Source organism: Dendropsophus ebraccatus, chromosome 3 (genome assembly GCF_027789765.1).
Source record: "Dendropsophus ebraccatus isolate aDenEbr1 chromosome 3, aDenEbr1.pat, whole genome shotgun sequence".
NCBI classification, from domain to species: Eukaryota; Metazoa; Chordata; class Amphibia; order Anura; family Hylidae; genus Dendropsophus; species Dendropsophus ebraccatus.
Genome location: NC_091456.1, coordinates 99,773,874 through 99,833,564, shown reverse-complemented (window position 1 = coordinate 99,833,564; position 59,691 = coordinate 99,773,874). Strand labels below are relative to the sequence as shown.

General features: G+C 45.6%; 2 protein-coding genes across 3 annotated transcripts in view; one reads left to right on the top strand and one right to left on the bottom strand.

Annotated features, from left to right (window-relative positions):
• Positions 1-14,606, bottom strand: part of LOC138785899 (mast cell protease 1A-like) — a 101,469-nt gene extending 86,863 nt beyond the window's left edge. Inside the window, exon 1 of the mRNA XM_069962364.1 lies at positions 14,548-14,606. The gene's annotated coding sequence lies outside the window, so the exon portion shown is untranslated. The remainder of the gene's footprint in view (positions 1-14,547) is intronic.
• Positions 14,607-26,319: 11,713 nt separating this feature from the next.
• On the top strand, positions 26,320-47,530 carry NCLN (nicalin). 2 transcript variants are annotated; one of them, XM_069962359.1, is made up of 15 exons: positions 26,320-26,648; positions 30,713-30,903; positions 32,548-32,692; positions 33,086-33,180; positions 34,151-34,231; positions 34,349-34,452; positions 40,477-40,565; positions 41,269-41,408; positions 41,721-41,899; positions 42,529-42,616; positions 42,718-42,756; positions 42,928-43,088; positions 44,968-45,021; positions 45,156-45,234; positions 47,006-47,530. In XM_069962359.1, exons 1-15 carry the CDS (start codon positions 26,474-26,476, stop codon positions 47,063-47,065), a joined length of 1,680 nt encoding a protein of 559 aa, XP_069818460.1. In that variant the 5' UTR covers positions 26,320-26,473; the 3' UTR covers positions 47,066-47,530. The 2 variants fall into 2 exon arrangements, with proteins under 2 accessions (XP_069818460.1, XP_069818459.1); XM_069962358.1 differs by having other exon boundaries at positions 26,321-26,648; positions 42,925-43,088.
• The last annotated feature ends 12,161 nt before the right edge of the window (positions 47,531-59,691 follow it).

The following is a 59,691-nucleotide window of genomic DNA, read 5'->3' as shown; positions in this document are numbered from 1 at the left end:
GACACACCCCCCCCGCACCTGAACTGATGAACTATGCTGCTCATTCAGCTCATTCAGCTCTGCTAGGTCGCACACTCAACTCTGCTAGGTCGCACTCAACTCTGCTAGGTCGCACACTCAACTCTGCTAGGTCGCACACTCAACTCTGCTAGGTCGCACACTCAACTCTGCTAGGTCGCACACTCAACTCTGCTAGGTCGCACACTCAACTCTGCTAGGTCGCACATTCAACTCTGCTATGCCGCTCATTCAACTCTGCTATGCCGCTCATTCAACTCTGCTATGCCGCTCATTCAACTCTGCTATGCCGCTCATTCAACTCTGCTATGCCGCTCATTCAACTCTGCTATGCCGCTCATTCAACTCTGCTATGCCGCTCATTCAACTCTGCTATGCCGCTCATTCAACTCTGATATATCTACTGCATATTAGCTCTGCTACATCATGTACCAGTTAGACATAAGCATTGCATGATGAGAAATGTAGTTTTCTGGCCGGCGCCAGTTTTAAAAAACTTGTAACTATGAAACGGACGCAGCTAGAAAGACGGGAGACGGCTCAAAATACTCAGGGGACTTGATGAGTAAGACAAGCTAGGTTTGGGATTTTTTTAGCTCTTGGGGGGGAATACCCCTTTAAGGGTCTTAAAGGGGTATTCCCCCCAAGAGCTAAAAAAATGTAATGCTCCCAAACCTAGCTCGCCTTACTCACCAAGCCCCCTGAGTATTTTGAGACGTCTCCCATCTTTCTAGCTGCTGCCGTTCCTGAGTTACAACTTTTTCTAAAACATGGTCTATATCCAAGATAGGAAACTACATTTCCCATCATGCAATGCTTATGCCTGATGATGGTGAAGTAGCAGAGCTGAGACAATGAAGGAGACAGTGTAGAGATGGCTGTGTTGGTGTAGCAAAGCTGAGTTGGAAGTGACGGTGTAGCAGAGCTGAGTTGGCGGGGACGGTGTAGCAAAGCTGAGTTGGCGGGGACGCGGGTGTAGCAAAGCTGAGTTGGCGGGGACGCCGGTGTAGCAGAGCTGAGTTGGCGGGGACGCCGGTGTAGCAGAGCTGAGTTGGCGGGGACGCCGGTGTAGCAGAGCTGAGTTGGCGGGGACGCCGGTGTAGCAGAGCTGAGTTGGCGGGGACACCGGTGTAGCAGAGCTGAGTTGGCGGGGACACCGGTGTAGCAGAGCTGAGTTGGCGGGGACGCCGGTGTAGCAGAGCTGAGTTGGCGGGGACGCCGGTGTAGCAGAGCTGAGTTGGCGGGGACGCCGCTGTAGCAGAGCTGAGTTGGCGGGGACGCCGCTGTAGCAGAGCTGAGTTGGCGGGGACGCCGGTGTAGCAGAGGTGAGTTGAGGATGCCGATGTAGCAGAGCTGAGTTGGCGGGGACGCCGCTGTAGCAGAGCTGAGTTGGCGGGGACGCCGGTGTAGCAGAGCTGAGTTGGCGGGGACGCCGGTGTAGCAGAGCTGAGTTGGGGATGCCGGTGTAGCAGAGCTGAGTTGGCGGGGACGCCGGTGTAGCAGAGGTGAGTTGGGGATGCCGATGTAGCAGAGCTGAGTTGTTGGTGATGCGGGCGATTGCGAGGGGCGGAGCTTGTCGCGGGGGGCGGAGCTTGTCGCGGGTGATCGCTGGGGGCGGAGCTAGTCGCGGGAGATTGCGGGGGGCGGAGCTTGCCGCGGGGGGGGGGCCGCGGGTGAGTGCGGAGGCTATGCTGCGGGTGAGTAAGGGATGCCACGGGTGATGGGGGGGGGCGGTCGGTTGTGGGCCAGGGGGCTGTGTGCTGCGGGTGAGTGAGGGATGCCGCGGGTGGGCCAGGGGGCTGTGTGCTGCGGGTGAGTGCTGGACGGTGCGGGAGGCTCTGGACACGGGGTGAGCTCTGGGCTGGGGGTGACCAGGTGGCTGCTGTTAGAGAGGGATGCAGTCCCAGCTGCGCTGATCACTGTCTCCCTCTGTAACAGCAGCCACCGCATCAGTGTTCTCAGTCACTTCACTGTGCTGGGACTGAGGACACGTGATGCCGACACGGAGGGTGGGGGCCAGGAGCAGGGAGCGTGTCGGGTTGGACTGAGGTCTGATGATTCTATGCAATCCGTGGGGGTGAATGCAGCTGGATAACAGCAAAACTGTGCAGAATCCATACTAACTTTATATTGGAAAGATGGAAAGCTACGGGTGGGCAGCGTATTAATGCAAAAATAATTTTGGGGCGAATACCCCTTTAAGGCTGGGTAATCCAAGAGTCCAGGTAACTCTGCATAGGCGTATTTCATGCCATGGAGAGGCCATAGTACAGTGTAGGACTGCCCAGTTATGAGGCCACCGTAACGTGGTGAGGTAGTTTACACCATTTTCAAATGGTAACCAAGAGCCTCATTATTTTTGTGGAAGTTTTTTTTGGCAGTTGGGGGGCTGCTTTTAACTATTTTCATGTCTGTAGTGGGTCTATATCTTGCTATTGCGGTGAGCTGTTGCATTTTTTTGTGTTTGCAACTCTGCAATAGGACCGGATGCCCACAGTTCAGCTGATCCCTGGTGACTTAATGGAGGGTGCAGAGAAGCTACACCCTCCACATCCTCTTCTCAGAAGATCAGAAGCAGAACTGGAGTAGGGGGTTGGTCCTTTGGTCCTGCTTCTTTCAAAGCTAAAGTCTGGCGGATGTTTCCTACCTCATGAGAAGGGGGATGGACGTTCTCCAGAGGTGCTGTCATAGGGTGAAAAGGGAAAACCGCTTTTATTTCTTCCTCTCTCTCAAACACACATGCAGCCTGCTGCAGCTATAGCACACTCAAGACAAACACACAATCTTCTCCCACAGAGAAAACGCATTGGGGACAGAATTTACTGCTACACTACTTATGGCTTCTTCTTCTTCTCTATATTAGGGTATGTTCACACTGAGCAAATGGGGCGGAATTCCGCAGCAGAGAATCCCACCTACTTCAGTGTCAGATGGCATCTCTATGGGAGGGCTCATAGAGAATTGACATTTAGAGCTCTCCCATAGAGATGCCATCTGCCACTGAAGCAGGAGAGTTCTGCTGTGGAATTCTGCCCCATTTTCTCAGCGTGAACATACCCTTACACAGGATATCCTCATATTACACTGCTTTTCATATACAATCATCCAGCAACAACACAACTCTCCTACTCTAAAGCCCTGAGATAAACACATTGGGGGAGATTTATCAAACATGGTGTAAAGTGAAACTGGCTCAGTTGTCCCTAGCAACCAATCAGATTCCACCTTTCATTTTCCAAAGTCTGTGAGGAATGAAAGGTGGAATCTGATTGGTTGCTAGGGGCTACTGAGCCTGTTTCACTTTACACCATGTTTTTTTTTTTAAACAATATTTTATTAGTGGCTTATGTAATATTTGAACATACATATTGAAAATTCATTACATATTCAAAAAGAAAGTCGCTCACAGGCAACAAAGGATTGTATGTTTACAATATCATACAGATACTATGAGCCTTTGTAATAACCTTAACCCTTTAAGGACAGAGCAAATTTCGATTTTTGCGTTTTCGGTTTTTCCTCCTTGTGCATAAAAGGCCATAGCACTTGCATTTTTCCACCTAGAAACCCACATGAGCCCTTATTTTTTGCGTCACTAATTGTACTTTGCAATGACAGGCTGAATTTTTCCATAAAGTACACTGCGAAACCAGAAAAAAATTCAAAGTGTGGTGAAATTGAAAAAAAAAACGCATTTTGTTTATTTGGGGGAAATGTGTTTTTACGCCATTCGCCCTGGGGTAAAACTGACTTGTTATATATGTTCCTCAAGTCGTTACGATTAAAACGATATGTAACATGTATAACTTATATTGTATCTGATGGCCTGTAAAAAATTTAAACCATTGTCAACAAATATACAACACTTAAAATTGCTCCATTCCCAGGCTTATAGCGCTTTTATCCTTTGGTCTATGGGGCTGTGCGAGGTGTCATTTTTTGCGCCATGATGTGATCTTTCTATCGGTACCTTGATTGCGCATATACGACTTTTTGATCGCTTTTTATTACAATTTTTCTGGATTTGATGCGACCAAAAATGCGCAATTTTGCACTTTGGGATTTTTTTGCGCTGACGCCATTTATCGTGCGAGATCAGGAATGTGATTAATTAATAGTTCGGGCGATTACGCACGCGGCGATAGCAAACATGTTTGTTTATGTATTTATTTATTTACTTTTATTTATAACCTGGGAAAAGGGGGGTGATTCAGACTTTTATTAGGGGAGGGGGCTTTTTACTATTAACAATACTTTTTTTTTTACTTTTACACTTATACTAGAAGCCCCCCTAGGGGACTTCTAGTATAAGTGCTTTGATCTCTCATTGAGATCTCTGCAGCATAGATATGCTGCAGAGATCCATGAGATAGGCACTCGTTTACTTCCGGCTGCTGCAGCCGGAAGTAAACGAGTGCCGAGCCGGGGACGGCGCCATCTTGGAGCGGTCCCCGGCCGGCTTCATTTGCGGAGATCGCTCCTCCGGGATAACATCCCGGAGGAGCGATCTCCCCACTAGACACCAGGGATGACGCTGCGTCCGGTAATCGGATGCAGCTGTCAACTTTGACAGCTGCATCCGATTACTGTATTAGCGGGCACGGCGATCGGACCGTGCCCGCTAATACCTACGGTCCCGGGCTACACGCGGCACCCGGGACCGGCGCGGTTCAGAGCGGGGCCGCCGCGCGGCCCCGCTCTGAACTCCCTTACCGGCATCAGGGCGTAAATTTACGCCCGATGTCGTTAAGGGGTTAAAAGACATATTATCATATACAATACAACGTAGTCTTACCAAAAGCATAGGTAGAAAAACAGTAATTTATAATATCACCTTAAAACATGGTATAGATGTCAGATATTCAAATATGCTACCAATAGAATGGAGAGAATTGTCTTTAACAGAGAAAGGGAAAAGCTTAAGATATTTGGAGTGCTCCCAGAGTTCCCTTTTGGGCGGCCATGCAATACCAATCAGTGTCCTTAAATTGATTAATGACAGAGTCTCTCTCTTCTATAGTAAAATCATGAATTAGAAATTGTGTCCATTTGGACATAAATGTTTTTGTTGATTTTTCTTTGGTGCGCAATACATCCAAAAGTTCCCAGTGAAAGATCTCCTTCAGAGCGGAGATTACCTCAGAAATGTCTGGTAGAGTATCCAGTATCCAGTGTCTTAATAAACATTTCAGGGAAACTAATAGAGTTAAATGAATTCCTTTAAAGTAAGTAATTTAGGAGAGGGAGTAGTAGAGTCTATATCAATAAAATGAAAAAGATAACTAAGAGGGAGAAGTGGTATGGCATGGCCCCAAGTGGACAAAATATAGAGCCGCACAGAGTCCCAAAATTCCTGCACTCGCGTGCAGGCCCAGGCACAATGAAACAAGTCTGCTTTAGGAAGTGAACATTTCGGGCAACTGTTTATGTGAGAAGTGTGGGAGTTGGAAAAAGGAATATTAAAGGCATATATAGCCTTGTGTATAAAGCGGAAATGTATTTCACGTAGAACCACATTAGGAGTGGCAGAATGCACTAGTTGAGATCCTCTGAATATTTGTTGGGTCAGATCCTCTGAAAAAATTACGGAGGACCATTTTTTAAAAAAAATGTGTCTAGATAAATTCTTTTGAGAGCGTGATCTAAGTTCTCCATATGTATGTGATAAAGAATTATGAACCAGTGGTGTTGGGAATAGATTATCAAATTCTATATCACTTTCTGCTTCTGCTATGTCCCGTACTCTGGAAGTAAGAAATTCAATTATAGAATCGTATTGAGGTAAATTAAATGAAGACAATTTAAATCGTGTTCTGACGATATCCCATGATAAGAAAGTGTTGGAATTAGTATCCAGCAGATGCCCAACAGAAGAAACATGTGCACTCTGCCACTCCGAGTAGTCAAATTTGTCTGAGTCAGGTGGGTAAAGTGGTGAATGCCACAGAGGAAATCTTTTCTATAGGCAAAAGGGTAAACCGTATAATTTTCGTATCGCCTTCCATGTGGCAATGGTGTCTTTAAAGATAACACTTCTCTTAATTTCTGGGGGTAGTTCTGGTAATTTAGCATGTAGCAGGGTGGGTAAAGGCCAAGGTGCTGCTAAAGCTTTCTCAATTAAAATATTGGAGAAATAGGACGTGTCCATAATCCAATCTTTAGCATGGCGAAAGAGAGCAGCTAAATTATATAATCTAATATCTGGGCATTGAACGCCACCTTTAGAAGTAGGGAGACAGAGAGTGGAATAGGCAATACGAGGTCTCTTTGATTGCCAAATAAATTTAGTGAAATATGATTGGAGTAGGGAAACGTCAGAATGTTTGAGTAAAAGGGGTATTGTTTGCATTGGATATAACAGTTTTCCAAAACACATCATTTTGATTAAGTGGGTACCGCCTAGAATTGACAATGGTAGAGATTCCCATCTCTGGAGATCTTGTTTTATTCTCTTAATTATAGGGTGATAGTTCAGGGAATATAGTGAGGAGGGAGTTCTGCCAATCTGGATTCCAAGATAAGTAATATAGGATTTAGCGATGGAGACCCCCGCAGGATCCGAAGTAAACCTCTTATGTGGAGTTAGGTAAAGAAGTTGACTTTTATGTATATTGATTCTATACCCAGAGAAGGAACCAAAAAAATTTAAGGCATCTAATACTGCAGGAACATGTAGATCTAGGTTATCTAAATATATTAAAGTATCATCAGCAAAGCATGTAACTTTGATGACTTGGGAACCAACCCGTATGCCTGAGAAAAAGTCAGAAGAAATAAGATATCTAGCAAGAGGCTCCATCGCCAAATTGAACAATAGAGGGGATAGGGGGCAACCCTGTCTGGTACCTTTTTGTAAGGGAAAGCTATCTGAAAGGAAACCCGTGGTATGAATTCTAGCTTTCGGAGATGTGTATATTGTGGAAATAAAATCTTTGAATTGACCTGTGATACCAAATTTTGTTAAGGTCATGTCCAGCCACTCCCAGCTGATATTATCAAAAGCCTTTTCGGCGTCAATTGCCAACAGACCTGGAGAGTGGCTGGAACGACCCCCAGATTGGACACCAGACTGGGCCGCTAGTACCGTTCTTATATTAGTGACACCAGAACGTCCTTTTATAAAGCCAACTTGATGGCTGCCTATTAGTGATGGTAGGATGTCTGCCAATCTATTGGTCATAATCTTTGCCAACAATTTTAGGTCTACATTTATTATTTACACCATGTTTGATTAACCTCCCCCATCCCCCATATGGTGTTTAAAAAATATTATTTTTTTCATTGAAAAAAACTCTTAGAATCGCCTAGATAAGTTAACCCCTTAAGGACATCGGGCGTAAATTTACGCCCTCACAGCCTGGTACTTAACGCACCAGGGCGTAAATGTACGCCCAATGTTTAATGTATAGCAGGCCATCTCTGCTCGTCGGCACGGGGGGTGATTAACCCCCCCGTGCCGACGATCGCTGCTATCGGCTGATCAATACAGATCAGCTGATAGCAGCTGAATACAGCTTTCCGGGTCATCGGTGACCAAGTGACCCGGAAAGCAATGGCGATTGGTGCTGTCCGGGACAGCACCAATCGCCATTAGTGTCCCCAACAAAGATGGCGCCGGTGCCACCCCCACGATCGATGTGATAGGCCGGCCAGTACCGGCCGGCCCATCACGGCGATCTAACAGTTAAAAAACGCCCGGCCGAGTTCTGCACCCCTCAGCTAGGTAGCTGAGGGGTGCAGAACAGGTGTGTGTGGTGCAGGTGTACCATACTCACCTGATCCTGGCCTCCGGAACGAAGATTCGCGGTCCCGCGCGTCCTCTTCTCCTCGTCGCCGCCACTTCCGGGTTCGTTCGGTCTTCGTTAGGTCTTCGTCGAGAATCTTCGGCTCTTCTGTCTTTTCCGTCGCCCCCATCTTCGGCCATCTCCGCCAGCTCCATTCTACTGCCCCCTAGCGGCTGATCAGTGTATATTATACACTGATCATTTGCTTTGGGGTAAAAAGTTTTTGGTTTTTTTCCCAATTTTTTTTTTTCCTTTTTAATCGCCCTAACGCCGCTGAGTGCTGATCAGCATCGCACGTAAGTGCGCCGCTGATCAGCAACTCCTCCTTTTTGGTGTAGGGGCGTTTTTCCCCCCTATATCCTACCGCCACTGTCTGCTGATAAGTGCCGCACATAAGTGCGGCATTTATCAGCAGCTTCTTTTTTGGCGTAGGTATATTTTTTGTTACTGTAAAAAAAAACGTAAAATAACACTACACCACATACACTACATTACATTACACCACACTACACAAAATAAAGTTTTACACTACACCAGAACACATTTACATACCCCATATACCAGTCCCCGTATAAAGATTGCCCCCAGGGTGGACATAAAGCGCCATGCGGGTGCAGGGTAAGCCTCAAAAGGGAAGGAGCACCATTTGGTTTTTGGAGGCTGGATTTGGAATGGAATGGATTTCGAGGGCCATGTTGCATTTAAAAGGCCCCTGTGTTGCCAAGACCGTTGAAACCCCCCACAAGTGACCCCATTATGGAAACTACACCCCTTAGGGAATGTAACAAGGGGTGTAGTGAGCATATGGACCCCACTGGTGACGGGCACAAATGTGGAACAATGTGGCGTGAAAATGAAATATTACATTTTTTACACTATAATGTTGGTTTAGCCTTAAATTTTTCATTTTCACAAGGGGTTAAAAAAGAAAAAAAACACACAAAATGTGTAGAGCAATTTCCCCCGAGTCCGTAAATACCCCACATGTGGACATAAAGCGCCATGTGGGCGCAGGGCAGGCCTCCGAAGGGAAGGAGCGCCATTTGGATTTTGGAGGCTGGATTCGGCCAGAATGGATGATGAACGCCATGTCGCATTTACAGAGCCCTCGTGCTGCCAAAACACTGGAAACCCCCCACAAGTGACCCCATTCTGGAAACTACACCCCTCAAGGAATCTAAGGGGTGCAGTGAGGATATGGACGGGCACATTTGTGCCGTGAAAGTGAAAAAATTTCCTTTTCACGTAACATTGTTCCACATTTGTGCCCGTCACCAGTGGGGTCATATGCTCCCTGCACCCCTTGTTAGATTCCTTGAGGGGTGTTGTTTCCAGAATGGGTTCACTTGTGGGGGGTTTCCAGTGTTTGGGCAGCACGAGGGCTCTGTAAATGCGACATGGCCCTTGAAATCCATTCCAGTAAAATCCAGCTCTCAAAGGCCAAATGGCGCTCCTTCCCTTTGGAGGCTCGCCCTGCACCCAAATTGCGCTTTAGGTCCACATGTGGGGTATTTCTGTACTCGGGAGAAACTGCGCTACACGCTTTGTGGTTTTTTTTCCTTTTTATCCCATTGTCAAAATGAAAAATTGAAGGCTAGAACAATTTTATAGTGTAAAAAATACATTTTTCTTTTTTCATGCCACATTGTTCTGAAAATCTGTGAAGCACCTGTGGGGTCCAGATGCTCACCGCACCCCTTGTTACATTCCTTGTTACATTGGGGTGAATTTCTCTGGTAATAAGTTTATAAATATGAAAAATATTGGATTACAATAAAATCTCTGCACAGAAAATTACAATTTTCAAATTTCTTACACACTTAGCTTTTATTTCTGTGACTCTCCTAAAGGGTTAAAAACACTTTCTGGATGTGCTTTTGCAGAGTTTGGGGGGTGCAGTTTCTGAAATGGGGTGCTTTGTGGGGCTTTCTAACATACAGGCCCCTCAAATACACTTTATGCTGGGTTCACACTATGTATATTTCAGGCAGTATTTGGTCCTCATGTCAGGTCCTCATAGCAACCAAAACCAGGAGTGGATTGAAAACACAGAAAGGATCTGTTCACACAATGTTGAAATTGAGTGGATGGCCGCCATATAACAGTAAATAACGGCCATTATTTCAATACCACAGCCGTTGTTTTAAAATAACAGCAAATATTTGCCATTAAATGATGGCCATCCACTCAATTACAACATTATGTGAACAGAGCCTTTCTGTGTTTTCAATCCACTCCTGGTTTTGGTTGCTATACAGCCTCACAAATACAGCCTCAAATATACAAAGTGTGAACCCAGCCTAAACCTGAACAGGTCCCTAAAAATATCTGATTTTGAAATTTTACTGAAAATTTGGAAATTTGCTGCTAATGTTTTAAGCTTTCTATTGTCTAAAAAAAATGAAAGATCGTTTAATAAATGCCGCCAACATAAAGTAGACATGTTGATAATGCTATTTAATATATAATTTATGTGGTATAACCACTTTCTGTATAAGCAAAAAAATTTCAAAGTTGGAAAAATGCATTTTTTTTTAAATTTTTCACATTATTTGGGTTTTTTTCATAAATATTAGTTATAAATATCGACTCCATTTTACCAGAAATGTAAAGTACAATATGTCACGAGAAAACAATCTCAGAATCAGCCGTATAGGTAAAAGCATCCCGAAGTTATTAATGACTAAAGTGACACAGGTCATTTTCATAAAATTTGTCTCTGTCATTAAGTCCATTTCAGGCTCTGTCCTTAACCCCTTAAAGGGGTATTCCAGGATATTTTGACATTTACTCTACAGATTAGTCTTGTAATAAAATTAATTTGTCTCATTAGTTTCTATTACGAATTTTGTCTCTTTCTCGCAATTTTTACATGAGTCACGTGGTCCTGTGAAGTCACCGAACCGGAAGAGTGCTGACTTGCCGACTCAGCCGGCCTCTAGTTAGTTATTCACTTAGCAGGCTTCAGAGCCTTACAAACGGCTCTCCCTGAGCACGGGACGTCACATGACGCCCTGTTTCAGAGCTGGCCTGTCAGTGTAATCACCTCAATCCTCCCGCCCCCCTCCCTGTGTAATGATTGCGGACCCCTCAGCCCCGGCCCCCCTCTCTCTGTAAATCATTGCGGACCCCCCGGCCGCGTCCCCCCTCCCTGTGTAATGATTGCGCCCCCCCCCCCTCTCTGTAATGATTGCGGACCCCTCCCGGCCGCGTCCCCCGACCCTGTGTAAACATTACAATATACAGATCACTCACCCCCTGATGTAAGCCTGTTGCATCGCTGGACCCGATTTCGGCACCTTTTTCAAGCAGCTATCCTCAGCTGACAGGCGCTCTGTGTGAGGCAGGAGAGATTCCTTTCCTGCTTCGTACAGAGCGCCTATAGATCGCCCGATACAACTCAGCTGACAGGCGATTTTTGCGTTTTCGTTTTTTCCTCCTTGTGCATCAAAGGCCATAGCACTTGCATTTTTCCACTTAGAAACCCACATGAGCCCTTATTTTTTGCGTCACTAATTGTACTTTGCAATGACAGGCTGAATTTTTGCATAAAGTACACTGCGAAACCAGAAAAAAATTTAAAGTGTGGTGAAATTGAAAAAAAAACGCATTTTGTTTATTTGGGGGAAATGTGTTTTTACACCATTCGCCCTGGGGTAAAATTGACTTGTTATGCACGTTCCTCAAGTCGTTACCATTAAAACGATATATAACATGTATAACTTATATTGTATCTGATGGCCTGTAAAAAATTCAAACCATTGACAACAAATATACGTCACTTAAAACCGCTCCATTCCCAGGCTTATAGCGCTTTTATCCTTTGGTCTATGGGGCTGTGTCAGGTGTCATTCTTTGCGCCATGATGTGTTCTTTCTATCGGTACCTTGATTGCGCATATACGACTTTTTGATCGCTTTTTATTACAATTTTTCTGGATTTGATGCGACCAAAAATGCGCAATTTTGCACTTTGGGATTTTTTTGCGCTTACCCCGTTCACCGTACGAGATCAGGAATGTGATTAATTAATAGTTCGGGCGATTACGCACGCGGCGATAGCAAACATGTTTGTTTATGTATTTATTTGTTTACTTTTATTTATAACCTGGGAAAAGGGAGGTGATCCAGACTTTTATTAGGGGAGGGGGCTTTTTATTGACAACAACACTATATATTTTTTTTTTACACATATACTAGAAGCCCCCCTAGGGGACTTCTAGTATATACACTTTGATCTCTCATTGAGATCTCTGCAGCATAGATATGCTGCAGAGATCCATGAGATAGGCACTCGTTTACTTCCGGCTGCTGCAGCCGGAAGTAAACGAGTGCCGAGCCGGGGAAGGCGCCATCTTGGAGCGGTCCCCGGCCGGCTTTAGAAACGGAGATCGCTCCTCCGGGATAACATCCCGGAGGAGCGATCTCCGCCACTAGACACCAGGGAGACGCTGGATCCGGTAATCGGATGCAGCTGTCATGTTTGACAGCTGCATCTGATTACTGTATTAGCGGGTACGGCGATCGGACCGTGCCCGCTAATACCTACGGTCCCGGGCTACAAGCGGCACCCGGGACCGCCGCGGTTCAGAGCGGGGTCGCCGTGCGGCCCCGCTCTGAACGCCCTTACCGGCAATAGGGCGTACCTATACGCCCTTTGTCGTTAACGGGTTAAAGCATCACACAGCTATAACCACATAGTGAGACAGGTTAGATATGAAAATTGTCTCTGGTCGTTTAAGAGGTTTTTCAACACTTTTTTCTTATTGGAAATGGGAATAATTTGTAATTTCCCTTAGTTGTTTTTCTAACCTTTTTTCTCCTCTGTGTCCCTGGCCTCCTCTGTTGCTGCTTTTTGGATTTGTGTTTGTTTACATAAAGAACTTCCAGGTCATAGGGGTCAGCAGTGACATCACAGCTCTGCAACCATATAGCTCCACCATCTCCTCTCTGTCTATAGCTATACCCACATTTAGGAAAATGTTTGTCTTCCTACAAGTGTTTTTTCAGTAGCATGGTGGCTCAGTGTCTGCCAATTACTTATATTATCAAAGAAACTAGTTTTTTTCCCATCTATTATAAGCAGGGGCAGATTAACTTTACCATAGGCCCCGGGCTGTTCACCAAGCCTGGGCCCCCCACCCCACTGTAACTATGGCAGCACTAGCCTGGCGTTCATAGTACAGGACAGATAATGTCATGATGTCCTGATTTGTCCAAAATTGCCATTAAAAAAAACTGTGATTTTTTTGCAAATCATGGCGGAAGTGTAGCCAGGAGACAGTACAACACTGAAAGTATAAGTCTTTTTGGGTGGTCATGGGCCCCCCAGGAGCTCAGGGCCCCGGGCTGCCGCCCGAAACGCCCCTATTATAATCCACTACTGATTATAGGACTACAAACCCCAGCACACACATACATGTTAGGAGTTTTAGTCCTGGATTACACATACACTACAGGTGGGTGGGGTTCTATGAGGCAGCATTCTTCTGCAGGTTTACCTCAGCAAGAAATAGATAGAATGGTGAGTTACATGAGGGGAGGTAGCATCTCTCCTCTCCATATTACAGACAGCAGCAGCACTGCCCTCACACTGTACATCTTTACAGATCAGTAATAACAATATTGATCCTTTATTTATATAGCTCCAACCTATTCTGCAGTGTTGTACAGGATTGTAGTCACTAATTCTGGTCACTGTCCCCAATGGAGCTCACAATGTTCTGGAGTGTGTGATAAAATACATGCAAACATGGGGGAGGGGGCTGACATAGAGGCAGCTGTTATCCCAGGACTCCAAAACTACAAAGCAACATGGCTAACCTCTGTGCCCCCCCACAACATGGCTAACCTCTGTGCCTCCCCACAACATGGCTAACTTCTGTGCCTCCCCACAACATGGCTAACTTCTGTGCCCCCCACAACATGGCTAACTTCTGTGCCCCCCACAACATGGCTAACTTCTGTGCCCCCCACCAACATGGCTAACCTCTGTGCCCCCCACCAACATGGCTAACCTCTGTGCCCCCCACCAACATGGCTAACCTCTGTGCCCCCCACCAACATGGCTAACCTCTGTGCCCCCCACCAACATGGCTAACCTCTGTGCCCCCCACCAACATGGCTAACCTCTGTGCCCCCCACCAACATGGCTAACCTCTGTGCCCCCCACCAACATGGCTAACCTCTGTGCCCCCCACCAACATGGCTAACCTCTGTGCCCCCCACCAACATGGCTAACCTCTGTGCCCCCCACCAACATGGCTAACCTCTGTGCCCCCCACCAACATGGCTAACCTCTGTGCCCCCCACAACATGGCTAACCTCTGTGCCCCCCACCACATGGCTAACCTCTGTGCCCCCCACAACATGGCTAACCTCTGTGCCCCCCACCAACATGGCTAACCTCTGTGCCCCCCACCAACATGGCTAACCTCTGTGCCCCCCACCAACATGGCTAACCTCTGTGCCCCCCACCAACATGGCTAACCTCTGTGCCCCCCACCAACATGGCTAACCTCTGTGCCCCCCACCAACATGGCTAACCTCTGTGCCCCCCACCAACATGGCTAACCTCTGTGCCCCCCACAACATGGCTAACCTCTGTGCCTCCCCACAACATGGCTAACCTCTGTGCCTCCCCACAACATGGCTAACCTCTGTGCCTCCCCACAACATGGCTAACCTCTGTGCCTCCCCACAACATGGCTAACCTCTGTGCCCACAAAAGCTCCTGGTCTCCTTACTTTATGTCATGCTGCCATTACTCCTGCAGTTTCTACTGGGCTCTGATGTTAGCTCCTCCTACAGGGGTGTGGCTAAATCAATGTGAAGGCATAACTCCACCCACCTGATGACTCACTGTTCCCTCACTGGCAGGAACAGGAAACAGTGACATCACAGAAAATAAAAAAAAACACAGGCAGAGTGGTCATGTGACTAAGCCTGAGAACACAGTAAGCGCTCTGAATAAAAAATAGAAGTGTATGTAGAATATGCAACATCCACAGAGGTCAATGCAATGCTAGTTTATTGAAAAGTTGCCCTTTCAAGGAGAAAATTAGTACTATGGATCCATGAAAATTAAAATACTCAGTAAATGGTATAGTAGCTAAAGGTTAAACAACAGAAAGTGATGGGGCACACAAGGGTGAAACAAGGTGACTGTGAGGGGAAACAGCTGCAGGGTCTGTGATTACTTTCACTGATGCGAATAAGAATCTTCTATCAGACGTAGATGTGGGCTCGGCTCCCTCACTACGATAGCGGCTAAAGTCCATGAGCCATAAGGATCTTGTGATGTCACAAGGTCATGTGACTTGTGTGGGAGGAGCTTAATTTTTCCCGGCCTTTCTGAGCAGTAGTGAGAAAGCAGCCGGTCAGGGTCAGTCAGGACTGTGTTGCTGCAGGTTCTGTCTGTGTCCCGGGCTTTCTGTGAGGCAGGAGACTACAGTAATGGCCGTGTGAGACAGTTTCTGGCCATTGGAATTGGTAAGCTACTCTCAGGGGGACTTTTTTTTATAAAGTTTTGCCGGGTCTGTAGTAATGTGTTGTGCAATGGTCTGCAGGGTCAGGGGGCTATAGAAATGATATGCGATGGTCTGCAGAGCAGGGGTTTATAGTAATGATATGCAGAGTCAGGGGTCTGTAGTAATGTGTTGTGTGATGGTCTGCAGAGTCAGGGGACTATAGTAATGATGTGTGATGGTCTGCAGAGTCAGGGGACTATAGTAATGATGTGTGATGGTCTGCAGAGTCAGGGGACTATAGTAATGATGTGTGATGGTCTGCAGAGTCAGGGGACTATAGTAATGATGTGTGATGGTCTGCAGAGTCAGGGGTCTATAGTAATGATATGTGATGGTCTGCAGAGTCAGGGGTCTGTAGTAATGATATGCGATGGTCTGTAGTAATGGTGTTGTGCGATGGTCTGCGGGGTCTGGGGTCTGTAGTAATGGTGTTTTGCGATGGTCTGTGGGGTCTGTAGTAATGGTGTTGAGAGCGCGCAGAGGATGAGGTGCCGGGAGAGGAGAGCGCGCAGAGGATGAGGTGCCGGGAGAGGAGAGCGCGCAGAGGATGAGGTGCCGGGAGAGGAGAGCGCGCAGAGGATGAGGTGTAGGGAGCCCCCTATTGGGGGCACAGAGGGGGGGAGGGGGGTTAAAACTGATTGGGGGCACAGAGAGGGGAGCTTAAAACAACTAATTGGCGACACAGAGGGGCCAATAAAAGATTTCTGGCACAGAGGTGGACATAAATCTGATTGGGGCATAGAGGGGGGGGGGAGGGGTTAAAACTGATTGGGGGCACAGAGGGGGCATAAAACAACTAATTGGGGGTACAGAGGGGCCAATAAAATATGTGTCAGAGGAGGGCATAAATATGATTGGGAGCACAGAGAGGGCTAAAACTGATTGGGGGGCATAAAACTAAGTGTGGGGAACAGATTTGGTGTAAAACTAACTGGGGTACAGAGGGGGCATAAAGCTATATGGGGGGGGGGCTATATGGCTCCAGGGGGACATGTAGGCACATGTATTTGGCTATGGGGGAGTGGGCATATCTGACTTCAGTTTTAGGCCCACCCCCTCTGTGCCCCCAATCAGTTTTAGGCCCACCCCCTCTGTGCCCCCAATCAGTTTAAGGCCCTCCTCTGTGCCAGATATATTTTATTGGCTCCTCTTTGCCTCCAATTTTTATAATTTTTTTTTTGTCTCTCTCCTCTTTGTTTTTCAGATCTCTATATCCAGAGATTCCATATTCCGTGGACTAGATCGATGTTTTGGTTTAATACAACGGTCAATGAGAAGTGTGGGGGTGTTTTTTATTTGAATAAAAAAATATTTTGCTGTTTGTCTTTTTTTCTTTACAGTATGCCAGGGCAATTAAAAGAATTAATTTGATTAATCTGCCAAGATTTTGCTAATCGATTAGATTTTTTATTTTTTTTTAAATCGATTTTTCTTAGGGTCCTATTTCACGGGCCGAGGAGGGCCCGATCAACGATGTAAACGAGCGGCGACCTGCTAGATCCCCGCTTGTTTACTGGGCCTATTCCACGGCCCGATGATCGTCGAGCGAGGGCTGGAGGGACATCGTTACCGATGTCCTTGCAGCATCATACATTACCTGTCCAGGCTTCTTTTCCGCGCTGTCTTCATCCCCGGGTCCCACGCGCTCTATCTTTAGAATGGCCAGTCAGCTCACAGGCCACACTCAGCCAATCACAGGTCGCGGCGGTCCCGGTCTGTGATTGGCTGAGCGCTACGTCAGCTGACCGCCCATTCTGAAGATAGAGCGTGCGGGACCCGGGGATGAAGACCGCGCAGAGAAGAAGCCTGGACAGGTAATGTATGATGCTGCTGCTTGTCAAATCGCCGGTCGCCTGCCGCGCACCGCTATTCAACCGTAGCAATGCGTGGTGGGGGAACGATGATTTTAGGTCTGGCCCTAAATGAACGATCAGCCAATGACACGATCATCGGCTGATCGTTCTCTCTATTTCACCGAACGATAATCGGCCGAATCGGGCATAATGGGTCCGATCCGGCCGATTATCGTTACTGTGGAATAGGGCCCTTAATCGCTCATTGGATGTGGGCAGCAGGCAGGTGTGTTGTTGGCGGGCTCAGCTGCTGAAGCAGAGTTTGGGGAGGGAGAGCGCCCAGCAGTGTTCTCTGCCCTGCTGTTGACCCGCCCCATAGCTGGATGAGTACACGCATTCCCCTCCTAGCCGCACACGCCCCCCAGTCTCTGGAGGAGGAGGCCGCAGGGACTGCAGGATAGGGTGACTAAAGCAGAGATGGTAGCATCACTGTGGTTACTGTAGCTGTACAGCGGGACCGGGGGTCTGCACTGCTCCCCACCCATCCAGCTGTACACCTCTAGTAGCCGCAGCGATGCTACCATCTCTCTGTCCCAGTCACTCTATCCTGCAGTCCCTGCGGCGGCGTGTGTGGCTAGGAGGTATGTGCCCTCCTGCCCCATTTCCAGTCACCAAGGTTTTATGAGGCCCCATGCAGTTGTTTTTGCTATGGGACCCCATGACACCTAACTACACCCCTGCCCCTTATCTGTACCTGTACTACAATTACACCCCTCATCTGTACCTGTATTACCACTACACCCCTCATCTGTACCTGTACTACCACTACACCCCTCATCTGTACCTGTACTACCACTACACCCCTCATCTGTACCTGTATTACCACTACACCCCTCATCTGTACCTGTACTACTATTACTACACCTCTCATTTGTACCTGTACTACTACCACACTCATCTGTACCTGTGCTACTACTACACCCCTCATCTGTACCTGTATTACCACTACACCCCTCATTTGTACCTGTACTACTACACCCCTCATCTGTACCTGTACTACTACTACACCCCTCATCTGCTCTTGTAGTACTACACCCCTCATCTGTCCCTGTATTACCTCTACACCCCTCATCTATACCTGTACTACTATTACTACACCGCTCATCTGTACCTGTACTACTACCACACTCCTCATCTGTACCTGTACTACACCCCTCATCTATACCTTTACTACTACTACACCCCTCATCTATACCTTTACTACTACTACACCCCTCATCTATACCTGTGCTACTACTATACCCCTCATCTATACCTGTACTACTACTACACCCCCATGTATACCTGTACTACTACACCCCTCATCTATGCCTGTACTACTACTACACCCCTCATCTATACCTGTACTACTACCACACTCATCTGTTCCTGTACTACTGCACCCCTCATCTATACCTGTACTACTACTACACCCCTCATCTATACCTGTACTATTACACCCCTCATCTATACCTGTACTACTACTACACCCCTCATCTATACCTGTACTACTACTACACCCCTCATCTATACCTGTACTACTACTACACCCCTCATCTATACCTATACTACTACTACTACACCCCTCATCTATACCTATACTACTACTACACCCCTCATCTATACCTATACTACTACTACACCCCTCATCTGTACCTGTAGTACTACTACACCCCCATCTATACCTGTACTACTACTACACCCCCATCTATACCTGTACTACTACTCCCCTCATCCATACCTGTACTACTACTACACCCCTCATCTATACCTGTACTACTACCACACTCATCTGTTCCTGTACTACTGCACCCCTCATCTATACCTGTACTACTACGACTACACCCCTCATCTATACCTGTACTATTACACCCCTCATCTATACCTGTACTACTACTACACCCCTCATCTATACCTGTACTACTACTACACCCCTCATCTATACCTATACTACTACTACACCCCTCATCTATACCTGTAGTACTACTACACCCCTCATCTGTACCTGTAGTACTACTACACCCCCATCTATACCTGTACTACTACTACACCCCCATCTATACCTGTACTACTACTCCCCTCATCCATACCTGTACTACTACTACACCCCTCATCTGTACCTGTAGTACTACTACACCCCCATCTATACCTGTAATACTACACCCCTCATCTATACCTGTACTACTATTACTACACCCCTCATCTATACCTGTACTACTATTACTACACCCCTCATCTATACCTGTACTACTACTACTACTACACCCCTCATCTATACCTGTACTACTACTACTCCCCTCATCTATACCTGTACTACTACACCCCTCATCTGTACCTGTAGTACTACTACACCCCCATCTATACCTGTAATACTACACCCCTCATCTATACCTGTACTATTACTACACCCCTCATCTATACCTGTACTACTACTACTACACCCCTCATCTATACCTGTACTACTACTACACCCCTAATCTATACCTGTACTACTACTCCCCTCATCCATACCTGTACTACTACTACACCCCTCATCTGTACCTGTAGTACTACTACACCCCCATCTATACCTGTACTACTACTACACCCCCATCTATACCTGTACTACTACTCCCCTCATCCATACCTGTACTACTACTACACCCCTCATCTGTACCTGTAGTACTACTACACCCCCATCTATACCTGTAATACTACACCCCTCATCTATACCTGTACTACTATTACTACACCCCTCATCTATACCTGTACTACTACTACTACACCCCTCATCTATACCTGTACTACTACTACACCCCTCATCTATACCTGTACTACTACTACTCCCCTCATCTATACCTGTACTACTACACCCCTCATCTGTACCTGTAGTACTACTACACCCCCATCTATACCTGTAATACTACACCCCTCATCTATACCTGTACTATTACTACACCCCTCATCTATACCTGTACTACTACTACTACACCCCTCATCTATACCTGTACTACTACTCCCCTCATCCATACATGTAGTACTACTACACCCCTCATCTGTACCTGTAGTACTACTACACCCCCATCTATACCTGTAGTACTACTACACCCCCATCTATACCTGTACTACTACTCCCCTCTTCCATACCTGTACTACTACTACACCCCTCATCTGTACCTGTAGTACTACTACACCCCCATCTATACCTGTAATACTACACCCCTCATCTATACCTGTACTATTACTACACCCCTCATCTATACCTGTACTACTACATCCCTCATCTATACCTGTACTACTACACCCCTCATCTGTACCTGTATTACTACACCCCTCATCTATACCTGTACTACTATTACACCCCTCATCTATACCTGTATTACCACTACACCCCTCATCTATACCTGTATTACTACACCCCTCATCTGTACCTGTACTATTACTACACCCCTCATCCATACCTGTACTACTACACCCCTCATCCATACCTGTACTACACCCCTCATCTATACCTGTATTACCACTACACCCCTCATCTTTACCTGTACTCCTACACCCCTCATCTGTACCTGTAGTACTACTAAACCCCTCATCTGTACCTGTAGTACTACTACACCCCTCATCAGTACCTGTAGTACTACTTCACCCCTCATCTGTACCTGTAGTACTACTACACCCCTCATCTGTACCTGTAGTACTACTACACCCCTCATCTGTACCTGTAGTACTACTACACCCCTCATCCACTATACTTCTACTACTACACCCTACCTAGATGCAGGCACAAAAAAAGATCTATCCTATATGGGGTACAGAGTTGCACATATTTAGCAATACTACTTATATGGGGCTCAGAGGAGGCTTGTCTACTACATGGGGGCACAGGGGGGAGCACTGTTACACTGAGAAGCAAAATAGTATCTGATGCTGCAAGGAGAAAAATAGAGAATTGTCTAAAATATTTTAAAAATCGTGATTTTATTTTTTGGCTGTATCGCACAGCCCTACTTTACAGGCTTAGTAGTGGAAGCTGTCCCCAGTACCTGGTACTGGGAAGGGCCAAAACAGATGCTCCTTACCACCCTGGTGTGTGCAGGGTCTCTCCATTTCCCTAACCAGCCATGTACATAAAAACGTCAGCCACCTAACTGCAGCATATTAGCTGAAAACCAAGGAATGGATGAAATATGGTAGGAACATTGGAAAACATGGATCTGATAACATGCTCAAAATAAAATCTATACACTACCTTACATACAGGCCCAGTCATTAAACCTGCTATAGGATACTGTACAGGCCTAGTCATTACACCCGCTATAAGGTGCTGTACAGGCCCAGTCATTACACCTGCTATAAGGTCCTGTACAGGCCCAGTCATTACACCCGCTATAAGGTCCTGTACAGGCCCAGTCATTACACCCGCTATAGGATGCTGTACAGGCCCAGTCATTACACCTGCTATAGGGTGCTGTACAGGCCCAGTCATTACACCTGCTATAGGATACTGTACAGACCCAGTCATTACACCTGCTATAGGATACTGTACAGACCCAGTCATTACACCTGCTATAGGATACTGTACAGACCCAGTCATTACACCTGCTATAGGATACTGTACAGGCCCAGTCATTACACCTGCTATAGGATACTGTACAGGCCCAGTCATTACACCTGCTATAGGATACTGTACAGGCCCAGTCATTACACCCGCTATAAGGTGCTGTACAAGCCCAGTCATTACACCTGCTATACGGTGTGGTACAGGCCCAGTCATTACACCTGCTATAGGATACTGTACAGGCCTAGTCATTACACCTGCTATAGGATACTGTACAGGCCCAGTCATTACACCCGCTATACGGTGCTGTACAGGCCCAGTCATTACACCTGCTATACGGTGTGGTACAAGCCCAGTCATTACACCTGCTATAAGGTGCTGTACAGGCCCAGTCATTACACCCGCTATAAGGTGCTGTACAGACCTAGTCATTACACCTGCTATACGGTGTGGTACAAGCCCAGTCATTACACCCGCTATACAGTGTGGTACAGGCCCAGTCATTACACCCACTATAGGGTCCTGTACAGGCCCAGTCATTACACCTGCTATAACGTGCTGTACAGGCCCAGTCATTACACCCGCTATAGGATCCTGTACAGGCCCAGTCATTACACCCACTATAGGGTCCTATACAGGCCCAGTCATTACACCCGCTATACAGTGTGGTACAGGTCCAGTCATCACACCTGCTATAGGGTCCTGTACAGGCCCAGTCATTATACCCGCTATAGGGTGCTGTACAGGCCCAGTCATTACACCCACTATAAGGTGCTGTACAGGCCCAGTCATTACACCCGCTATAGGGTGCTGTACAGGCCCAGTCATTACACCCACTATAAGGTGCTGTACAGGCCCAGTCATTACACCCACTAGAGGGTCCTGTACAGGCCCAGTCATTACACCCGCTATAGGGTCCTGTACAGGCCCAGTCATTACACCCGCTATAGGGTCCTGTACAGGCCCAGTCATTACACCCACTATAGGGTCCTGTACAGGCCCAGTCATTACACCTGCTATAAGGTGCTGTACAGGCCCAGTCATTTCACCCACTATAGGGTCCTGTACAGGCCCAGTCATTACACCTGCTATAAGGTGCTGTACAGGCCCAGTCATTACACCCGCTATAGGATGCTGTACAGGCCCTGTCATTACACCCACTATAGGGTGCTGTACAGGCCTAGTCATTACACCCGCTATAAGGTCCTGTACAGGCCCAGTCATTACACCCACTATAGGGTCCTGTACAGGCCCAGTCATTACACCTGCTATAAGGTGCTGTACAGGCCCAGTCATTTCACCCACTATAGGGTCCTGTACAGGCCCAGTCATTACACCTGCTATAAGGTGCTGTACAGGCCCAGTCATTACACCCGCTATAGGATGCTGTACAGGCCCTGTCATTACACCCACTATAGGGTGCTGTACAGGCCTAGTCATTACACCCGCTATAAGGTCCTGTACAGGCCCAGTCATTACACCCACTATAAGGTATGGTACAGGCCCAGTCATTACACCCGCTATAAGGTGCTGTACAGGCCCAGTCATTTCACCCACTATAGGGTCCTGTACAGGCCTAGTCATTACACCTGCTATAGGATTCTGTACAGGCCCAGTCATTACACCCACTATAAGGTGCTGTATAGGCCCAGTCATTATACCCACTATAGGGTCCTGTACAGGCCTAGTCATTACACCCGCTATAGGATGCTGTACAGGCCTAGTCATTACACCTGCTATATGATGCTGTACAGGCCCAGTCATTACACCCGCTATAGCGTCCTGTACAGGCCCAGTCATTACACCCGCTATACAGTGTGGTACAGGCCCAGTCATTACACCCGCTATAGGGTCCTGTACAGGCCCAGTCATTAAACCCGCTATACAGTGTGGTACAGGCCCAGTCATTACACACACTGCAAGGTCCATTAGCCCACTTGGATTTAATATTATTAGGGCTAATGGACTAGGTATATCTACCCATTTTGAGGTCCATTAGCCCACAATAGCTTACTTAGGCCAGTTTTGCACGTACCGTATCACAGTGGATTTTGTGCTGTGGGCCCGCATCAGAACTCTCCGGCGCCAAAGATCGTCTAGCCGTTACTGCAGTACCGGCCGGGATGATCTGTTGAGTGACCGTCCGCTCCGTGACCCGCCCGGGTACCAAAATGGCCGGTCTCTTACGCCATGTGAACATGGCCTTAGAGTGAATAAGCTATTTCCAAGTGGATCTACGTACCTGGTACTTCTGCTCACTTGGAAATGGCTCATTCAGTGTGAGCAGGTGTACCAGGTACATAGATCCTTGTTATAAAAGAACAGATGTACTGAGTAAATAGATTCACTTGGATTTAGCATCCTCACACTAAGTTATTTCCAAGTGGATCTATGTACCTGGTATATCTACTCACCGTGAATAAGCTATTTTCAAGAGGGCAGATGTGCCAGGTATATTGATCCACTTTCTAGCTAAATCCCAAGAGTGATAAGGACCTGAGCAGTATAAACCCTCTCAGTCCATAAGAGATGGAAAAGGTCCTTATCAGGCATGGAGAATATCCAATTGTATGTGAGGAAGCTAAATCCCATGAGTGATAAGGACCTGAGCAGTACGAAACCCTTAAATTGTATAGGAAATGGAAAAGGTCCTTATCAGGCATGGAGAATAGCCAACTGTATGTGAGGCAGCTAAATCCCATGAGCGATAAGGACCTGAGCAATACGAAACCCTTACATGTATAGGAGATGGAAAAGGTCCTTATCAGGCATGGAGAATAGCCAACTGTATGTGAGGCAGCTAAATCCCATGAGCGATAAGGACCTGAGCAGTACGAAACCCTTACATGTATAGGAGATGGAAAAGGTCCTTATCAGGCATGGAGAATAGCCAACTGTATGTGAGGAAGCTAAATCCCATGAGTGATAAGGACCTGAGCAGTACGAAACCCTTACATGTATAGGAGATGGAAAAGGTCCTTATCAGGCATGGAGAATAGCCAACTGTATGTGAGTACACTAAAGCCCAAGAGTGATAAGGACCTGAGCAGTATGAACCCTCTCAGTCCATAAGAGATGGAAAAGGTCCTTATCAGGCATGGAGAATAGCCAATTCTATGTGAGGCGGCTAAATCCCATGAGTGATAAGGACCTGAGCAGTATGAACCCTCTCAGTGTATAGGAGATAGAAAAGGTCCTTATCAGGCATGGAGAATAGCCAATTCTATGTGAGGCAGCTAAATCCCATGAGCGATAAGGACCTGAGCAGTACGAAACCCTTACATGAATAGGAGATGGAAAAGGTCCTTATCAGGCATGGAGAATAGCCAATTCTATGTGAGGTGGCTAAATCCCATGAGTGATAAGGACCTGAGCAGTATGAACCCTCTCAGTGTATAGGAGATGGAAAAGGTCCTTATCAAGCATGGAGAATAGTCAATTCTGTGTGGGGAAGCTAAATCCCATGAGTGATAAGGACCTGAGCTGTATGAAACCCTTACAATGTATAGGAGATGGAAAAGGTCCTTATCAGGCATGGAGAATAGCCAACTGTATGTGAGGAAGCTAAATCCCATGAGTGATAAGGACCTGAGCTGTATGAAACCATTACATGTATAGGAGATGGAAAAGGTCCTTATCAGGCATGGAGGATAGCCAACTGTATGTGAGGACACTAAATCCCATGAGTGATAAGGACCTGAGCAGTATGAACCCTCTCAGCGTATAGGAGATGGAAAAGGTCCTTATCAGGCATGGAGAATATCCAACTGTACGTGATGGGGCTAAATCCTATGAGTGATAAGGACCTGAGCAGTATGAACCCTCTCAGTCCATAAGAGATGGAAAAGGTCCTTATCAGGCATGGAGAATAGCCAACTGTATGTGAGGAAGCTAAATCCCATGAGTGATAAGGACCTGAGCAATATGAACCCTCTCAGTGTATAGGAGATGGAAAAGGTCCTTATCAGGCATGGAGAATAGCCAACTGTATATGAGGAAGCTAAATCCTATGAGTGATAAGGACCTGAGCAGTGAAACCCTTGATGCACAATCAGTATAGATAGGAGTATATTTATTGCACGATATTACGCTAGTCATGTGCGATGTGGTGCGGTAATTATCTGAGGACCACAGTGAGCCGGCTATTCTCCATGACTGCTGAGGACCACAGTGAGCCGGCTATTCTCCATGACTGCTGAGGACCACAGTGAGCCGGCTATTCTCCATGACTGCTGAGGACCACAGTGAGTCGGCTATTCTCCATGACTGCTGAGGACCTGGTCCTTATGGCTCATGGACTTTAGCCACATCAGTGTGAGCAGGCTAAGTTGTATGACTGTTCAGGACATGACCACTAGGGGGCAAAAAGGTCCTTACCACTCATGGGAAATAGCCAGCTCACACTGAGGGGGCTATTTTCCATGCTTCATAAGGACCAGGTCCTTACGGCTCATGGACTTTAGACACAACCCCCTCACTACACGGCGGGGAGACGACGCGTCCAGCCTCTGGCCTGACTCCGCCCGCACGCCCTCTACTGTCCTCCCTCATGACCTGTGTGCAAGGGCCCTGATTGGGGTGTCCGTGGACCGCCTGTCGCTACGTGATTGGCTCTCCGTGTCGCACCGGTAGGCCCCACTGATAGGCGTCCGCATAGTGCCTGCTGGTCCCCAGCTGCTGAGGAAGCTGTAGGCATTAGTGGCTCTGCCGTAGCGGTAGTTCCCGGTCCGTCTCCCCCATTACCGCCGATTAGAGCGCTGCACGGAGCGGCAGGATGCTGGAAGAAGCTGGCGAGGTGTTCGATAACATGCTGAAGGCGTCTTTTCCTCTCACGTTCATCGTCTTCATCCCGGCCGTGCTGCTCCTCGTGTCTCCCCTGCAGGCCGAGGCCGCCCATGAGTTCACCGTGTACCGCATGCAGCAGTACGACCTCCAGGGCCAGAGCTACGGTCAGTGGTGGGCGCCGCCCTGTCATGTGCTCTCTTCTAAGGAGCATGCTTGTGTGGTGTACACTGCACAGTGTGAATTCAGACAGGAGTCCTGCATAAGCCATAGTACCAGTCATGTAGGGGAAGCAGCAGGTGATAACCTACTTATCCGGCAGCGAGGAGACAGGGGCTGATGGACAGGGGTGTCACCCATAGGGAAGGGGCGTTACCGGCGAGGAGGGGCCACATTAATCTGGGTGCTGGGGTATCACCCATCAGGAGGGGTGGTAGTATAAGGAGCTGGCAGCTTCTGTCTATTCTCTCTATACACAGACAGCTCCCAGTCGGCTGTGTAGGGATCTCTATGAATAAGATGGGGATTCCGCTGTCTTTTAGACCACTGTAGTCAGTTTAATGTAGCTCTCCTCCAGAAGGAAGAGCGTGAGCCCTCTGGTGCCACCTATTGGAGGTCCAGTCCTGTTAGGTCAGTGCTCTTCAGGAGTCTTGAAATATCACTAGAAATGATAAGAATCAGAATTCTTACTCCCCAAGTACAGAGCAAGGCATCATAAGACTTTCTACACCAGCTTGGTGCTTCACTCCCCCCCCCCCCCCCCCCCCAAGGAGTCACATTTACCCCCCAGGTCTGTAACAGAGACATAGATTTACTGACTGGTCATTACTCTAAGGGTACTATTAGGCTACCTTCACACAGAGCATAAGGGGCGGATTACGCGAGGAAATATTTCCGCCTGAAATCAACTGACGCTGAATTCCGAGCAGAATATAAGCAGAATGTAAGCAGAATCCCTGCGTATTCCACTAGGAAAGTGTTCAGCTCGTAATCAGCTCTTGACAAATTCAGCGCGGAATACTCGAGGAATCCGCGCTGAATCCGCATGCATTCAGCGCTGAAATTCAGCGAGTATTTGGCGAGTAAACTAGACTATACCAGAATATATACTAGAATCCACCTCCCCCCCCCCTTTTTCCCCATTTCCGCGCTGATTCAGCGCTTAATTTCCGCTTGTATTACGTTTGTATTCCGCGCTGAAACAGAAAATCAAAGCCCCATTGGTTTGTATAGGCTTCCGCTAGTGGAAGAATGAACATTTTCATTCTTCTGGCGGAAAGCGGATTAGTTCAGTGCGGAAATTCCACCGTGTGAACTGCAGAGCAGAATTTCCATTCAACACAATGGAAATTAGCTCTGCACCTATTTTAACGGCTGAAATTTCAGCGCTGATTCAGCGCAGAAATTCAGCTGCTTTTGCTTTGTGTGAACGAGCCCTTACACGGAACGATAATCGGCCGAATTGGCCCGATTCAGCCGATTATCGCGCCGTGTAATAAATGCAACGATCAGCCGATGACAACGATCATCGGCTGATCGTTGATATACGTTAGACCCTATTTTTGTCGGAAACCGACCGCGCACCGCTAAGTGTACTAGCGGTGCGTGGCCGGCGACTAACGATATACATTACCCATCCACGTTCCAGGGCTGCTCCTGCCGTCCGCTGCTCCCGGGGTCCCGCGTGCGCTCTAGCTTCACACTGGCCTGTGATTGGCTGAGCGCCCTATCAGCTGACAGGCCAGTGTGAAACTAGAGTGCGCGCGGGACCCCGGGAGAAGCGGACGGCAGGAGCAGCCCTGGAACGTGGATGGGTAATGTATGCCAGTTTAGCAAGGGCTGCAAGGACGTCGGTAACAATGTCCTTGCAGCTCTTGTCAAACGATTATCGGGCCGTGTAATAGGCCCAGTAAACGAGCGACAAACTAGCAGATCGGCGCTCGTTTACAGGTATTATCGGGCCCTGCTCGGCCCATGTAATACCACCCTAACCCAGCAAGGTTATCAAGAGAAAAGACCACTTGGTCTATCTAGCCTGACGCTATTTTATTTTAAAGGGGTAGTTCACCAAAACATTTTTTCTTTCAAATCAACTAGTGCCAGAGACTTGTAATTTACTTCTATTAAAAATCTTAAAGGGGAACTATCAGCAGTGTAATCCTCGCTCTGGAGCACTATCCTGTCCACTCTATTGAATATTATTAGAAGGATGGCTGCAGGGCAGTGCTCCGGACTGGAAGGTAAGACGCATACCTGTCTCTTCCACATCCCATGCCCAATAGGGGGCTATCAGCTGGTTACATTCGTTTAACTTGCTGATAGTTCCCCAGTAAAGGCCAGTTTACACAGAGTAAAATTGACAGAATTCTGCAGCAGACAGCTCCGCCATGGAATTCCACCGGTTTTACTGTCACTTCTTTCGGTGGATAGCGGAATACGCCGTCCCATAAAATGGTGTCTATGGAGCCGGCGGAAAGGCGCGTGGACAGCCGACGGAACTCCGCGTTTATTATCCACGAGAATTCCTCAGTATGAACCCACTCTAAGGGCCCTATTCCACCGGACGATTATCGTTTGCATAATCGTTAACGATTAACGATCTCAAACGACCGCTATTGCGAAAGACCTGAAAACGTTCACTCATTTCCATGGAACGATAATCATTACTTATGATCGTAATTGCGATCGTTTTTCTTCACTATTTATTCGCTATTGCGTTTGTATCTATTGCGAACGACCGAACATGGTCTTATTCAATGCGAACGAGCAACGATAAAAATAGGTCCAGGTCTTATAAAGCGATCAACGATTTCTCGTTCGGTCGTTAATCGTTAACTGCATTTCAACCGAGCGATTATCGTTTAGATTCGAACGATTTAACGATAATCTGAACGATAATCGTCCGGTGGAATAGGGCCCTAAGAATTGACATATCCATTCTTTTGGCGGACAATGGAATACACCAGACCATAGAATGGAGTCTATGGGAGGGGCAGAGATGCGAGTGGCGGAATCCGCTAGAACTTCTCTGTGTGGATTCCTCAGTGTGAACGCTCCCTTTGGGTGGTAAGCTGATCCGTGGCAGAAAATTCTGCTTTGTGAACGACTGAGCAGAAATCCCATTGAATACAATGGGACATTGCTCTGTTCATATTTTACTGGCAGCATTTCAAGCAGAAATTAAGGGGGGTGGATTCCGCTTCAAATTCCAGTACTTATCAGCTGCTGCATGTTCTGCGGGAAGTGGTGTTCTTTCCAGTCTGGAGAGCAGAAGAGGTTTCTATGGGCATTTGCCACTGCTCTGTGCTGTTCCTGAAAAGGACAGAGGTGGCAGCAGAGAGCACTGTGTCAGACTGTACAAAAAAACACCACTTCCTGCAGGACATACAGTAGCTGATAAGTACTGGAAGACTTGAGATTTTTTTTTAATAGAAGTAAATTACAAATCTCTGGCACCAGTTGATTGGAAAGAATATTTTTTTTTTTTGTGTGAGCAAACCTTTTGAGGGTACAAACACACCGTATACGCAGCAGATCTGCAGCAGATTTGATGCTGTGTTCAGTTATTTAGATCTAATCTGCTGCGTATCGCAGCAGTAAATACGCTGCGTATACGGTGTGTGTGTTTGTACTCTAAGGGTAGATTTACACATATCGAATCGGATATCACGCTGTGAGTTTTGCCACAAAATCCACTGAGATACTCAATACTGTCATGGCCTATGGGTCTGCATTCTTGTAGCGGATTTTCATTCCGTTGCAAAAATATAGCCACTGCCTTCTTATCTAATTAGCTGCCAGGCTAATTCCCGCTCAGCCAATCACTGGCTGCAGCGGACAGCGCACTAATTGACTGAGTATGCCGTCAGTGACCCAGGAGCTGGAGAAGCTGGCGGGAGCGCAGACAGGTAAAGTATTAGCTTTTTAAAGCCCTACAGCCAACGCCTTAAGAAGGCATTGGCTACATTCTTGCAGCCAAATGAAAATCCACTCCCAAGAATGTAGCAGCAGTGAAAACTCCTGCATGTTGTTGCCAATGGCTACAATGTTGGCGTGGTTTTGCCCTGATATGGCTGACACAATATAGTACCCACTCCACAGTCACCTTTTCCCTGGCTTTAAAAGGGCAAAATTTATCTTTTCCATTTACTGTTTATTTCCTGTGATGTTTAGGTATATAAACAAAAACTATGCTTTTCCCTAACAGTCTTGTAACATTTGTTTTGTGCAGGTACCCGCAATTCGGTTCTTAACACAGAGGCTCGTACAGTGGAAGCAGATGTACTGAGCCGGAGATGTGTTCTCATGCGCTTAGCAGATTTCTCTTTTCAGCAGTATCAAAAAGCGCTGCGCCAGTCAGCAGGTGCTGTAGTGATAATCCTGCCACGTGACATGACAGCTCTTCCACAAGATATTGTACAGGTTGGAAATCTAATTTTAGATTTTATAGTTTTAGTTGACCTCAATAGAGTTTGTTCTATATAGCATAAAATATGATTTGGAGTAGACACGCGTCTAGCTTTAGACAATCCATTCCAATTGTTAAGACCCATTATATGCACTGTATTCTCCTGTGTAATATAATAAACGTGCTTCAAGTAAGTTATGATTATTTTGTGACTGGGTTGACACAGTACAGTATATCTGGACTTTACACAGAACAGACATTTCTTTACTCAGAGCTATAGTTCATTTTGCATTTTGTTCCCTTTTGTCTAGTATTATTCACATGTAAAAGACATTTTCTTTACCATCTAAGACAAGACTGACTGATTTGGTGTTGTGGTAGTGTTACGATAAGACTTTAAAGGGGGAGATTTATCAAATTGTTTAAAATATAGACTGGTGTAAACTGCCCACAGCAACCAATCACAGCTCAGCTTTCAGCTCTGGTAAAATGAAAACTGAACTGTGATTGGTTGCTGTGACCAGTTTAAACCAGTCTATATTTTACACCCTTTGATAAATCTACTCCTATGAACACAAAGCAAGTACAGCAGTGCATAGCCTTTGTCTGGTTTTGAGCATTGTTACTGTGGAGCACAACAGTTGTTCTCCTTGTCCCATGTCTTTGTGCATGAGACTTAATTCATTCCTGACCAAGGATGGAACTATACCTCCATTTTTGTGGTGCATTACTGCTTATGGATGTATCATTACATCCTTGTTCCAATTCCGCACGGTGACTGCCCAAAATTCCAAGCTAGAAAAAATGCAAATGTTGTCTTTTTTTTTAATGAAATGTGGGTATTTTTCCCAAGAAAATTTTACGGATATAGGTAAAAATTTATCACTAGCTTAAAGTACAACATATCACGGAAAAACTGTTTCAAAATCGCATTGATACACTATAGCATCACAGAGTTATAGCCACATAAAGTCAGACAGGTCAGATTTTAAAAATAGCCTTTAGTCCTTAAGGCTTTATCTGGACTGGTCCAGAAATGGTTACTAGTTTACTCATAGGATAGGATAGGATAAATTTATCAGTATTGTCGGCGTTCTGCACATAGAGCCTGCCTGTGACAGACTCTATAAGCAGAATGCCAATTGGACCGCATGGAGGTAAGCAGATCTCCTCCAGCAGTCTGCGGAAGCGTTCGGGACCCCGGCAGTCACACTGTGTGGGCCTTGATCGGTAAGTGACAGGAGCTGGTTAATGACAGGCTGCAGTGTGATCGCTGCACCGTGCCAGTAAGGGTGAGGGCCCGGCTGCGGATAGCAAATTGGCCCGGCCCGCTATGAAGTGAGCTCCTGAGCTTACTTCATAGCTATATAAGAAATAAGGACATACGGATATGCCCAGGGTCTTCTAAGGGTTAAGAGAACCGTGGGCCAGGGAGTTAAATGTGCTACCGTGCTTTCTCCTGATCGGTGGGGGTCTCAGGAGTGACCCCCCCCAACTGATCTAAACTTTTCACAGGTCCCTGTAGCATGTTAAGTTTTGGCAGTCTTATGGAATTAGATTCTTAGTAGTCTTAGTAGTAGGTAAAATGATGAACAGCAGTCATAGGAAACCGCAATATAGCATCTAACACTAATTTGGCTTCTGTTTTTTATTTATAGCAGTTTATGGACATAGAGCCTGAAATGCTTTCAATGGAGACTCAGGTTCCTGTTTACTTTGCTGTGGAGGATTCAGAACTTCTGTCTATATATGAACAGACTCTTTCAGCCTCTGCTAACCAGGGCACCTCTTCTGCTGCTGAAGGTGAGTTATTTATTTATTTTTTTAAAGCTAGCTTTTCTGAACAGATCTCACAGCTAAGGCTTTGTTCCCACTAAGCAAAACTAGCGGAATTCCGCGGCGGAATTGTCCGCCGCGGAATGCCGTTAGCCTCCCTCTCATAATGGGAGTCTATGGGAGGCACGCACTCCTGCTTTGTCCGCGCTGAAGAATGAACATGTTCATTCTTCAGTGCGGACAAAGCAGGAGCGCGTGCCTCCCATAGACTCCCATTATGAGAGGGAGGCTAACGGCATTGTCCGCCGCGGAATTCCGCTAGTTTTGCTCAGTGGGAACGAAGCCTAAGGGTGTTTGTTTACTATGCATACTTGCTGTACAATATGTTATTCACCGACTAAGCCATTTGTGCCCATGTAGTGCTTCTTCACACTGCTACTGCAAATGGCTTCCAGATGGTGACCAGTGGAGCTCAGAGTAAGGCTATCAGTGATTGGCTGGTAACCAGTGTGGAGGTGAGTGTGTGTTAAGAGATTGCTATAGTATACATATTCTTATATATTATCGTATAAGATACGTACAATCTCTCTTTTGCTGAAGCATATCAGGAGAAGGAGTTTAACTAAATTAGTTAAGATGTGGATACTGGGTTCACACTGCATTTTTGACGTCTGTTTAATGCATCCGTTTTTTTACTGGTTACTTTTAACATACACAAAACATGCTTAACCACCAAGAAAAAAAACACATCCGTTTTGATCAGTTTTTTTATATGGGAGTCAATGGAAATTCGGATCCAAACGGATTGCACACAATTGCATCTATTAAACGGACTGCAAAAATGCAGTGTGAACCCAGCCTTATTCTGTAAAAAAAGTTTTTGCTGTGGAAACACAACAATACCTCATTGTAGTAATACGAGCTAAATCAATGCCACTTGATGGGTAAGCAAACATAGAAAAAGATGCAGCTGCTCCCGACCAGAGCTAAGATGTGTGCAAATATTTAAAGCATAGATGTTATTTAGGGAAACTTTTCAGGAAAAGCTACCTTGAGTGTACATTAAGGAGCAGCATTATTTTTTATTAGATTTCTGTCCAGAGGTTATGTCTATAATTTTGGTTTGATGGAGCCTAATGATGTCATGAAGTATAAAAAACAACAACACAGATACCAATACCCACTGTTTACTCTGCAAGATCAGGAATGTGGTAATTTTGAGCAGATTTACAGTACTACTGAATCGCCTTGCTAGGTTCAGCCATCAGCTTTTCAGCCTGCTTCCTTTGAACTCTGTGTCGCTCTGCTCCAGGTGCCTGAAAAAACTGAATTCAGTCCTGGGACACTTCTCCAGTTTCCCAGGTCTGGATCCAGGTTTTCCAGGCAACCGAAGAAGAGTGGCACGAACATCACCCCTTTCAGAGTTTACCCCTTTTTTTTGTAGGTAACATCAATTTTCCTAATATATTATTTTTGTTTATTCAGGGACGTTTGGCAGGTCTTGGTTCAGAAGACCTTCCAACCATTGCTATTGTTGCGCACTATGATGCTTTTGGAGTTGCTCCAGTAAGTGACACATTAAATCTAAACACTTTATATTTATATTATAATTATATGAGTTGTTAATCATATCATCATGTCAACTTCTAAAGTCAGTTTTATAGATATCTTATTTTTTTCTAGTGGCTGTCTTATGGTGCTGATTCTAATGGTAGTGGTGTTGCAATCCTTCTGGAGCTGGCACGCCTTTTCTCTCGGCTGTACACCTACAAACGAACACATGCCAGGTGAGGGGCCCACACCCAGAAACTTTTACCCTGTTTTACCAGCCTTACAGCTTGGTGGTGTGTGTGTGTGTGTGTGTTTAACCCCTTAAGGTCAAAGCCAATTTTCGTTTTTGCGCTTTTGCTTTTTCCATTTTATGTTTAAGGGTGCCTTCACACCTACCGAGTCGGCTAGGTCCTGGCAGATCACTGTCAGTACATAAACACAGCGGTCCGACGTGTATGTAAAGCTGCCGGCCGCTTAAGCCCTTCTGATGCCGCCCGCCTCCCACTCCGCTCTGTATACATACCGCCTTGCTCCACGGGGTCCCGGCGTCCTGCTCTCCCACATGGCCAATCAGTGGCTGCGGCAGGGCAACACACTGATTGGCCAGGCGCGAGAGCAGGACACCGGGACCCCGTGGAGCGAGGAGGTATGTATACAGAGCTTAGCGGGAGGCGGGCGGCATCAGAAGGGGTTAAGCGGCCGGCAGATTTACATACACGCAACGGTCATTCAGACCGCTGTGTGTACGTACTGACAGTGATCTGCCAAGACCTAGCCGACTCGCAGCGTTATTAGCGCTGCAAGTCGGTAGGTGTGAAGGCACCCTTAAAGTCAATAGCGCTTGCATTTTTTCACCTAGAGACTTATATGAGCACTTATTTTTTGAGAAACCAATTGTACTTTGCAATGACAGGCATTATCTTTCCATAAAATATGCTGCGAAACCGGAAAAAAATAATTTACGCTGTCAAATTGAAAAAAAAAAACTAATTTGTTTTGATTTCGGGGAGTTTTGCATTTATGCCGTTCGCCCTATGGTAAAACTGACTTGTTATGCATGTACCTCAAGTTGTTACGATTACAACGATATGTAACATGTATAACTTTTATTGTATCTGATGGCCTGTAAAAAATTCAAACCATTGTTAACAAATATATGTTCCTTAAAATCGCTCCATTCCCAGGCTTATAGCGCTTTTATCCTTTGGTCTATGGGGCTTTGTGAGGTGTCATTTTTTGCACCATGATGTTTACTTTCTATCGGTACCTTAATTGCGCATGTACGACTTTTTGATCACTTTTTATTAAATTTTTTCGGGATTTGATGCGACCAAAAATGCGCACCAAAAATGCGCACCAAAAATGTTTTTTTTGTGCTGACGCCGTTTACCGTGCGAGATCAGTAATGTGATTAATCGTATGGGCGATTACGTGCGTGGCGATACCAAATATGTTTATTTACTTGTTTATTTATTAATTTATATTTATAAAATGGGAAAAGGGGGGTGATTTGGACTTTTATTAGGGGAGGGGATTTTTTATTAATAACACTTTTTTCCTTTTTTTTTTTTTTTTTTTTTTTTTTTCAACATAAACTAGAAGTCCCCCTGGGGGACTTGTATATACACAGCACTGATCTTTCATAGAGATCAATGCTGTGTATATACACAGCAAAGATCGAATACATCGGTCACAGATTGCTTTGGCCTGCTGCTGGCCACAGCAATCTATTGCCGAGCGGAATCCGCCCCACTAGACACCAGGGATATGAAGTGTAAAGCATTTCAGTGCAGCTGTCAGGTTTGACAGCTGCATTGAAATGCTTAATTAGCTGGCACGGCAACGGGACCCACGCCGGCCAATAGAGGCATTGCCCGGCTGCAGATTGCAGCCGGAAGCAGTGCCGTTCAGAGCGGGGTCCTGGCGGGACCCCGCTCTGAACACTCCCTGCGGCACCATGACGCACCAGGTATGTCATGGGACGCTAAGGGGTTAAGCTAGAAAATGGCTTAAATGGTTATTCTCAACTGCAGGTTTTTCCTGCGCTGCTTCGCCTGGCCCGCTTACACTTTTTGTTTTTGTTGGTGGACTAGCTTTATACTGATTCATTTTACGGCCCAGCAGCCAGTGCCTGTGCGTGCTTTTTACAGTCTGGGATAACAGCTTGCATCCCCTTTTACAGCCCTGCACAGGTGAGGTTATGGCAGCACAGGGGATCATCTCAGAACATTGTTAAACATTGGGACTAATGTCACTGTCCTTCCACTGCTTTTAAAGCAGAAGGGTGGTCGGGAACCTAGGCAACAATCCATAGACAAAGGGTAGAGAAAATAAATATATCTTGAGACCTGGAATATAAAGGTTATAAAGACTTGCAAAAGTGCATAACTTACAATGCACTAAGTACAGACAGTTTATTGAGATGAGAATACCCCTTTAAAGTGTTACTGTCCTTTGAACTTTTATTGCAGAAATCAATAGTACAGGCGATTTTAAGAAACGTTGTAATTGGGTTTATTAGCCGTAAAATGCATTTTTATCATGAAAAAGCAGTTTGAAGCTCTCCACCCTGTCTTCATGGTTTTCTATGGAGAGGGGAGGGGTGGGAGATGAGGCACCAATACAGGACAACAAAGAGTTAATTTACAGCTACATCACTGGGCTATCTCCTCTGAAGTCAGCACTGACCTCTCTGAGCTCTGAATACCGACTTTCACACAGCTCCCAGTGTGTAATCCTTTGTTCTCTGCTCTCTGCTGGCGACTAATCTCCCTCCTCCCCCTCCCACAGCATAGGTAGAGAATAACAGCATAGGTACAGAATAAACCTGTAGGGGACTGGTGAGTGATGTGTGTCCCATCCCTGCAATTACCTGATATTTACCTATTATAAAAACTAACATGGAAATTTATCAAGCTTTCTTATAGTAAGATTTTATTGCTATGGGCAACAAAGACAATCTTGCTGTAAGTCAGCTTAAAATGTCAATGTTGTTATAGCTTTCATTTCCTTTTATTTATTTATTTTTTTGTTATCATGCTTTAACCCCTTAGGGACCAAGCCTATTTGGGCCTTAATGACCAGGCTCATTTTTCAAAATCTGACCTGTCTCACTTTATGCGCTTATAGCTCAGTGATGCTTTAACGTATGCTAGCGATTCTGAGATTTGTTTTTTCGTAACATATGGTACTTTATGTTAGCGGCAAAATTTGGTCACTGTCTTGTGTGTTTTTTGTGAAAAATATCAAAATATAATGAAAAATTTGAAAATTTTGCACTTTACGAACTTTGAAATTCTTTGCTTCTTAAAAAAAAAAAGGCACATGACAAAAATTAGTCACATTATGAATATGTCCTCTTTATTCTGGCTTCATTTCGTAAACATATTTCACGGTTTTAGGGTGTTACAGGGCTTAGAAATGTATCAGCAAGAAATTTCCAAAACAGATTTTTTTAGGGACCAGTTCTTTTTTTAAGTTGATTTAGGAGGCTTGTATACTGGAAACCCCCATAAGTGACCCCATTTTGGAAACTAGACACCTTAAAGAATTAATCTAGGGGTATAATGAGCATTTTAACCCTACAGGGGTTGGAGGAAAGTATTCACAATTAGGCCGGAAAAAAATGGAAAATAGAAATTTTCCAATAATATATTTGTTAAGATTAAGTATCTCATTTTCACAATAAACATGAGAGAAAATGCACACCAAATTTTGTAACGCAGGTTCTCCTGAGTACAATGGTACCCCATATGTGGGTGTAAACCACTGTATGGGCACACAGCGGGGCTCAGAAGGGAAGGAGTGCCTATTAGCATTTCCTGTTCAGATTTTGCTGAAGAAGTTTCTGAGCGCCAGGTGCATTTGCAGAGCCCCTGTAGTGTCAGCAGAATAACCCCCCCTCCAAAAGTCACCCCATTTAGGAAAGTGCACCCCTCAAAGAATACATCTTGGGGTGTGGTGGCCATTTTGACCCCACAGGTATTAGAGGAAAGTATTCAAAAGAAGACAGTAAAAATGAAAAAATAGAATTTTTCCAATAACATGTTTGTTTAGTTTGAAATTTCTCAATTTCACGAGGAACAGGGGAGAAAACTCACCCCAATATATGTAACGCAGGTTCTCCTGAGTACAACGGTACCCCATATGTGAGTCTGTTCACAGTGATGGCGGCGGCCATCTTGGATCAGATGGCCGCCCTGGGAGGGGAGGGTCAGTGACCAGGTCACTAGGGTTAATTCTGGGGACAGGGGGGACATGTTCTCATCTCCTCTCACTGTGGATTCATGGTGAGAAGAGATGAAAGCGTTCAGCTGCGCTGGCAATGTCTGTTACGGGTGGCCGCCGTTATACTGATAATAACGGTGATCACCGGTGAGGGGACTTGCCGGTAGCTGAGAGGAGGGGGCTGCGGGCATTACCGGCGCTGCTGCACTATTCTGCACCATCGCAATAAAGAGCTGATGGCAGCAGAATAGAGCCCATTAGTGATCGCCGTAAAAATCCGTATCGGCGGTCACTAATAACATAATACATGTATTCTCTGGGTCGCTACGGTTACGGCGATACCACATTTGTGTAGGTTTTTTTTTAACTATTACCGCTTTGGCGCAATAGAAACTATCTTCCTAGCAAAAACCCACAAAAACTGTCGCCGCATTGCAAGATCCATAGCGTTCTCATCTTTTGCGCGACAGAGCTGGTTTTGGGCTTATTTTTGATCTCTTTTATGACGTATTTTCTAAAGTGGATTGATAAAATACAGCTATTCTGGTACTGTTTTTTAATTATTTTTTTTTACAGCGTGTGTCGTGCGATATAATTATTGATATCGTTTTATAGATTGGGTCTTTACAGACGTAACAATACCAAATATGTATATGATTTGTGTTTTTGATCACTTTTATATCACGATTTATTGGGTATGGGGAATGTAATGCATCTTTATTATTGGGGGGGGCTGCGTTGTGTTTGGTGCACATTTTTTTTCACTTTTTTTTACTTTTACACTAGTGTACATTACTGTACACTAGTGTAAAATACTTAGATCATTGATACAATACATTGCAGTACCTGATGTACTGCAGTGTATTGTATCATACCTCATGCTGACTGGCAATAGCCACGGCCACCCCTGTCAGCATCAGGCATCTCCATGGTGAGCCCGGGGACCTTCATTAGGACCATGTCACCATGGAGACATCGGAAGACCGGACTGCGCCGCGGGACATCGCGATCATGTAAGTGACCCACGGCGCCGTCCGGGATCCACCGGGACCCGTTAGATGTCGCGGTCATGGTTTGACAGCGGCATTTAACGGGTTAAACTGCCCGGAGCGGAGAATCCTCCGCTACAGGCAGTTACACGAGGGTGTCAGCGGTCACACTGACCGCTGATCACCCGTCCTGCAGCCGCCGCGGGGTGGTAATTTATTCCGATGCGCCCGCCGTTAAAAGGCGTACGCATCGGAATAAAGCCCATTAGTGGCCGCCGTGAAAAGGCAGCATGGCGGTCACTAAGGGGTTAAAACAGGGGTGGGGAACCTTTTTCTTGTCGAGGCTATTTGGGCATTATTAAATTATTTGAGGGCCATACAGTACACGGCCGATGCACTCAATGTTATAGTGTGCACGGCAGTGACGTGGCGTAGGTTGGCATTACCAGAGTTAACCCCCAGTCATGCCACTGGTATACTAGTTAACCCCCAGTGATGTCCCTTGTAGTCCTAGTTAATGCCCAGTAATGTCCCTGGTAGACTTAGTTAACCACCCAGAGAAACAAAGCTATACTTACTTGATATCCAGGTCCAGTCTCCTGAAGGCAGCTTTTTAGTCTGCTCTGTGAGTGCAGATGACTATAATTTTTTTTTTTTTTTAACCAGACTAAAAAGCTGCCTTCAGGAGACTGGACCTGGATACAACCAAGTATAGCTTTGTTTTAAAGCTTGATAACTAAAAAAAAATTATACACATCCCCTGTTTGATTTTGAACTTTATAATGACAGTGACACTTTCCCTCTTATTTTTATAATCGTTTATGCCCACCTTTTCAGGCAAACTATAAACCCATAATGGGAACAGAAACATGTTAGTGTTGGCTACAGGTCCTCTTCAAGCTGTGCTAGGTACAGTGTTCTCTGCATATTCCTGGCAATAGTTTTTTTTCTATGCAATGTTATGTGCTGTTATTGCCATATTCTGTCAGTATATTTGCTTGTTAATGTCACCTTCCCCTAAATTTACATTTCTCCCATGTACAGTTACAATCTGCTGTTTTTCGCATCAGGAGGAGGGAAGTTTAATTATCAGGGAACAAAGAGATGGTTAGAGGATCATCTGGACCACACAGGTATTCTAGCATGTAGAATAGACGCAACACTGGAAAAAACAAAAACAAAGGGTGTGGTTAGTCTGCCAAGACTAGTAAATCCTTATTTTTTTTCTGTCTTTTTTTTTTTTTTTTAAATATACTAACTGTGGGTGCGTTCACATGTACAGGATCCTCAGGAGATTTAATAGTGCAGAGTTGATGCTGTGTTCACAAGCCAAAAGGACAGAAATGGCTGCACATCGCACCCATGGCTGACACGAAAGCTTATTCAGCTGCATTTAAAACCAACATCAGAAGTTAGTATATAATTTGGCCAAACCATATTGCCTCATGTACCACGTGCAGGTCTTCTGAAACACATGAGTCCCTAACCAAAAAACATCACTGTGCCGGTTAGCGACCACAATCCCCGCAAAACGTGCGCAAGCAGAGAAGGGGGGCCACGGAATGGCCCTGCAGCCCCATTGTCACTGGACCAGATCCTAAAGGGCCCCCCCAAACCCCCTCAGTCTTTTTGGCTTGTGATGCTGTGTTCAGTTATTTAGTTACATTGATATCTGCGCCATCAAATCTGCTGCAGATCATGTACGTGAAAACGCACCCTAAACAGTTGTTTTTGCTCAATTTTGATTGTAAGGGGGGTGGGTGAAAACTACAATGGAATTAGCATGGTGACATAATGAATTTTTATTTAGACTCCGTTTTTTTTTTTTTTTGTTAGATTCAAGCCTCCTTCAAGATAATGTAGCTTTTGTGCTGTGTTTGGATACAGTAGGAAGTGGTAACACTTTGCATCTTCATGTCTCTAAGCCTCCCAAAGAAGGGACTTTACAACATGCTTTCCTCAAGGAGCTAGAAATGGTAATTGAAAAAGACAGATCTTACTGCTTTTGGTTAATATATAGGGGGAGATTTATCAAAGGGTGTAAAATTTAGACTGGTGCAAACTGCCCACAGCAACCAATCACAGCTCAGCTTTAGGCAGTGCTGAAAGGAAAGCTGAGCTGTGATTGGTTGGTGTGGGCAGTTTGCACCAGTATAAATTTTACACCCTTTGATAAATCTCCCCCATAGTGTGTATATGTTCAAACATTATCTAGCAATATCAGTAGTAACCAAATAGAAGATGATGATGATGATAAAACCTTTTACCATATGCCTTCTCTTATCCAGGTTATTTCAACCCAGTTCCCTGAGGTAAAGTTTTCCATGGTTCATAAAAAAATAAACTTGGCTGAAGACACGTTAGCTTGGGAGCATGAACGTTTTGCCATCCGCAGGCTTCCATCCTTTACAGTCTCTCACCTCGATGGGCACCGCAGTGCTCACCGCAACAGTGTTTTGGATCTAAGGTTAGTTGAGTAGAAGAATCTATGTAAATCGGAACAGAATAAATGTACATAAATAATTGTGCATAACACATGCAATTTTGTGTGTTGCGTAATTTTCAACAGCATTACCGTAGAAATAAGGAAAAAAATACATTTACCATCTTGCAACACAAATATTATTACATATACCGCAAGCTTTTTCACACTAGAAATCTTGCAGCAAATTACATTACATGTGAATGATTCACATTACAGTCCATGTGAATGATTTTTACATCTGCTGGCTTATTATCTTGCTGTTTTTTTCTACCATGGATTTCAAATTTTGCTGCAGAACTGGTGGAAAAAGGTTTCTTTTTCTGAACATACCCATATTCATAGCAATGTACCAGAAATACTTATTCCCTAGTGGATTTTTCAAATGACATCAAAATGACAGTCTGCCACAAAATCTTCATGTCCGACTTGTGAATTTTGATGTAATGTTCTCACAGACTTTCAACAGATTTCACCCTCTATAGTCAATGTTGTGGATTGTGGAAAAATATTACTAGATATTAGTTATTTTGATATTCTGTTTGCGGAGCCCTTCAGTGATTTTATACACTGATAACAATGTGTAATTGTCTTTTTATTCCTTTGTTCCCTAGTTGGAAAGTGGACACGGAGGTGCTAGCCCGCAATACTCGTTTACTTGCTGAAGCACTTACTCGTGTCATCTATAATCTTACTGAGAAGGTACACTTATAACATAATCTTCTTTAACTTCCACTATTTATGCTTTGATCTCCTTTATTTGCCCAGAAGTCTGTATTGACATTGTTGTTTTTTTATTACAGGGAGCACCATCTGACCTACAAATCTTCACGCAGCAGATGGTAAGCAGGAGAAACAAAGGTTAAGTTAATGGAGAGGGAATGTTTGTATTGAATTGCAATGCTGCAGCATTATGGGGAGGATGCCATGACCATTTATACCATTGGTTAGAAACCTGGAAACATGGTTCAATATCTTTTTATATACAATGTTCTGTGTTTTCTGTGCAGCAGGTCCAAAAGGAGCAGTTAGAAGCTGTGATGCAATGGCTTACCAGCCAGCCTCGTGCAGCACAGCTTGTGGATAAAGATAGCAGTGTACTCAACACTCTAGAATATTACATGAGCCGATACCTGAAAGATGTCAAACTTTATCATGTCAAGGCTGATAAAAGGTAAATGGAGCATGCAGAAGGGAGAAGGGGTTAATAATGTTTTGGATAATTGGGAACATTTTCAGCTTTCTGCTTTTAGGTTGCATGAACATATACACAGTACTTTCAGTGGGTTATCCAGTCTTAAGAAAATTAAGACCTGGTCTCAGAATAGGCCATCAATATTAGATTGGCTGGGGTCCAACTAGTACTCCTACCTATTAGCTGTTTGAAGGACCAGAATTCTCCTCCTTGCAGCTACTATACTTTTCATAGCGACATTGCAAGGTACTGCAATGTTGTCCCGCTCACTTTAATACAGCTTGATGTCAACTTTTGGCTTTTATTAACTAAAAAAAAAATTTTTTTATAATTAATATCTCCTTGCATACCTCTGCCTTTTTTCTCAATTTTTAATACCAAATTTAAGCAATTTGGGGTTTTGGAATTTTTTTTGTGTTTATGCCAATGACCCTGTGGGATCAGGAATATAATGTCTCAATAGTATGTATATTTTTTTTTGAATGAGCAACTGTTTAATTGCTCATACAACGGAATACAGTACTTATCTACTGCATTGATCTGTTAGATCTGCATTCTTTCATTACAGCCTGCATCAACAGAGTAACAGTAGCCTAGCAAAGGCCTCGGGCTCCCATTACAATTTATTAGCTCCCCACGATCGTGATTTAGGGAGGTGATCTGAACCACTGCATCATTATGATGTGCAGTAAGGCCATTCTGTCAACTTTGACAACAGCAGTGAAATATTTAAAGTGACACTGTCACCTCCTTTTTGCATTCTGACATCTCTACACAGGTGTAAAGGGTAAATTTAGCGTTTTTCATACCTTATTTCATATCATACGTCATGGTGTTTGTTCAAGTAAAAAGTGTCCTTTTATCAACTGCAGATTGTATTAAGTGGGCGTGGCCTCGCGGCATTAGCATCACTTAGCCCCGCCCACAACTACACAGTTGACCCCGCCCCCACGCCGGCCATTGGAACAGGCTGGCTGAAAGGTCTAGACCCCACCCCCTTTACGTCGGCCAACCAATAAGCGTCAAGGGGCGTGCCCAACGGTGCACATTGTGGGCGGGGCTAAGTGGCGCTATTGCCGCGAGGCCACACCCACTTAATACAATCTGCAGTTGATAAAAGGACACTTTTTACTTGAACAAACACCATGACGTATGATCTGAAATAAGGAAAAATGCTAAATTTACCCTTTACACCTGTGTAGAGATGTCAGAATACAAAAAGGAGGGTGACAGTGTCACTTTAAGTGGTGGCACAGAGATCACCAAAGTGCAGGCTAAAAGCAGCCAGAAGCTCTTGGGCACAGGACTTGGGTCCCCTTCATATACTCTAACACCAAAATCACATACATGTACCTTATTTTGCATCAAAGGAGAAGTCTGGTGAAAATTATCTCTCAGGGGGCAGGGGAGAACATAATAAACAAGTGCTACTCACTCCTCCCCGTCACCTAGAAGCGTCATGTTAGAGGCTCCTGGACCTCCACCGGGACTATTTTCCCCCTGAGATCAGATGTTGACACGACTCAGGGGAAAATACTTGACCTGACTGATTATACCTGACCTCACTAGCTGAGCGGGCAATCCATCAGTTGAGTCATGATGTTGGTGGTAAAGGAGATCTAGGAACCCCCCGGGAGAGGTGGTGCGGAAGCATGAGGAGAGGTAAGTAAAGCTTGTTTATGTTCCTCCCTGCCTCCTGGGAAATTATTATTTTTCGCGGACTCCTTTAAGGCATTAAAGGCTGAATTACCCCTTTTAACTGTCCCACAGACACAGGTTGTTTTTTATTTTTTTTGTATTGATTGTTTATTGGTAGAAAATTCAGTTTAAGCATTTTTAATTTATATATCCTTTTTAGAGACCCAGAATTTGTGTTTTATGATCAGCTGAAGCAAACAATGAATGCATATCGGTGAGTATAAATTTAGTCTATGAAACTGTAAATAAAATAATTTTTTTTTTGCATAGTTAACTATAACTAATTTTTATAAACACATTTTTACAGTATCTAAATGCATTTGTGTTTGCTTTAACCATTTTTTTCAGAGTGAAACCAGCAATATTTGACCTCCTTTTGGCAATGTGCATTGCAGCTTACCTCGGTCTAGCATACCTTGCTGTTCAGGTACTTGGGGTATTTATTTTGTTGCTGGCTGTGTGCACCTTTGTACTGTTTGAACCGTAGTGCACACAGTTGAAGCTTGGATTACGAGCATAATTCGTTTTGGGAACATGCATATAATCCAAGTCACTTTTTGTTCCACAACTCTAAAATAATTATAATAATGGCAGAGAAGGGGATAACAGCTACTGTATGGTTACTTCCTCCATGCACCCCAGAAACACGATGCAAGCAGCGGCTATGCAGGTCACCTAACTCGGAGCCTTCTGCACAGCTGGGAGTCAGGTGACCTGCGCAGCTGCTGCTTGCATCGGGGTCCTGGACTATGCACTGTGTTAAGTGACCTACGCAGCTGCAGTATAGTTAGCTGTATAGTTGGGTAGTCACCTGAAGAACCGGCCAGCTTCCGCCATACGCACCACCATAAGATCCTTGAGCAGGCTGAGACTTCCACAGGACACCCCACACCTGCCTTGACAGATGCCCCATAAGTGCCCCTGCAAGTAGATCTGCAACAGAAGGTGAAGAGAGGTGAGCTGTTTCTGTGAAGGCCTTCCACTCAGTACAGTAAATGCAGTATCCTGATGCGGGCACAAGGGGGAGCTTGTATTACAAAACTTTGCTCATATACCGAGTTACAATTTCTTAATAATGTGAGCATGGCTTTCAAATTGCTTGCATACCTTACTCTTAATCTGAGGTTCCACTGTAGTGTGTGTGAAAGAAACCTGAAATACTGAAAAATTAAACTGTCCCACTAAAGTTACAGTTTAAGGCTGGGTTCACACTACGTATATTTCAGTCAGTATTGCAACCAAAACCAGGAGTGGATTAAAAGCACAGAAAGGATCTGTTCACACAATGTTGAAATTGGATGGCCGCCATTTAATGGCATATATTTGCTGTTATTTTAGAACGGCTGTTATATTGAAATATTGGCCGATATTTACTGTTATATGGCGGCCATCCACTCAATTTCAACATTGTGTGAACAGAGCCTTTCTGTGTTTTTAATCCACTCCTGGTTTTGTTTGCAATACTGACTGAAATATACGTAGTGTGAACCCAGCCTAAATGTAGATCTTCATTATAACTGTAACTTATTCTTATAAGGGTGATTGTGTACTTGATTGTTTTCTTGGGCCCTTTGCTCGATAGAACTTTTGTTACTGAAGATCATCCCGACCGCTACTTCAGCACCAGCCGGACGATCTTCATTTCTGCTGAATTTGGTTGCAGGCGCACCCGTGTGCACACGCATTCGAATTCACAACTGCACACATTGGAGCATGCGGCCAGAGCCACACGCTCCATTGTGTGAACTGACAGGTTCTCTGCAGGGGCTATTTAATGAATAGCGGCTGCAGAAAACTGACATGTCAGTTTTTCGTGCAGACTGATGGAATTACGGCTGGAGTGTATACTATGTGTATACGCTCCGGCAGGATTACATTAATTCACAATACAACATATGTTTTGTGTAAATCACGGCCGTTGTTGCAAATTGCAACAATGGCCGTGATTTACACAAAACATACGTTGTGTGATTATGGCCTCAATGTTAATCTTTCTTTAATAAACACAATAAAACATAAAAAAAAAATACTCTACTCGCAAATACTGATCTGCTGCTCTTCCCCCCTACAATATTTACATTTTATGGTTGTTTACTGGCAAGTCTCTTTACACTATAGTCTGATTTTCAGAAATATCACTTCTTGGCCTGCATTTGCTTTTTCATGCCTGAAATCTGATAAATTTTGTCTTTTCACAGAACTTTGGCATGCTTTATAAATTAGTCCAGAAAGTGGCCTTGAAACCAAAACAGATGTGAAGATACATTCCAAGTCTTGACCATTGGCATCCTGATACCCCTGAGAAGGGGGTTCTGCTACCACAAAAGCATTCTCTTTGTTTTTTTTAAGCACTGGAGACTGAACTTCAAGATGACCCTTTTTACTCCTTTGCATGGATCTGAACATGAAGCCTTCAAAAGTGTTTTTATCAGAACAGATTGGTAGTTTAATATGGTTATCACAGGATGCAGATGTTCCCTTCTGCCTCGGAGAAACAGACTTCTGTCTGTTGGTACTCAGGATTTAACTTTGAGGGTTAAATATTTTAAGTATTTATGATCCCAGGGATTATCCCGTTGTTTTTGCCTTTTACTTTTGTTTTTGGTTTATTTTCATTCATGCACTGAATCACCCTTTTTTGACTATTTAATTAAAGATCAAAGTCTAAACTGAACACTGACCTAATGAAGTAATTATGGAAATAAAGAAAACCTTAAAACAAATCATGTGAATATGTATCTATAACATCATAGGTAAAGCTACATCATCTACATATTTTAGGTATTATGTGAAAGGAAACATAGGCCAAATGCTATTGAAAAAAAGACCTATTTTTAAAATTTACTTAAGGGTACAAACCCACTTGCCGGATCTGCAGCGAGTCTCCTTGCTGCGTTTTTGCAGCGAGACTCGCTGCAGATCCTGGCCCTATACTTTCAATAGCAGAGAAACTCGCAGCAGGGATGTACATCCCTGCTGCGATTTTGTCTGCAGCCCGCCCCATTAACCCCCCGGCCGCCAGACATTATACATTACCGGGTCCCCGTTCCTGCTTGCTTCGGGGCTCCCGGTGTCTTCACGGCCCGCCTGGCCAATCAGTGTGCTGCAGCGGGGCAGCGCACTGATTGGCCGGGCGGAACGTGCCGGGAGCCGCCGAAGCAAGCGGGATCAGGTAATGTATATGCAGGATATACATTACCTGATCCCGGCGCCTGCTTGCTTCGGCGGCTCCCGGCACATCAGTGCTCTGTCCCGCCGCAGCACACTGATTGGCCAGGCGGGCCGTGAAGACACCGGGAGCCCCCAAGCAAGCAGGAACGGGGACCCGGTAATGTATAATGTCCGGCGGCCGGGGGGTTAATGGGGTGGGCTGCAGACAAAATCACAGCAGGGATGTACATCCCTGCTGCGAGTTTCTCTGCTATTGAAAGTATAGGGCCAGGATCTGCAGCGAGTCTCGCTGCAAAAACGCAGCAAGGAGACTCGCTGCAGATCCGGCAAGTGGGTTTGTACCCTAAAAGTATAAGCTGAAATAGAGAATTAAAGGGGAACTCCATATAAGGAAAACTTTTTTTTTTTTCCTATTAAAAGTTTCATATAGATGTGTCTGTATAATGCATTACCATATCTGTGCAGTTCTACCACACTGGTTGCTGATTGACATCCAGAAACTGAAGAAAACTGGCCTATGGGCTAATCCACTTTGTCTCCTGCTCCCTCTGCTCTTCCCCCTCAAGAGATTACATGCCTCTGTCTCACATTGTGTGTGTTTGGTGAGCACATGCTGATGATGCAGACAGGGGGCAGGGCGTGATGTCACAGGAGGCATGGCTGGATCCCTCAATCCCCATGGCTGGATCCCTCAATCCCCTGAGTGATTCACCATCTCTGACCAGCCTCTAACTTTTAAAGGAGTGACAGAAGCATCTGCTGCAACTTCACTCTCTGTGCAAAAGTCTGCAGTGAAATTAGGGCTATGTTTACTCATGTTGGAGAGTCATTGCAGTACTGCAGCGTCTTCACAAAAATGCAGTAACACAATGAAATGATGCTGAACGGCACAGAATCAGAGCTGGCACTGCTAATCCCACCTAGACAAAAAACAAGGCAAAACTTCCCATGTAAGATAATATTGGATAAAGTCCTTTTTGTGGGTTTCAAGGTCAAAGACAAAAGATGCTTGATCATAATACGTGCATGGAGATAAAAAGAAAAAAAAAATTGTAGATAGTGCGGTGTTTAACTTTTATTCACTAATTAACACACATTACTAAGTTATACAACTTTGTAATGTGTGTTATTTAAGTGAATGGCCCCCTTCCCCGTGTTTCCCCCCACCCCGGAAGTGTTGGTGCATTATACTTACATGTTCGCTGTTGACCCCGGCCACCATCTTGTGTCGACGACATTATCTTCGGGAGGCCAGCCGAACCACTCCAGCTGTCCCTCATGCCAGCCCTCTTCTGCCGCGTCATCAGCTGCTGATTGGCTGAGCACATTTGTGATAAACGTCCCCCATTATTTCTATCTTGCACCTGTTAACGACTGGAAGAAACCTGAAAGACTGCTTCAAGTGTCAAAGGAATTTTAGAGCCAGGCTTCTCTTTAAAGATGAGGATTCTGCTCTTTGGGAGGAAATACCCAAAGTGGATGTGCAAGTGGCAAAGGTAGTCAAGAAGACGGCCTTGACATTTGAAGATGCCTCTCGACTTAAAGAGTCACTGTTGTTTTTTGTTTTTTTTTGCAGAAATCAATAGTCCAGGTGATTTTAAGAAACTTTGTAATTGGGTTTATTAGCCAAATCTGCCATTATCTGCATTTAAAAAGCCTTTTCCCAGGTCCCCCCCTCCCTCCTCTCCTCTTCCATCCACTGCAAAAAATCTGAAAATTGTGACTTGTTGCATGAGTCACACTCTGTCTGTTCCTATAGAGAGGGGAGGGGGGAGGAGGAAGGAGGGAGTTAGCCGGCAGCAGAAAGCAGAGAACAAAGGGATTACAGGCACAGAGCTGGGTGACAGCTGTAATCAGAGCCTGTACTATTGATTTCTGCAAAAAACAAAATTTCACAACAGTGACACTTTAAGGAGCCGATGGACCGCAAAATGGTAGGCTTATTGCGGAGAACCTGGGAGGCATCAGCCTCTATTCTTAAGCCAAATATTGCGGCTACCAGTGTGGCATGGGCTCTGTATGTTTGGCTGGACCGACTGGAAAAACATGAAATCAAATACATCACGGGAGAAGATTCTGGCATCAGTTCCTATGTTGAAGACAGCGGCAGGATTTTTGGCGGATGCCTCCGCAGAGTATGTCAGGATGGTGGCCAAGTCTGGTACCTTATCCAGCTCAGCTCGTAGAGCTCTTTGGTTAAGGCATTGGCAGGGCGATGCTGCCTCTAAGAGCAAGCTTTGTTCCATTCCTTTTGAAGGGAAACTTTTATTTTGTCCTGTGTTGGATAAGATTCTGGAAGAAGCCTCTAGGAAAAAGAAAGGGTTTCCAGAAGGGAAGGCCCAGAAAAAAATAATTTTTTTGTCCCTCAAGTTCCAGAGGCAGAGGCTATAGAGGAAATGGAAAAAGTGGAAGACTGAGCTACTCCAAAGGAGGCAAGGGAAAGGATTTTCCCCTTAACCCCAACTCGTCAGATCTAAAACAGTGACGGCTGGCCAGTGGGAGGCAGGTGAGCCCATTTTTATCATTCCTGGGCAAGTATAACCTCAAGTCAGTGGGTCCTAAATATTGTGAAAAAAGGATACAAAATCAAATTTTCTTCGCTACCTCCCCAAAGATTTCGTATCACGCCCCCCCCTTTCTCATTCCATGCATCTGAAAATTCTGGAAGGAATATGCAAATTGCCATGTTTAAGAGCAGTTTGTCCATTTTCCCCTTCCAATAGGAAGAGGTCATTATTCCAGTGGTGGTTGAACACAAAAAATCTCTTGAAAGGTTCCTCCTGGATCCTAGATCCAGTTGTTTCTCTTACAACAGATGCCAGTGCCTGGGGCTGGGGAGCCCAGATCTTAGATCAGTATCTGCAAGGTCAATAGCCACCTTACCTGAAGTCTTGTTCATCAAACTTCAAGGAACTTCGAGCAGTCTGGGAAGCGCTAAAGAGGTCTACTCCGTTAGTGAGGAACCATCACCTCAAGATTTACTCAGACAATGTAACTAAGGTGGCATTCCTGAACCATCAAGGACGCACAAGGCTTGGTCCCCTTCAGGCCCTGGTAAAGAAGATTTTTTTCCTGGGGAAAAAATTTACCCTGTCAATTTCGGCAGTTCATTTCAAAGTAGAACTGAATACAGTGGCAGACTTCCTGAGTCGTCAGCAATTGGATCCAGGGGAATGGGGAACGAGCAAACCTTTCAGACCCTAGTGGAAAGATGGGACCTTCCTCTCATAGATCTTTTTCCCTCACAAGAAAGTTTCTTCCTTGTGCTCCCTGAATCCAAAGGACTGTCCGTTGGCAGTCGATGCTCTGTCCATTCAATGGAATTTTCATCTGGCTTATGGGTTTCCTCCTCTTCCTCTCATTCTACAAGTGTTGCAGAAGATTCGCAGAGAAAGGACAAGAGTGATTCTTGTGGCTCCTTATTGGCTGAAGAGGAGTTGGTTCAGCCTTCTACATCTTCTAGTGGAGGAAGACTCTTATCTCCTTCCCATGAGGAAGGACCTGTTTTCTCAAGGACCCATTCTGTATCCAGATCTAAAGACACTTCATCTGGCAGCTTGAATGTTTAAAAGTCCAGGCTTCGGGGTCGGGGTTTATCGGACAGAGTGGTCCAGACTCTCCTGTCAAGCCGTAAACCTTCCACGGCAGAGATTTATCTAAGACCGTGGAATAAATTTGTAGCCTTTTGTAGCCCTTCAGAAGATCTCTCCTAACTTTCCTAAAATTCTGGAATTTTTACAGGATGCTCTGGACAAAGGTTTTTCTCCAAGTACTCTTAAGGTCCAGGTGGCGGCCTTAGGTTGTATGTATGATTACCTGGTTGGTCATCATAAATGGATTAAAATATTTTTTAAAGCTGTTGCCCGATTGAAACCAAAACTTACCAATAGGGCTCCTTCTTGGAATCTCAACCTGGTTTTATCGGCTCTCGAGCAACCCCCCCCTTTGAGCCGTTGGAGGAAGCGCCTTTGAAGATGCTTACCTTAACCTCTTAAGGACACATGACGGAACTGTACAGCTAGCGTCCGCTCGGGAAGTTCAGAGGGGGGCCGCGCAGCGAACCCCACTCTGAACTGCCGCGATCCTGACTGCTATCTGCAGCACAGGACCACGGCTTTTAGCGGGAGCCGCCGATCGCCGTTCCTGCTAATTAAGACCGTTAAATGCACCTGTCAAACATGACAGCTGCATTTAATAGTCTTATATGCAGGCTTCAAAACGGATCAAAACGGTTCTGTTTTTTTTGACGGACACAAAAGTAGTGTCAGCTACGTTTTTGTGTCCGTCAAAAAAAACTGATCAGTTTTGATCCGTTTTTTTTACAATGGAAGTTAATGGAAAAACTGATCAAAATGGATGCACACAAATGCATCTGTTTTTTGCAAAATACGGATGAAGAAAACGGATTGCAAAAACGCAGTGTAAACCCAGCCTAAGCTAGATTTAGTGTCTACTCAGGACCTGTCCTTCGGACGTAGCGTGCTCCAGGGTGTTGTCCCTCCCTAATTTAATAGCTGTTATGTCTCGGGTGGTGCTGTCATGATAGCGATTTGTAAATTTAGAATTATGACTCTCCAATAATTCAGTTTTCATGAGCCATCATGACAGCACCCTTAAATTACCCTTTTCTTCTTTCTTTTGGTGGTACTTCTGTGGTCTATCTGTTTTAATCGTTGGTAATCACTGAGGTGGACCGGGGGGACTGGCTTTTTAACCTCTCTGTTCCTGTTCCCATGCAGGGTCAAGGGGCAATCTCTCCAGTGGTGCTGTCATTATGGCTCATGAAAACCGAATTATCGGTAAGTCATAATTCTTAATTTTTGAAGCTAAAGCCAGGAATGGATATGAGAAGAGGAGGAATTTCAGTCTCTCCTTTCTTACCTGTTACCTTATAGTGTGTTCCTGGTTTTGGCTTCCATAATCTGTCAAATAAATCTCTCTGTGTAAACGCACCCTAAGGCTGCATTCACACGGAATCCGCACGGAACACGGATGTGGAATGCCTGTAACTGACTCTCCCCCACCTGGGCAGCATCTGTAATTAGATGCTGGGAGCGGGGGAACTGTACTGATATGCGCCGCACTGTAATGACAGTGCCACACGGCTTCTTTATTAGAGCGCAGCACATCTGTACAGTTCTCTCGCTCCTAGCATATTATCACAGATGCTGCCCGGGTGGGGCAAAGTCCGTTTCAGGCATTCCACGTCAGAACACGGAACGTGTGAATGTAGCCTTAGTCAGTGATTATAAAAACAGCCCCTGCACATGTATCTCTTCTATTGTTCAAGCGCTTTTACAAATCTCAATAAATTGTGTGGCCTATGCAGCCAACAAAAAATGATTTTAATGGCTCACGTCTGGATTAGTAGTGTGGTGGCAGGATTCTTACAGTATATCTTGCGGCCCGCTTAAGATGATAGGTACACTTTAAGACCGTTATACATTCAACAGTAAGAGAGGTCCAACAGCACTCAGTGGATAAGTCAATCAATATGAGTAAGAAGTAACAGATGCACGCCTCACCAGACTGGATCAAGTCCGACAGCAATCCTCAATAAGTGTAGAGACAGCATCCAAAAATAGTGAAAAAAAGTGTAGCTTTATTCACCAAGCCATGCAACGTTTCTGCTGTATATCAGCCTTTCTCAAGCATAAGTGATTAGTGCCAAAGGCAGTCTTCATATACACACGTGAAGTACATACAGTGTAATCGTGTAATCAATCAATAATAAACATGATTAATATAAATGATCAAATAACATCATAAGGGATATGCAATCCATAACTCATTAATAGCGTGATCCTCGTATAGAATAAACATGATTCATGTGTCATAATGTGAACATATAACACCGATGGTGAGATAAAGTTAATAGTACAGTATAAACATAGTTAAAAACATAATTACCAGCTCTGCCGACAAACGGAGATGGCGTCCTGCATCATGTAACACAGGTCGGTACACACTGGGCATGCGTGAGCTCATGTTCACTAATCACTTATGCTTGAGAAAGGCTGATATACAGCCGAAACGTTGCATGGCTTGGTGAATAAAGCTACACTTTTTTTCACTATTTTTGGATGCTGTCTCTACACTTATTGAGGATCGTTATACATTCAAGACATCAGGTTTAAAGCGACTCTGTACCCGCAATCTGACCCTCCCAAACCGCTTGTATTGTCAGATAGCTGCTTTTAATCCAAGATCTGTCCTGGGTTCCGTTCGGCAGGTGATGCAGTTATTGTCACAAAAAACATCTTTTAGACTTGCAGCCCTGTGTCAACTTGGCGTGGCCTAGAGTATGTATGCTATAGGATTGCAATGCCCCTCTGGCCCTCTTCCCCTCTTCCCCACCCTCCACATCACTCTGAAAGCCCCCGGGCAGGATTTTTCCTATTTATCACCTGAACACTGCACAGGTGCCTAAACGAATTGGAGAAAATGTTCCAGGGACATTCCTAATGATGAAGAGGGCGGGGAGGATGGACAGATGGGCCTCGCAATCCTTGGGCATAGACACTCTAGGCCACGCCAATTTGACACAGGGCTGCAAGTTTAAAAGTTGTTTTATGACAATAACTGCATCACCTGCCAAACAGACCCTAGGACAGATCTTGGATTCAAAGCAGCTATCTGAAGGTACAAGCGGTTTGGGGGGGGGGGGGGGGGGACAGATTGTGGGAACGGAGTCGCTTTAATCAGGAAGGAATCAGGAAGCTGAAGTTCTGTTCACTGTGTAGTGGCCAAGATTGGTCACTGCATACTTTATAATTTGCCAACAGTGGCTATGTTCCCACTTATTTTTAGACTTAAAGGGAATGTGTCGCAAAGTAAAAAAAAAAATTTGAAAGTGTTAAAACTGAATTTGTTTTTTTTTTTTGTTAATTTATATGTGTTTTTCATTTTTTTACATGTAAGGAAATATGAATAATTTACGATCTAATTTTTCATATTTCCCAGTGATGGCCACCAGGGGGAGCTCCAGCAGGAAAATGCTGGGAAAAGCAGCCTGAAAGCCGGCTGCTGAAAAAAAGATGCAGTCTCTGCTCAACTGCAGTGACATCATCACCTACCTCCTCTTCTCACAGGGAAACAAAGAGGGGAAAGGTGCTATTATGTGTACTACTGGGCAGCGCCATTTTGTTGTTGTCTGCAGAGCAGGAAAAATACAAGTATGTCCCTAGCCTTTCATAATACACCTCAGCTGGTGCAGAACCTCCTAATACACCTCAACCTGCTGCAGAACCACATACAGGTCACCTGCCCACACTCTCCTCCCGCACTTCTCACCGCCCATCCCCCACATGCACATAGTATTGTTGTTACACTCATACAGACAGCTCATGCCTGTACACTTGGGATAAGCAAATGTACAGTAGTAGCAAAACGCTTTGCTATGCTCGGCCGTCAGCCGGCTGCATTTGAGCTCCGCTCCAAGTGTCTGGAAAATCTGGTTACAGCTCTGGGGAACTTCTCCCAGGACTGTATCCAGCTTTTCCAAACACCTGGAGCGGAGCTCAAATGCAGCCGGCTGACTGCTGAGCATAGCAAATCGTTTTGCTACTACTGTACATTTGCTCATCGTTAATGCACTCTCATACAGGCAGCCCGTACATGCACTCTCATATAGGCAGCCCGTACATGCACTCTCATACAGGCAGCCCGTACATGCACTCTCATACAGGCAGCTCGTACATGCACTCTCATACAGGCAGCTCGTACATGCACTCTCATTCAGGCAGCTCGTACATGCACTCTCATACAGGCAGCTTGTACATGCACTCTCATACAGGCAGCTTGTACATGCACTCTCATACAGGCAGCTTGTACATGCACTCTCATACAGGCAGCTTGTACATGCACTCTCATACAGGCAGCTTGTACATGCACTCTCATACAGGCAGCTTGTACATGCACTCTCATACAGGCAGCTCGTACATGCACTCTCATACAGGCAGCTCGTACATGCACTCTCATACAGGCAGCTCGTACATGCACTCTCATACAGGCAGCTTGTACCAGCACTCTCATACAGGCAGCTTGTACATGCACTCTCATACAGGCAGCTTGTACACGCACTCTCATACAGGCAGCTTGTACACGCACTCTCATACAGGCAGCTTGTACACGCACTCTCATACAGGCAGCTCGTACACGCACTCTCATACAGGCAGCTCGTACATGCACTCTCATACATATACACAGGAGAGTACAGGCTATTATTGCTCTCTGGTGTCCACAGTCTGGTTGTAGTAGTGGTAGGCTGTGTGTAGTAGTGATAGCCAGGTGGGAGCCTGGGTGTAGTAGTGTTAGTAGCAGTAGACTAGGTGTAGTGGCAGCAGTAGTAGTTGAGCTGGGTGTAGTAGTAGTGGAAGCAGTAGTAGGGCTGGGAGGCTGGGTATAGTAGTTTTAGCAGTACAGCTGGGAGTAGTTGTGGTAGCAGCTGTAGCAGTGGGGCTGGGAGGCTGGGGGTAGTAGTTGTAGGTTGTAGCAGTGGGGCTAGGAGGCTGGGGGTAGTAGTTGTAGGCTGTAGCACTGGGGCTAGGGGTTTTAGTTGTAGGCTGTAGCAGTGGGGCTGGGGGTAGTAGTTGTAGGCTGTAGCAGTGGGGCTGGGGATAGTAGTTGTAGGCTGTAGCAGTGGGGCTGGGGATAGTAGTTGTAGGCTGTAGCAGTGGGGCTAGGAGGCTGGGGGTACCCTCTACCCTCTACTTGTGTAATACTGCGGACACCAGAGAACAATAGTCTGTACTCTCGTGTGTGTGTGTGTATATTTATATATAATTTTTTATTTATTTATTTTTTTACAGGAGAGTACAGGCTATTGTTATCTGGTGTCAGCAGTGTGTCACATTACACAGGGAGAGGCTGAGGTGACAGGATGGGGTGACAGGGGTGACGGGGGAGAGGCTGGGGTGACGGGGGAGAGGCTGGGGTGACAGGGGTGATGGGGAAGAGGCTGGGGTGACAGGGGTGATGGGGGAGAGGCTGGGGTGACAGGGGTGATGGGGGAGAGGCTGGGGTGACAGGGGTGATGGGGAGAGGCTGGGGTGACAGGGGTGATGGGGAGAGGCTGGGGTGACAGGCTGGGGTGACAGGTGTGATGGGGGAGAGGCTGGGGTGACGGGTGATGGGGGAGAGGCTGGGGTGACAGGGGTGATGGGGAGAGACTGGGGTGACAGGGGTGATGGGGAGAGACTGGGGTGACAGGGGTGATGGGGAGAGGCTGGGGTGACGGGTGATGGGGGAGAGGCTGGGGTGACAGGGGTGATGGGGAGAGGCTGGGGTGACGGGCGATGGGGAGAGGCTGGGGTGACAGGGGTGATGGGGGAGAGGCTGGGGTGACGGGTGATGGGGGAGAGGCTAGGGTGACAGGGGTGATGGGGAGAGGCTGGGGTGACAGGGGTGATGGGGAGAGGCTGGGGTGATGGGGAGAGGCTGGGGTGATGGGGAGAGGCTTGGGTGACAGGGGTGATGGGGGAGAGGCTGGGGTGATGGGGGAGAGGCTGGGGTGACAGGGGTGATGGGGAAAGGCTGGGGTGACAGGGGTGATGGGGGAGAGGCTGGGGTGACAGGGGTGATGGGGAGAGGCTGGGGTGACAGGGGTGATGGGGAGAGGCTGGGGTGACAGGGGTGATGGGGAGAGGCTGGGGTGACAGGGGGGATGGGGGAGAGGCTGGGGTGACAGGGGGGATGCTGGAGAGGCTGGGGTGATGGGGAGAGGCTTGGGTGACAGGGGTGATTGGGAGAGGCTGGGGTGACAGGGGTGATGGTGAGAGGCTGGGGTGACAGGCTGCCCCCTCCCCCTGCCGCCGAACAGCAATGTCACATGACCGCAGTCGAGCAGAAGAGAATTTCGGACACTGGGTGGCTGCAGCTGTGAGCTTCCGGGCCGGTGTATTACAGCCTCTCTATCCCGGAAGCTTACCCCGGCCCCGTAATTGTACTGGGGGGAACCATCCTAACAAGCCCACCCCAGGCTGGCCTGCGGCGACGGTCTGCTAAATGGTGAGTCCGGCACTGTGTGTGTGTGTGTGTGTGTGTCTGGGGAGAGGAGAGAGCTGCACAGAGTTTTCCTGCCCACTCTGTGCGGTCTCTCTCCTCCCCCCTTGTGCTTCATGCAAATGGCGCCGTCACCCCATCCCATTTACTTCAGCTGTGTACTGCGCATGTCTATGCACATGCGCAGTACACAGTGACGGAGCCTCCAGTGTAAGTGAACAAGACGGACTCCATCGGTTCACTTCAATGTTCTGGAGGTGCCGTATAGTGTCTGTGTGTGTGTCGTGAAATGACGTCACACACACAGTATAAACATGGCAGCCCCCTGTGTATACATCAATTTAAGTAAAAAACAATTAAGCCCTATGTAAAAAAAATAAAATAAATACAACACACTTAGTTTATCTTAGTACCTTTTATTAAAAAAAATTCAAAAATGTGACACTGTCCCTTTAAAGCCCCATTTTTACAATGGCTGACAATTTTCAGCCATTTTCTTGAGCCATGTTTAGTATTCTTCGAACATAATGTGGCCTACCTAGTGTGTGAATGTATCCTCTACTTTTTAGAATTGAAGATTCATGTGGATACTATTAATAAATGAATGTCTTATTCATTCTACATCATTGTGGATCATGTTCAACTAACCATATAAAATTTTGTCCTAGTGCATGGTAAACCTAGCAGGATAATGATAATGGGGAATTGGTTGTTTTTTTTAGTCCGAAAATTCTTGAACTGAATTTAAAGGAAATCTCACTGCTGTAATATACGTTCCAGATATATTTGGTCTTCTTAGTAGTAGAAAATCAGGCAGAACCAGTCTTTTAAGGGAAACAGGCCACCACTAAAATGGAAAAATATTTAAAGTCACCGGGTACCTCAACTTCTGGGAAAGCAAAGAACAAAAAAACTCAGTCTCCTAAGATGTGAATAAATTCCTTTATTCACTGTTAGCACCGGGACACTGGCAGGATAGGCAGACAAGACAAGAACAGTGACCCCTAAGCTGAGCCCGTCCACTGTCCCTGCCTACTTGCCACAAGACAGCCCTAGGCGACTGTGGGCAACCACGGTGCCAGTCCCTACACTGAAATCGGTGGATAACATGTAACAGGACCGACAAACAAACACAATACAATACTTGGCAGCGAAGTACAAAGCAACAGGCAAGAGAGAGGTCCAGATACAGGAACAAGGTTCAGGGCCGGCAGCAAACAAGGGTAGTCCAAGCAGAGAAAGCCAAGGGTCAAACACAGAAAGAGATACAATACATAGCCGAACAGGAGTTTAGAACTACAATAACCAGCAAGGAGTGCAGCAGCAGATTGGACCAGCCCCTGATCCTCAACACAGCTCACCTGCACAGCAGCAGGGTTAACCCTGAAGCTGCCAGGCAACAGCTAGCAAGATGGGGCTGAACAAACATAATATACACCTGTGTTCAGGCAGCGTTTTGGAAACTGCACAGAAACCTTAAACTCAGCGCCTTCTTGGCCGCACAGCCCGAACCGAGGAGTGCCAAGGCACAGTCCTGACATTCAAATCTTAAAATGAGCCTATGTTGGGCTTTTGTGCTGTATATCCTTAATTTAAAAAATGAATAAAATTCTTTGAAAACACAAATCTCAAAATGACAGATGCGTGGGAGGGAGGTGTGCTTGCGAGTGCATCTCGCAGCAACGGCCCGTTTCGTGCCCTTTCGGCACTT

What these genes read in the sequence shown, in the direction of transcription:
- NCLN (XM_069962358.1), top strand. Translation starts at nt 26,474, where the DNA reads ATGCTGGAAGAAGCTGGCGAGGTGTTCGATAACATGCTGAAGGCGTCT. An exon ending in CACCTCTTCTGCTGCTGAAG is followed by an intron (nt 32,693 to 33,085) that starts GTGAGTTATTTA and finishes GTGCCCATGTAG; the next exon opens with TGCTTCTTCACACTGCTACT. An exon ending in GGCTGGTAACCAGTGTGGAG is followed by an intron (nt 33,181 to 34,150) that starts GTGAGTGTGTGT and finishes TTGTTTATTCAG; the next exon opens with GGACGTTTGGCAGGTCTTGG.